This window comes from Crinia signifera, chromosome 1 (assembly GCF_055691185.1).
Source record: "Crinia signifera chromosome 1, ASM5569118v1, whole genome shotgun sequence".
NCBI classification, from domain to species: Eukaryota; Metazoa; Chordata; class Amphibia; order Anura; family Myobatrachidae; genus Crinia; species Crinia signifera.
The window spans coordinates 19,308,237-19,380,325 of NC_139217.1; the positions used below are offsets into that span (position 1 = coordinate 19,308,237).

At 48.1% G+C, this 72,089-nt stretch overlaps 1 protein-coding gene across 1 annotated transcript; it reads left to right on the plus strand.

Annotated features, from left to right (window-relative positions):
- Nucleotides 1–15,095: 15,095 nt before the first annotated feature.
- On the plus strand, nt 15,096–38,740 carry LOC146015999 (vomeronasal type-2 receptor 26-like). Its single transcript, XM_083151736.1, has 3 exons — nt 15,096–15,143; nt 15,294–15,417; nt 37,629–38,740. The coding sequence occupies exons 1-3, from the start codon at nt 15,096–15,098 to the stop codon at nt 38,519–38,521; spliced, it is 1,065 nt and encodes a 354-aa protein (XP_083007862.1). The 3' UTR covers nt 38,522–38,740.
- The last annotated feature ends 33,349 nt before the right edge of the window (nt 38,741–72,089 follow it).

The following is a 72,089-nucleotide window of genomic DNA, read 5'->3' on the forward strand; positions in this document are numbered from 1 at the left end:
CTGGCTGTTCTGCACCCATAGACCTCTCAGGCACCAACATCCGTCCATATACAGTCTCAATGATCTGCTGTTTTCCAGGTGACAGCAAAGTCTTATCCAAGATCAGCATTACTTGTGCTTCTGCTGCTGCTGCATCACCGCTGCTCCTGGCTGTTCTGCACCCATAGACCTCTCAGGCACCAATATCAGTCCACATACAGTCTCAATGATCTGCTGTTCTACAGGTGACAGCACAGTCTTATCCAAGATCAGCATTACTTGTGCTTCTGCTGCTGCATCACCGCTGCTCCAGGCTGTTCTGCACCCATAGACCTCTCAGGCACCAACATCCGTCCATATACAGTCTCAATGATCTGCTGTTATCCTTGTTACAGCACAGTCTTATCCAGGATCAGCATTACTTGTGCTTCTGCTGCTGCATCACCTCTGCTCCTGGCTGTTTTGCACCCATAGACCTCTCAGGCACCAACATCCATCCATATACATTCTCAATGATCTGCTGTTCTCCGGGTTACAGCACAGTCTTATCCAAGATCAGCATTACTTGTTCTTCTGCTGCTGCTGCATCATCGCTGCTCCTGGCTGTTCGGCACCCATAGACCTCTCAGGCACCAACATCAATCCATATACAGTCTCAATGATCTGCTGTTCTCTAGTTGACAGCACAGTTTTATCCAAGATCAGCATTATTTGTGCTTCTGCTGCTGCATCACCGCTGCTCCTGGCTGTTCTGCACCCATAGACCTCTTAGGCACCAACATCCGTCCATATACAGTCTCAATGATCTGCTGTTATCCAGGTGACAGCACAGTCTTATCCAAGATCAGCATTACTTGTACTTCTGCTGCTGCATCACCGCTGCTCCTGGCTGTTCTGCACCCATAGACCTTTCAGGCACCAACATCAGTCCATATACAGTCTCAATGATCTGCTGTCATCCAGGTTACAGAACAGTCTTATCCAAGATCAGCATTGCTTGTGCTTCTGCTGCTGCTGCATCACCGCTGCTCCTGGCTGTTCTGCACCCATAGACCTCTCAGGCACCAACATCCGTCCATATACAGTCTCAATGATCTGCTGTTTTCCAGGTGACAGCAAAGTCTTATCCAAGATCAGCATTACTTGTGCTTCTGCTGCTGCTGCATCACCGCTGCTCCTGGCTGTTCTGCACCCATAGACCTCTCAGGCACCAATATCAGTCCACATACAGTCTCAATGATCTGCTGTTCTACAGGTGACAGCACAGTCTTATCCAAGATCAGCATTACTTGTGCTTCTGCTGCTGCATCACCGCTGCTCCAGGCTGTTCTGCACCCATAGACCTCTCAGGCACCAACATCCGTCCATATACAGTCTCAATGATCTGCTGTTATCCTTGTTACAGCACAGTCTTATCCAGGATCAGCATTACTTGTGCTTCTGCTGCTGCATCACCTCTGCTCCTGGCTGTTTTGCACCCATAGACCTCTCAGGCACCAACATCCATCCATATACATTCTCAATGATCTGCTGTTCTCCGGGTTACAGCACAGTCTTATCCAAGATCAGCATTACTTGTGCTTCTGCTGCTGCTGCATCATCGCTGCTCCTGGCTGTTCTGCACCCATAGACCTCTTAGGCACCAACATCCGTCCATATACAGTCTCAATGATCTGCTGTTATCCAGGTGACAGCACATTCTTATCCAAGATCAGCATTACTTGTGCTTCTGCTGCTGCATCACCGCTGCTCCTGGCTTTTCTGCACCCATAGACCTCTCAGGCACCAACATCCGTCCATATACAGTCTCATTGATCTGCTGTTCTCCAGGTGACAGCACAGGCTTATCCAAGATCAGCAATACTTGTGCTTCTGCTGCTGCTGCATCACCGCTGCTTCTGGCTGTTCTGCACCCATAGACCTCTCAGGCACCAACATCAGTCCATATACAGTCTCAATGATCTGCTGTTCTCCAGGTGACAGCACAGTCTTATCCAAGATCAGCATTACTTGTACTTCTGCTGCTGCATCACCGCTGCTCCTGGCTGTTCTGCACCCATAGACCTCTCAGGCACTAACATCAATCCATATACAGTATCAATGATCTGCTGTTCTCCAGGTGACAGCAAAGTCTTATCCAAGATCAGCATTACTTGTGCTTCTGCTGCTGCTGCATCACCGCTGCTCCTGGCTGTTCTGCACCCATAGACCTCTCAGGCACCAATATCAGTCCACATACAGTCTCAATGATCTGCTGTTCTACAGGTGACAGCACAGTCTTATCCAAGATCAGCATTACTTGTGCTTCTGCTGCTGCTGCTGCATCACCGCTGCTCCTGGCTGTTTTGCACCCATAGACCTCTCAGGCACCAACATCCATCCATATACATTCTCAATGATCTGCTGTTCTCCGGGTTACAGCACAGTCTTATCCAAGATCAGCATTACTTGTGCTTCTGCTGCTGCTGCATCATCGCTGCTCCTGGCTGTTCTGCACCTATAGACCTCTTAGGCACCAACATCCGTCCATATACAGTCTCAATGATCTGCTGTTATCCAGGTGACAGCACAGTCTTATCCAAGATCAGCATTACTTGTACTTCTGCTGCTGCATCACCGCTGCTCCTGGCTGTTCTGCACCCATAGACCTCTCAGGCACTAACATCAATCCATATACAGTATCAATGATCTGCTGTTCTCCAGGTGACAGCACCATCTTATCCAAGATCGGCAATACTTGTGCTTCTGCTGCTGCTGCATAACCGCTGCTCCTGGATGTTCTGCACCCATAGACCTCTCAGGCACCAACATCAATCCATATACAGTCTCAATGATCTGCTGTCATCCAGGTTACAGAACAGTCTTATCCAAGATCAGCATTACTTGTGCTTCTGCTGCTGCTGCATCACCGCTGCTCCTGGCTGTTCTGCACCCATAGACCTCTCAGGCACCAACATCCATCCATATACAGTCTCAATGATCTGCTGTTTTCCAGGTGACAGCAAAGTCTTATCCAAGATCAGCATTACTTGTGCCTCTGCTGCTGCTGCATCACCGCTGCTCCTGGCTGTTCTGCACCCATAGACCTCTCAGGCACCAACATCAGTCCACATACAGTCTCAATGATCTTCTGTTCTACAGGTGACAGCACAGTCTTATCCAAGATCAGCATTACTTGTGCTTCTGCTGCTGCATCAACGCTGCTCCTGGCTGTTTTGCACCCATAGACCTCTCAGGCACCAACATCCATCCATATACAGTCTCAATGATCTGCTGTTCTCCAGGTTACAGCACAGTCTTATCCAAGATCAGCATTACTTGTGCTTCTGCTGCTGCTGCATCACCGCTGCTGCTCGCTGTTCTGCATCATAATCCTCTCAGGCACCAACATCCGTCCATATACAGTCTCAATGATCTGCTGTTATCCAGGTGACAGCACAGTCTTATCCAAGATCAGCATTACTTGTACTTCTGCTGCTGCATCACCGCTGCTCCTGGCTGTTCTGCACCCATAGACCTTTCAGGCACCAACATCAGTCCATATACAGTCTCAATGATCTGCTGTTTTCCAGGTGACAGCAAAGTCTTATCCAAGATCAGCATTACTTGTGCCTCTGCTGCTGCTGCATCACCGCTGCTCCTGGCTGTTCTGCACCCATAGACCTCTCAGGCACCAACATCAGTCCACATACAGTCTCAATGATCTTCTGTTCTACAGGTGACAGCACAGTCTTATCCAAGATCAGCATTACTTGTGCTTCTGCTGCTGCATCACCGCTGCTCCTGGCTGTTTTGCACCCATAGACCTCTCAGGCACCAACATCCATCCATATACAGTCTCAATGATCTGCTGTTCTCCAGGTTACAGCACAGTCTTATCCAAGATCAGCATTACTTGTGCTTCTGCTGCTGCTGCATCACCGCTGCTGCTCGCTGTTCTGCATCATAATCCTCTCAGGCACCAACATCCGTCCATATACAGTCTCAATGATCTGCTGTTATCCAGGTGACAGCACAGTCTTATCCAAGATCAGCATTACTTGTACTTCTGCTGCTGCATCACCGCTGCTCCTGGCTGTTCTGCACCCATAGACCTTTCAGGCACCAACATCAGTCCATATACAGTCTCAATGATCTGCTGTTATCCAGGTTACAGAACAGTCTTATCCAAGATCAGCATTACTTGTGCTTCTGCTGCTGCTGCATCACCGCTGCTCCTGGCTGTTTTGCACCCATAGACCTCTCAGGCACCAACATCCATCCATATACATTCTCAATGATCTGCTGTTCTCCGGGTTACAGCACAGTCTTATCCAAGATCAGCATTACTTGTGCTTCTGCTGCTGTTGCATCATCGCTGCTCCTGGCTGTTCTGCACCCATAGACCTCTTAGGCACCAACATCCGTCCATATACAGTCTCAATGGTCTGCTATTATCCAGGTGACAGCACAGTTTTATCCAAGATCAGCATTATTTGTGCTTCTGCTGCTGCATAACCGCTGCTGCTGGCTGTTCTGCACCCATAGACCTCTCAGGCACCAACATCCGTCCATATACAGTCTCAATGATCTGATGTTCTCCAGGTGACAGCACAGTCTTATCCAAGAACAGCATTACTTGTGCTTCTGCTGCATCACCTCTGCTCAGTGGCGTAACTAGCGTAAGGCAGCCCCCGCGGCCGCTTGGGGGAGCGTGCGGCAGCAGGGGCGCCGGGCCCTGGCACCCGCTAACCCTGCGGGGTCTGCAGTATACTAGGCAATGGCGCACTCAGAGTTTTTTTTTTGTTAAGCAGGGTGGCTGCTGACCTACTGCCGCTGCTGCTTCTGAATGCCCGGCGGCTCCTCAGCGCTGAAGGCATTTGGAAGCAGCAGCAGCAGGAGGTCTGCAGCGGAGGGAGAGGTGGGAGAGAGCGATGCGCAGCGTGACAGAAGATCATGAGACCTGATGCTGCGTGACAGCAGAAGTGCTGGAGATCAATTAGTTTCCGGCGCCGGTCAGTGAGGGACACAGCGTGTGATTGATGCACCTGGATCTGGATCTGCAGGGCTGATGAGACCCGACAGAAGTGCCGCTATTGCTGATGGGAGACTGGGTACTTACCCAGGATGGGGGGATAAGGAGGTACTTTACAAGTTATTTCTGTCGCCACCCTACTCTCTGTCCTCAGTGCCCTTTCCCTGTCTGCTTAGGGCACTCTCTTACCTTCCCGTCCTCGTCTCCCTAGCCCCCTCCGCAGTTCCCCTCCCTCACTCCCTGTCTCCTCAGCCCCCTCTTCCACTCTATCTCCTCTGCCCCCTCTCTCGCCACTCCGTCTCCACAGCCCCGTCATTCCCCCTTCCCTGTCTCTCCAGCCCCCTCTCTCCCCACTCCATATGCCCAGCCCACTGTATATCAGCCATCACAGTCCCCTATCTCCACAACCCCCTGTCTTTCATACTCCTTGCCTCCGCAGCCCCCTCTTTTTCTCTTTCCCGTGCTGTCTTCCCCCACCCCTCTCTCTCCTTTCCCTACCTGGCAATGTCTCAGGGACACCCTCTTTTTCTCCCTGTCTATACAACTTTCTGTCCCTAACACTCACTCTTGCTCCCCTCTTTCTCTATATCTCTCACTTCTGAGCAGTATTGTGTACAGTATCTAAAAATAGGGGAATAGCCCCAAGTGCATTATGGGGAAGGGGGGGGGGGGGCGCCAGATAGTTTTTGGCAGGGGGGAGCTAAATTTATAGTTACGCCCCTGCCTCTGCTCCTGGCTGTTCTGCACCCATAATCCTCTCAGGCACCAACATCCGTCCATATACAGTCTCAATGATCTGCTGTTATCCAGGTTACAGCACAGTCTTATCCAAAATCAGCATTACTTGTGCTTCTGCTGCTGCATCACCACTGCTTCTTGCTTTTCTGCACCCATAGAACTCTCATGCACCAACATCCGTCCATATACAGTATCAATGATCTGCTGTTCTCCAGGTTACAGCACAGTCTTATCCAAGATCAGCATTACTTGTGCTTCTGCTGCTGCATCACCGCTGCTCCTGGCTGTTCTGCACCCATAGACCTCTCAGGCACCAACATCCGTCCATATACAGTCTCAATGATCTGCTGTCATCCAGGTTACAGAACAGTCTTATCCAAGATTAGCATTGCTTGTGCTTCTGCTGCTGCTGCATCACCGCTGCTCCTGGCTGTTCTGCACCCATAGACCTCTCAGGCACCAACATCCGTCCATATACAGTATCAATGATCTGCTGTTCTCCAGGTTACAGCACAGTCTTATCCAAGATCAGCATTACTTGTGCTTCTGCTGCTGCATCACCTCTGCTCCTGGCTGTTCTGCACCCATAGACCTCTCAGGCACCAACATCCGTCCATATACAGTCTCAATGATCTGCTGTTATCCAGATGACAGCAAAGTCTTATCCAAGATCAGCATTACTTGTGCTTCTGCTGCTGCTGCATCACCGCTGCTCCTGGCTGTTCTGCACCCATAGACCTCTCAGGCACCAACATCAGTCCACATACAGTCTCAATGATCTGCTGTTCTACAGGTGACAGCACAGTCTTATCCAAGATCAGCATTACTTGTGCTTCTGCTGCTGCTGCATCACCGCTGCTCCTGGCTGTTTTGCACCCATAGACCTCTCAGGCACCAACATCCATCCATATACAGTCTCAATGATCTGCTGTTCTCCAGGTTACAGCACAGTCTTATCCAAGATCAGCATTACTTGTGCTTCTGCTGCTGCTGCATCATCGCTGCTCCTGGCTGTTCTGCACCCATAGACCTCTTAGGCACCAACATCCGTCCATATACAGTCTCAATGATCTGCTGTTATCCAGGTGAAAGCACAGTCTTATCCAAGATCAGCATTACTTGTGCTTCTGCTGCTGCATCACCTCTGCTCCTGGCTGTTCTGCACCCATAGACCTCTCAGGCACCAACATCCGTCCATATACAGTCTCAATGATCTGCTGTTATCCAGGTGACAGCACAGTCTTATCCAAGATCAGCATTACTTGTACTTCTGCTGCTGCATCACCGCTGCTCCTGGCTGTTCTGCACCCATAGACCTTTCAGGCACCAACATCAGTCCATATACAGTCTCAATGATCTGCTGTTATCCAGGTTACAGAACAGTCTTATCCAAGATCAGCATTACTTGTGCTTCTGCTGCTGTTGCATCATCGCTGTCCCTGGCTGTTCTGCACCCATAGACCTCTCAGGCACCAACATCCGTCCATATACAGTCTCAATGATCTGCTGTTATCCAGGTGACTGCACAATCTTATCCAAGATCAGCATTACTTGTACTTCTGCTGCTGCATCACCACTGCTCCTGGCTGTTCTGCACCCATAGACCTTTCAGGCACCAACATCAGTCCATATACAGTCTCAATGATCTGCTGTTATCCAGATTACAGAACAGTCTTATCCAAGATCATCATTACTTGTGCTTCTGCTGCTGCATCACCGCTGCTCCTGGCTGTTCTGCACCCATAGACCTCTCAGGCACCAACATCCGTCCATATACAGTCTAAATGATCTGCTGTTCTCCAGGTGACAGTAAAGTCTTATCCAAGATCAGCATTACTTGTGCTTCTGCTGCTGCTGCTGCATCACCGCTGCTCCTGGATGTTCTGCACCCATAGACCTCTCAGGCACCAACATCCGTCCATATACAGTCTCAATGATCTGCTGTTCTCCAGGTGACAGCACAGTCTTATCCAAGATCAGCATTACTTGTGCTTCTGCTGCTGCTGCATCACCGCTGCTCCTGGCTGTTCTGCACCCATAGACCTCTCAGGCACCAACATCAGTCCACATACAGTCTCAATGATCTGCTGTTCTACAGGTGACAGCACAGTCTTATCCAAGATCAGCATTACTTGTGCTTCTGCTGCTGCTGCATCACCGCTGCTCCTGGCTGTTTTGCACCCATAGACCTCTCAGGCACCAACATCCATCCATATACAGTCTCAATGATCTGCTGTTCTCCAGGTTACAGCACAGTCTTATCCAAGATCAGCATTACTTGTGCTTCTGCTGCTGCTGCATCATCGCTGCTCCTGGCTGTTCTGCACCCATAGACCTCTCAGGCACCAACATCCGTCCATATACAGTCTCAATGATCTGCTGTTATCCAGGTGACAGCACAGTCTTATCCAAGATCAGCATTACTTGTACTTCTGCTGCTGCATCACCGCTGCTCCTGGCTGTTCTGCACCCATAGACCTTTCAGGCACCAACATCAGTCCATATACAGTCTCAATGATCTGCTGTTATCCAGGTTACAGAACAGTCTTATCCAAGATCAGCATTACTTGTGCTTCTGCTGCTGTTGCATCATCGCTGTTCCTGGCTGTTCTGCACCCATAGACCTCTCAGGCACCAACATCCGTCCATATACAGTCTCAATGATCTGCTGTTATCCAGGTGACTGCACAATCTTATCCAAGATCAGCATTACTTGTACTTCTGCTGCTGCATCACCACTGCTCCTGGCTGTTCTGCACCCATAGACCTTTCAGGCACCAACATCAGTCCATATACAGTCTCAATGATCTGCTGTTATCCAGATTACAGAACAGTCTTATCCAAGATCATCATTACTTGTGCTTCTGCTGCTGCATCACCGCTGCTCCTGGCTGTTCTGCACCCATAGACCTCTCAGGCACCAACATCCGTCCATATACAGTCTAAATGATCTGCTGTTCTCCAGGTGACAGTAAAGTCTTATCCAAGATCAGCATTACTTGTGCTTCTGCTGCTGCTGCTGCATCACCGCTGCTCCTGGATGTTCTGCACCCATAGACCTCTCAGGCACCAACATCCGTCCATATACAGTCTCAATGATCTGCTGTTCTCCAGGTGACAGCACAGTCTTATCCAAGATCAGCATTACTTGTGCTTCTGCTGCTGCTGCATCACCGCTGTTCCAGGCTGTTCTGCACCCATAGACCTCTCAGGCACCAACATCCGTCCATATACAGTCTCAATGATCTGCTGTTATCCAGGTGACAGCACAGTCTTATCCAAGATCAGCATTACTTGTGCTTCTGCTGCTGCTGCATCACTGCTGCTCCTGGACTGTGTTTTGCTTTTAATAAATTGTTTATTTCTTGTTCACCCTTGAGCGCCCCGCAATATTCTTTGTTTATCCTGCATTTTTAGAGGGTTGCAATCCTCTTTTGTGGTGGCTGCAGGGGAACAAGATACAGCACCTGGTCCCTAGCGCCAAAGACCTAATTTTTCTTGTTCTCCAGGTGACAGCAAAGTCTTATCCAAGATCAGCATTACTTGTGCTTCTGCTGCTGCTGCATCTCCGCTGCTCCTGGCTGTTCTGCACCTGTGGAAGAAAGAGACTACACATCTTAGCATTAACCCCTGGTTTGCCAGCTGATGCACCCAATGTCCCCCCAGAGGTGCCTGCCTCAGCACATTTTTCCACCCTTGCCACCATTCCTAGCTGTGAAGCAGAATGCTGTACTTTCACACCTTTACTTTCAGCTGCTGCACCAACAGTGGAAGGATCATGCAGTATGGGTGTTGGCCCAGCACCATCAGAAGCAATCACTGCTTCACCTGCCGTGATTCACAGATTTTCGCGGGGAAGGGACGGGGCTAAATATGCAAATAGTGCCATTTTAGCACTCCACCTTGGGGCCCAGTGGTTTGCCGTGCTGGGGGCGGGGCTTAATGATGTCTACATCAGGATCCACCCCAGAGCTGGTAGCACAGAGAGAGGTTTTCTCGCTGCAGTTCTTTAAGCATATAGTTCTCATACATCTGCATCTCCCCCTCATCCTCTGTCTCTCCCAGGGATTCTGGCACATTTTGCCCAGCATCTAAAGGCTGGGACTCCCGCGCTTCATCAACAGCCAGGCTGGCTTCTGCCACTCTACCCTGAGTTAATGCATCATTTGCAGGAGCACTCTCCTATGGTTTGGGGGACTCAATGTTGGGAGTACAACTGGGCCCTTCTTTCATTGGCTGCTTGTCGATTGCTGTGGCAGAAGGGTGTTCCATAATAGCACTTACAGTGCTCTGGGTACAGTCCATAGGGCCTTATTCTGGTTCACTCCTTCTGGCAAATTCCTTCTAAGATGGACAAAACCATGTGCACTGCAGGGGGGCAGATGTAATATGTGCAGAGAGAATTAGATTTGGGTGAGTTATTTTGTTTCTGTGCAGGGAAAATACTGACACCGATAGGAAAACAGCCCCCCCCCCCCCCCCCCCAGTGTTTACTTGATCGCTAGGCTCTGAAGATTATTCACAGCCCAGCGATCAGATCTGTCTTACCCTGTGACACAACTTTCTCTCTGACACAATCTGCCACCTCTTTGTTTACCATCTTCCTCTCCCTGTCACCCATCGTCATGTTGCATATTATGAACATGGGTTGTGGTATAAAAGGGGGCCTAAGTTATAATTTTGCACCACCCATAAGTTACACCACTGGTTGTAGCTGAGATGTATTTTCAGCAATAAAGAGGCCCAATGTTAGTAGAGTCTGGCATAACTGGAGCTACAATGTATAAGGACACGTATCAGTGGTGTAACAATAGCACCGCAGCCCCCGGGGTCGCGGGGAGATGCTGTGTAATTACGGGGGGCTGCGGGGCTATTGTAATGCCCCCCCCCCTCATTCTGATGATATGGAGACAGACCATCATAAAATGTCTGCCACCATATAGCAGCCAGTTCTCTGAAACTGTCTGCTGTATGGGGGCGGACATTTTGTGATGGTCCGTTCTTCATAGCATCAGAATGAAGCCAGGAGGCGTAGCGAATACAGGCAAATCTGCAGGGGAGGGGGGGGGGGTCATGGGCGGCCGGGGGAGGGGGGGTGTTGCTGCTGCTTTATTATCGGCAGGGCGCTCAAACTATAGTTACGCCACGCCACTGACACGTATGTACCTGTACTGTACAGTTTCCTGTTCTTTACTCACCTAGCAATAAGCAGCGGGAGACAGAGTAATTGGAACACATCTCTTTATTGGGTGTATTCGAACACAATTAAACAAAATGTCAGCACACTTTCTACAAAGAATATGTTTTGTCACTCTGCATTATGCTGATACATACAAAGCCTTCCATCAGTGAGGTCTTCCTTATACCAGCACAACATACAAACCATCCATAGGTATATCCCAGAGCATTGAGGAGTCTGTAAATGGGAGTAAATCTGAGGCTACCACTACTCTGTGACTGAGACAGGAAGTGGTCAGTGCTGACATCACAGACACTCCCCAAAAACACCTGGGAACCCCTGTGTTTTTCCTGCCACACTCAGAAAATGGCAGGTGTCTGCCCCCAAACACCAACTTCCCATCAGTCATACTGCAGCTACAATGCTGTTATGATCCATACACTTTTTAGCCACTAGGGGGGTTATTCTAGTTCACTCTTTCTGACAAATTTCTTCTTAGATGGACAAAACCATGTGCACTGCAGGTGGGGCAGATGTTACTTGTGCAGAGAGAATTAGATTTGGGTGGGGTTTTACTTCAAAGTGAGATCTATATTGCAGTGTAAAAATAAAGCAGCCAGTATTTACCCTGCACAGCAACAAAATAACTCGCCCAAATCTAATTCTCTCTGCACAAGTAACATCTGCCCCCCTGCAGTGCACATGGTTTTGTCCATCTTACACACGGCTGCGATAGGGGCTGAAATCGCTGGGAATATGGTCGCTGGCGACCATATTGCCAGTGATGGGAGTGTGATAAATCGTTGGGTGCACGCTCCCGTTTTCAGCCCCACTCTAATCGCTGGTCGCAGGAGCTTGCTCCTGTGACCAGCTGATTACCTCAGCAGCACCGCTGTAATTTGTGAATATGATAATTAGTGATCCATGCTAATGTGGCCCAATGTGTCACTGGTATTACATACTTGTTTTATTTCCCCCTGAAAGCGACGCTATCTGAGGAACCTTCATTACACCGATCCCGCAGGAGAGGAGATTGTCTTTAATGAGAGAGGAGAGCTGCCTTCGAAGTGGACATTAGCAAACTGGGTCATTCACAAAACCGAGAGGGATTATGAGTTCCGCATGAAGTCCTTGGCCACCTTTGACGAATCAGACAACCAGACTCTCTATACGGAACTAGGAGGAATCACATGGAAGAAAGGCAGAGTAAGGAAATCTCATCATTATTATATCATATAGGCAATGCACTGGTGTCTGATATAAGACAAACAGGTACTTGTGTACTAGCACGGCGCCCCGATAATTAGTCGCCCTATTTTTTAATCGCATCGCATGCCATACACCCGATGGCATGCGATGCGTTTTTAACGCATATACGATATTAAATTGTATAAGCACCCTAATGGGTGCTTTTAAGCACCCTAATGGGTGCTTACAATGCTTAAATGCACCCCCACTCCACCCCCGCAGTATAAACGTGAACCCCCACTATCCACGTTGGCGTGGAGTTGATTTTATAAAGTGTGGAGAGCGCAGCGAGTCACCGAGCCCGAAGCGTGGCGAGCGGACGCAGACCCGCGCTTCGGGTTCGGTGGCTCGCTGTGCTCGCCACACTTTATAAAATCAACTCCACGCCAACGTGGATAGTGGGGGTATGAAAAGGTCGTAGGACGCATACCGCCACCCCTCGCGGGCTCGTCACGCTTCGGGTTCACGTTTATACTGGGAGGGGGGTGGCGTGGGGGTTCATTTAAGCATTGTAAGCACCCATTAGGGTGCTTATACAATTTATAATCGCATTGCATCGAATTGTATGGCATTTTATGCCATATACAATGGCATACAATTTTAAAATTGTATGCCATTGTACAAAATCTGCCGATATCGCATCGCATCACATGCAATATGGTCTGCGATGCGATGGGCGCCGTGATAGTACACAAGTACCAACAAACATTTAATGTAAAATAAATTTTAGTTAAATCAATTCGTTTGAATTAGTCTGTTATACTCCAATGGAGCCAGTGGTGCGGAACTCAAAGATCCAACTGGATGTTGGTTATGGTATAAATCATAGACTGACTCATGATATACAGTTATATGGTCGACCACTAACAGTCAATAGTCACAAGGTCAAAAGGGTCAAAGGGTCTCTAAAGGTCAACATGGTTAAAAGGTTGACATCAAAAAGGTTGACATGTGTCACAGCCTTGAGAAAGACCCATACCATTTAGGGTCTAAATGATTTGGCGAAGCTCAGTGGCACCCAGTGACCAGACAATGACATTACCTGTCTCAGGGCCGTAACTAGGCAGGGGGGGGCTGGGGGGTCACGCGCACCGGGCGCTGGAGGGGGGGGGGCGCTGTCAGGGGCAGCACTGCAGCTTTACTAGTGTACGGACTCCTATGTGCCCTGAACCGCTTAGCCGTACAGCCCAAACACAAATGACCCCCTTACTGGCTTGGACCCCCACGTGAGCCGCCCGCACGTCCATGTTGCTGAGGCCAGCGTCGACCCCCACACTCTGATTCACTGACAGCCTGTCAGTCATTCCGCCTCAGCCAGCCACCGCGGCGCACTGGGAGAAGGAGGAGGGACAGCACAGATAACTGTATTATGTGCTCGGCCACTCCCCTCCTGCTCTAGCAGCGACGCGGGTGGGCGGGGCTGCAACAGCATCAGTGCATCACCTGTGAAGCTGTGGCGTGCTGGGCTGGGGGTCAGGGTGGGCTACATATTGCTCTGTGGCTGGCTGGGCACGCAGGCTGCGCAGGGAAGCCTAGCAAGAGGCGGGATTCTGGCCAGCATGTCCCTGTCAGCGTGCAGCAAGCCTCCTACTTGGAGGAGAAGAAAGGAGGATCTCTGCTTTCCTGTGCAGCACAGTACTAAACCTTGCTGCCATTCGCAAGTAAGGAATCCTGTTCCTTTTACATTAGAAGTTTAGCCTCTATGATCTCAACCCCCCCTCTCTCTCCCCCCCTCTCTCTTTCTCCCTCCCTCTCTCTCCCCCCCCTCTCTCCCCCCCCCCCTCTCCCCCCCCCCTCCCCCCCCTCCTCTCCCCCCCCCTCCCCCCCCTCTCTATCTCCCCCACAAACTACTTTGTATCATTCGGGGACAGTGTTCTATCCAGTGGCAGCAGCAATTAAACATTGTTTATAATGTGTACTGGGGGGCATAACGGTGTGTGCTAGAATGTGTACTAGGCATTTCGGTTTGTGGTGTAATGTATTCTGGGCATAACGGTGTGTGCTATAATGTGTACTGGGCATAACGGTGTGTGCTGTAATGTGTACTGGGCATTACGGTGTGTGCTATAATGTGTACTGGGCATTACGGTGTGTGCTACTATGTGACCACACCACTTCCCCCCCCCCAAAAAAAAAAACATGCCCTAAATTTTTTGTGCGTGCCTTCGGCGCGCACTGTCCCTGTCCCTGTTTTTTTTGATGCAAGTGGAACAATTGATGTTTTTCTTTCTGTGCAAAACCAAATATATATATATTTTTATTTATTTTTTGTTTGTGGGGGGGGGGGGGGGGGGGCACTAAATGAATGTCTTGCCCTGGGCACCAGAAACCCTAGTTTCAGCCCTGCCTGTCTACAGTTATTCCCAGACCTGTTACCCGGGCACCGGACTGGTGACTATAGACACTATCATATGCATGAACTGATTAAAAACTAGTCCTGATACACTTGCTGGTAATTGTCCCCTTGCATCCGCTGTCCGGAGCTTTTAAATTTTTTGATATTGTGTATATTGTATTCTATTTTTATATGTATTAAAACTGGCTTCACTATCATAAGCCTTCCTCTGTTTTCATATATTGGAGTATCCCACCCATCAGAGAAGTTCTATCTATTTGGAATGGAAGGATGGAAGTATAACATTGCATTGTATAACCACCCCTGCACTCTACTGTTTATTGCAACCACTTCTCCTTCCCGGACGCCGTTTTGAGTTATATGCTTTGTTTTCTGCGACCATATATACTGTCTATTATGAGTCAATCTATGATCAGTCCGGATACCCTGGAAGGGAGGGCCCGCACCAGGGCTTCATTTACACCTGCCACAGCTGTGACCTGGGACCTGGGGCCGTATCCTGACTGCAATTGGGTAAAGGCAGCCGCCAGGGGAGGACTACTTTGCTGCAGATGGGATAAAGACAATAAAGCAATGGAAACATGTTTGGGATATACTTTGGGATATCCTTGCAAATGGTGAAGGACCAAGTAGGTTTGAGGTTGTCTGCTATAAATGTAAAGGGCAGACTACTGTATTTGAGCCACAGGCTCTTACCAACAGACAAATTCAATGATTCTACAATATAGTATTATAAAAGTCATTTTAGTCAATTAGTTTCATTCTCCTCCCTGTGCCAGGTCCCCACATCTCGGTGCAATGACAGATGTCCTCCTGGATACAGGAAAGCTGCTGTTGGAGATATTGATGTCTGCTGCTATGATTGTTTTCTGTGTCCTGACGGCGAAATGTCCAATGTAACAGGTAGAGATAAGCCGCTCAGTGACTGTCCCTGGGGACGTGGTGACGTCGCCAAAGAGCGACATCATATTTACTGTGGGCAGCCAGGAGTTGTGCCCAGCCAGGGGGAAAGCGGCAGTCCAGCCAGGGGGAACAGCGGTGGCCCAGCCAGGGGGAACAGCGGCCAAATCCGGACCGGCCCATCGAAAAATGGCCAGGTTTCCCGGCGGGCCAATCCGCCCCTGCTTGGGACCATGCACATATACAGTTTAATCATCACAAGACAAGGGAGGGCGGGAGAGAGGGGGAAGGTGAGATATGACAGGTGAGAACATTACGGACAGTGGTAAATACACTGTGTGTAACTATTTTAAAGAAAATGCATAAATTGGGTGTACTGAGAATGTTCTAGTATATTAATGTAGGGGTTCCATTTCTTTAGTCGTGTAGAGATTAAGGGGGAAATTTACTAATATGGATTCGTAGGAAAAAATCGTATTTTCCTAGGAAAATACGAATTTTTGGAGTGTATTTGTATTTTGGCATTTACTAAGCCAAAAATATAAATATTTGTATTCATATTGATGGGACATTCGTATTTGTATTTACAAATACGAATGTGTACACCATCGATAGAATATGACAGGAATCACCATTCAAAAGAATGGTGGTTCCTGATTTACTAAGCAGCCAACTTCTCGGCTCCTGATTGGCCTGCTAGGCGGCCAATAGAATTCAGTCTGAGGAGAGGCGCCGAATATGAAACTTCTCAGCATCTCTCCTCAGCGCGATGCAGAGACAGCGGAGACAGCGGGGACCGGCGACAGCTTGAAGATTACCTGGATTACGTCGGATCAAGAGAAGACTTCTTCAGCGCAGGACCAGGTGAGTAGGATTTCCTTCCACAGCTCCAACATGGATTTCTTCGGACCCGGACACCGCCATGGACCTGGAGGACGACACGGACCGTCGACATGGACCTGGAGGACGACGCAGACAGCCGACATGGACGACCAGGGCTACCTACGGGATCAAGAAAGGTAAGTATCAGTATGTATGTGTTATGTATGTATTAAACTTTTATTTTTCACGTGTGTCAGTGTGTTTATTTAACTCTTTCTTTTACTGTGGAACTACAAGACCCAGCGGGCCCTTTAATGCCCCGCAGGCTGGGACTTGTGGTTCTCCAAGTCCCAGCTTGCGGGGGAGGCTTGCTGGGACTCATAGTTCACCAGTAAAAGACAATGGTTTTTATTCTATTTTTTACACCATACCATCAGCTCGATGCCCACCGCCCAGGGGCATCGAGGACAGCACCAGGCTTCAGCCTGGTCAGGTAAGTCCTGGAGGGGGGGACCCCTTTTTTGGGGGGGTCCCCACTCCCCCAGGGCCCCTGGCCAGGCTGACTGGTCGGTAGGGATGAATGCTTTGGCCGGGGGGACTTGTATAAAAAGTCTCCCCCCGGCTGTGGCATTACCCTGCTGGCTGGTTTTGCCTGGGGCTGGTTCTTAAAATACGGGGGACCCCTAGTCATTTTGTCCCCCGTATTTTGGGAACCAGCCCCAGAGCAGGAGCCTGGGGCTGGTTGTTAAAAATCGGGGAACCCCTATTTGTCGGGTTCCCTGATTTTTAATTACCGGCTCCAGGCTCTGTCAGCCTGGTGCTGGTTTCGGCTGTGGGGGGGACCCCACGCCGTTTTTTTTTTTTTAATTTATTTATTTTTCTATTTTTTTTTACACATTGCAGCCTGCACGGATCTGACTGATCCGTGCAGACTGCTAGAAATAATTCGTATTAGCGGCCGTATATACACCCCCCCACACACCTGGCTGCCACCGACACTCCAGCAGCAGCCAGCGCACCCGTAACCTGCTAACAACTCCGTCCCCAACCGCTGACCCTCCTGCACCTGTCCGCAACTATCCGCCGCCTCCCCCTTCATCCCCGCCCGCCAGAAAAAATATTTACTCACCGGCAGGGGACCAGGCATACAGGAAGGGAGCCGGGGCACAGGTCACAGGGGAGGGGGGAGCAAACGAGGCACTGTCAGAACCTTAAATGACAGGGGCTGCTGTGATTGGACAGCAGCTGGATCAGCTGTCCAATCACAGCAGCCCCTGTCAATTAGGCACATCTAGAAGTGCCGCTTTTGATGTTATTTTTAATGGGCTTTTTTAGCCCACTGCTTAGCCCCGCCCAGAGCCCTGCCCCCCGCTTCATCCCCTTGCAGTTCTGTTTGGGAGGCACGCTTATTGTGCCTCCCAAACTAGGTTAAATAGTTCAAACTAGTAAAATAATATAAAGAAAATACTTCTGACACAGAATATGTGTCATAGGTATATTCTTTGTATTATTTTAAAGCAAAATGACTGGGGAAGCACTGCCTCCCCTGCCTCCCCTGACTGCACGTCCCTGACACAGATCTATTGCAAAAGCCACCCTGGCACATTCATTTAAAGGACCGGGATAATTACAGCTTTATTGCAATTTATATAAAATGAGTAGTAGTGAAATCAATGAAAGAAATCATATACAAGATAGGCATGGACTGGTATCTTAAATAAATGATAATAGACATGAACATCTAAAAGACATATAATACACTAATTACCAGGGTCGGTGTAAGGCTTCACAGCACCCTAGGCAAAACTTCAACTTACTGCACCCCCCCCCCCCTCCTCTCTCCCATATTGCCACCAATACCCACTTTCCAACCCCTTAAGGCATACTTGACAAACATTCTGGAGTGGCAGGGAGGCTCCCAAAAAAATGTGTGGGGAGGTGGGCAAGTCCCCTGCTTTCCCTGGAGGCCCCCTTTGCCACCTACAATATAGTACAAGGAGGAGGGGGCAGCAAACTAGGGAAATATGCCTCAAGGGAAAGTATGGGGGTACTTACTGTCACCTGCATTAAGTACAACAAGGATCCTCATAGACATCCTTAATAGACTTGGTGGTGCCCCCCCCCCCCCCCTGCCTAATGGTAGAGCCGGCCCTGCTGTCAGCACTTCTCTTACCTATTAGCAATTTGACTGAATAATTATCCTACCCCAGCACCTTACTTTAGCACTTTCTCTCATCCCCGAATTGTAGGATGTCCCCTCGCAATGTCCTAGGATAACGTGGGCTCATAACCACCCTAACAAGGAAAGCACAAGAGTGTAATTTCCTTCTCAATCATATGATTGTGTTTAAAGAAATATTGATAGATAAGGCAACAATATAAAAATATCTTGAATTGCCTTGACTGGTAGCTAATGGGAAAGTTTGTTACCCTTTAAATGAATAGAAAGAAAACCGATGGCTGATTAAGCTGGAGGTGACATAAACTACCGAAGGAGTCTGAGATGCCTGCACTTTTGGTTGTGGTTTTTGTTAGGGCTATGATGCTGCAGCAATAGCCAATTAGGGAGCTAGGGAGGAGTTTCCTGTAGTAGGAATAGCCAGAGAGTCAGGTGATCTGCTCTCTGGCCCGGTTTTCCAAGGAGCAGGTTGGTTGCTGACACTCTCCTGCAAATAAAAACCCCTTTATTGCTATTTATTCTTCTTCTGTCTAATCTATATCTCTCTCATTTCCTTTCTGTCTCTCTCTCTCTCTTTTCTTACTGCTGCTCCTTGGGGCTTGGTCACAGATCATTTAGTGCCTGCTGCTGCCCGGCCTAACCATGCAGCGCCCGCGGAGAGTTATCCACCCACCCGCCCGATTCGCACGTCCCGGCCCCCCTCTGATCCTCCAACGGCCAGCGTCACGCAGGCCGGGCGGGGAGGCAGAGCGGCGGCGAGAGCGGGACCACAACAGCAGGGTGCTCGGACCGCGTCATCGGCTGATGACGCGGTCATCCACGGCGTTAGGCCGCAAGCTGTTAGAGCAGTTAGCGCTCCCGCCCGGGGTAGCGGAGGCACCCCTGGTAGAGGTAGAGGGCAACGCGGCAGGCGCACACGGTCCCAGGCGACCGCTGCAGTGGGGGCACAGAGGGGAGGCGGTCCTGGTACGTCCGCGTCCATCCAGGATGGCCGCCGGACACGAGCAGCAGGTCCCATGCACCAGCATGGGGACTCCTCTCCCCCGGCCGTTAGCTCCCTGCCTACTGTTCCCGCTCCTAGTCACCCCTCTGCGGGGTCCCCCATGACTCCTCTACGGAGAGCAAGGAGGAGGTGGCTCAATAGAACGCGCCTGCTGCCACAGCGCATTAGGCCGTCCCCGGCGGCACAGGTGGCTACACCCATGGCTCCAGGGCCGGTGCTGCCTGGCATTGCACAAGCGTCTGCCCCAGAGGTGGACATGGCGGTGGTCCGGCAGTTGGTGGTGATGCTGATGCCGCTGGAGGGTCAGCAATCTCTACACGGCTCGGGGTCAGGGTCTGGGGGTCAGTCTCCTGCCATCCTCCCTTCTGCTCTTTCTAACCGGGATCCTGCTGCTCATGTGCTGGCAGCTCTGGGCACGCCATTCACGAGGGCGGGTTCCAACCCCTCAAGGGACGCAGTCTTACAGATGCCGTCGCATCACCAGTCGGAGGGGGCCATTGCCGGGCCGGCGGAGGTAGCCGGTCCTTCCGGGACAGCAGGCGCGGCCGCAGCAGGAGCTGTTTCAGGTGGGTCCTCCAGTGCACGTAAGAAGCGTAGGCGTCGGTATTCCCGTACCTCCGGGGAGGAGGGGGGACGTAGGTCCAGACACAGGCGCAGATGCTCTGGGAGACACCGTAGGCGCTCCCAGTCCTCTAGTGGTGACTCGGGCTCCCCATTGTTTCCTAGAGGGCAGGTGGTCCACTGCGAGAATACAGCAGTGCTGAGAGGCCTCCGGCGCAGCGTAAGGGATAGGATAAGAGAGGGAAGATACGTCAGCTTCTTTACCATGACTGCTCAAGATGAAAAAGATTATCGCGCAGCAAAGCGTAAAGGGGGGATTGGAGAGGCTGCGTACTGCACGTATCAGAGATGGCAGGTGGGGCTGTTTATGTTTGCTGCATGTTACTTGGAAACCAGACCCCAGGAACATATGAATGTGATTAGATACATCCATATGATGCATGCCATGTACATGGACGACGGTGAGAACGTCTGGCGGGCCTATGATGAGCAATTCCGACGGAAGCAGTCGGGTTACGAGATCATGGCCCTTGGGGCTAAGGATGTTGAGGTGTGGATGGGCAAGAAACTGTCGGTTTCGACCTCCACCGCCTCGGCTTCGGCATCCCTGACACCCGCAGCAGCTCCACGCAGGGCCCCCTTGTCCTTTCACGGGGGCACTGGAGGGGGGCAGTCAGCAGGCAGATGTTTTGTCTTCAATGGGGCGGGATGCGCAGCGGGTTCCCACTGTAAGTTTCGCCATCAGTGCTCAAAATGCTGGGGAGGGCACTCGGTCAAGGAATGCCCGCGCGGCAAACAGGCGGGAGGAGCTCCCAGGCAAAATGCCAGAGCCACCCCGGCCCCTGCCCCTCCTCAGTAAGGCTCCTTCTCCGGTGAGGGGTGACCGCTTGGCTATATGGCTGGGGCGTTATCCCCTCAGGTAGGAGGCAAAATTTTTGGCCGCAGGTTTCTCGCAAGGATTCCTCCTCCCCATTCATGGGGAGGTGGCGTCCGGGTCTCCGAGAAACCTAAAATCTGCAATTGACATGCCCCAGGTGGTCCTGGACAAGGTCGAGAAGGAGGTGACTTTGGGCAGGATGGTGGGCCCATTTCCTGAACCTCCAGTGCAGGATTTGGTACTGTCACCTGTGGGGGTGGTGCCCAAAAAAGAGCCGGGCAAGTTTCGTTTGATACAGCACCTGTCCCATCCACCTGGATTGTCCGTGAATGATGCAATTCCTGCGGAGTTGTGTCACGTACGGTACCAGTCCTTTGAGGAGGCATTGGCGATTGTGCGCGGCTTCGGGAGGCGGGCTCTACTAGGCAAGGTAGACGTCAAGTCGGCATTTCGGCTGTTGCCTCTGCATCCGGACTCCTTCAGGTTCATGGGGTTTAAGCTGCCTTCGGGTTATTATGTAGACCGTTGCTTGTCCATGGGCTGTTCCGTGTCATGCGCCTATTTCGAGTGCTTTAGCAGCTTCCTGCATTGGTGCGTCATGGAGTGTACGGGCGAGACGGTGGTCGCCCATTATTTGGACGACTTCTTGTGCGTCGGCCCGGTCGATTCCCCTGGCTCTCCTGACCACAATGCAACAGCTGTTTTCCCATTTCGGAGTCCCAGTCGCGGCGGACAAGACAGAAGGGCCGACTGAGTGCCTTTCTTTCTTGGGCATTGAGATTGACACACAGGCCGGGTGCTGCAGGTTGCCTTCTGATAAGCTTGCACGGCTGCAGGGGGCGATCTCCCAGTCCCTGGCCTCCGGCAAGCTCCGGGTGCGCCAGCTACAGTCCCTACTGTTCCTGTTTCACTTCGCTTGCTGGGTTATCCCCATGGGAAGGGTTTTCTGTCGAAAACTGGAACTAGCCATGGCAGATCCAAATAGGCCCCAATTCTTCGTCCGCCTGAACGCAGAACTCAAACGGGATCTTAGAGTTTGGGAGGTCTTCCTCTGCGACTTCAATGGTGTGTTGCTGTGGCCTAGCCCGTCGCGGAACATCGAGGACTTACAGCTTTACACCGATGCTGCAGGGGGAATTGGCTTCGGCGCGTTCCTGCATGGCTCTTGGTGTGCCGCGACCTGGCCGGAGGAATGGGCGGTGGAAGGGCTCACTAGGAACATGCTACTGCTTGAGCTGTTCCCTATTGTGGTGGCCTTAGAACTGTGGGGTGACCGGCAGCGCAATGCTTGCATCACTTTCTGGTGTGATAACCTGCCGGTAGTGCGTTTGCTGTCGCACCTTGTGTTAATATGTTTGCAGATTAACTTGCATTTTGTTGCCAGGCACGTCCCCGGGGTGGACAACTCGGTTGCCGACGCCCTGTCCAGGCGTGACTGGGCTAGGTTTTGGTCCCTAGCTCCGGGGGCTGATTTGATTGGTGAGCCATGTCCTCCTTATGTTTGGCAGGTCATCAGGCCGGCATGGAGGAACTAGCCATGCGGGCTATTGCTCCCAGGACGCTGCGTTGTTACCAAGCTGGCTGGCTGGAATGGGAACAATTCAGAATGTCCACATCACAACAAGGTAAGGCCCCTGGCGACGCCATGCTGGCGTTTGTGTGGAGTTTGTACTCCGGAGGGCAGTCTGTGTCGGCCGTGAGACGGCTGTTGGCCAGTGTGTCGTTCTTCTCATCGCTGTATGGGAGATCGGACCCCGGTCTGTCTTTTCTTGTGTCTAGGGCCCTGAAGGGCTGGCTGCGCGCTTCCCCTGTGGCTCCGGATAGCAGAAGGCCCATTGACGTGTCCCTGCTGCCTCCTTTATTGTGGGAGGTTCGGGATGTATGTCACTCTGAATATGAGGTCCAACTGTTTCGCATGGCATATGCCATGGCGTTCCACGGAGCTTTCAGGGTCGGCGAGCTGGTAGCCCCATCGAGGCATCGACCTTCCCCTCTGTTGTTAGAGGATGTGTTGATACAGGGCGATTTGGTTTGGTGCCGGGTACGACCTTCCAAGACAGATCAGGCTGGGAGAGGTCAATGGCTGTCATTGCAGCCGTGCCCGGTGGAAAGGATTTGCCCAGTGGCAATGGCAAGCGCCTACGCTCTGTTGTGACCTGACCGCCCCGGGGCATGGTTAATGCATTCAGACGGCTCTTCATTGACCAAATACCAGTTCTGCCATGTTTTGCAGCGTGCCCTGGGATCGCTTGGCCTGGATCCGAGGGAGTTCGGGACACACTCCTTCCGGATCGGGACGGCCACATCTGCAGCTGCTGGGGGTCAATCCGACACAGAGATACAGTCTCTGGGTCGATGGCGTTCGGCAGCGTTCCGCAGATACATTCGGCCTAGCCTATCTGTCCATCTGCACGACCGTAGCCGACTGGACGCATAAGTACTCGTCTCACTCTAGCGGGAGTCTTGAGATGGTCCACTTTCCCCCGGGGGCACAATTCGGCTTATTTCCAATTTGACATGGCGTCCTGTTTAGTTTACTCCGGGGGTTTTCTGTACAGTGTGCCTCAAGGTCTGGTCGGCTACGGTTCCTTTATCTTTTTCCATCTCCAGTGTGTTTGAATTGTTGAGAGCGGTGTGATGTTGATGGCATGTGTCCTAACCTGCTTACATCTTACAGGTCGCAGAGACGCCAAGACGGTGTGGGTGATGGGACACTCTTTTGTCCACTGGGCATCGAAAGCATGTGGAAGTTTGAATGAAAGTATGCGGGTGAAAGCTCAAAAGGTGCGATGGTTGGGTGTGCGAGGCATGCTTTGGGGAGCGCTGCAGGGTTTGTTGTTAAGGTCAGTGCGGGACTTTGGAGTCCCTGAGGTGCTAATTTTGCATCTGGGCGGAAATGATCTAGGCCAATGCACTGCCTTAGAATTGCGGTCAATTATCATCAGAGACCTGCATATTGTGGCCCAGGCGCTCCCTTGCTGCCGACTGATTTGGTCCTCAATGATTCCTAGGCGAGTCTGGAGGAATGCTAGGTCAGGGCCCCTCTTGGATAGCGCACGGAGAAAGGTCAATGCTGCGGTGCAGCGATACCTGTTGGCGAATAGCGGTGGCATCATCAGGCATGACTCCATCGTCTATAAGCGGGGTTCCCTGTATAGGCCGGACGGTGTCCATCTGAGTCCTGAGGGAATGGCCATATTCCTGGACGATCTGTTTAGAGGTTTTTAGTTGAAGTGTTGTTGTTTAGTAGAAGTGCTGAGCGTGGTAGGGTGGCGGTGCTGCAGCCTAGGGCTTGGCTTGTGGCGGTAAAGAACGGTCCTTGTTCAAATGGAAGTGATATGAGGATAGTGGGGTGCGCTCTCCCGTCAATGATACGCTTGTAGCCCATGCCCCTTGGACAGGGGTGGGATGCACCACTTGCCCGAGTGGGTAGCGTGGGAGAGTTGAACACCAATGATGTATGAATGGTGTGATGTCATCTTACCCCTCCTTTTTCTCTATGACCGTTCTTTAGGGCCGCCACCCTCTTTTATAGAATAATATCAATAGTTGTCAATTAATAAATTTGACATTCATATTTGAAACGCCAGCACTTGTGTCTGTCTCTTTATTTGTAGTGTTAAGTTAGATAAGATTAGATAAATTATTAAAGTGTTATGGCATAAAGATTGCCGATGGTAAGTTTATAGAACTCACTAATCTGCAGTGTGATTTGTGAAGAATTTAAACCTGTCTGCTGTGAGAAATGTAATGTATATACCTACAGTATATCATGTATGCTATATGAAGCACCGAAATTAACAGTATGTGTATATATAACATCTTTCCCTGATATGTGGTTCAGATGCAAGTTCAGCCATAAGGGAACCTATAGAATTCAAACATACTTTTCAGAAAAAAATATGTATATTTTTATACCCAAAGTGGGTCCCGACCTTCTCAGTATGGGGTCACGACTCCATGTTGCTGAACATCAGGCTGGTGACTTTTCTATTCTCAGTCAAGTATTCAAGGAGTCTGAAGAATCTGTTGAATTGTCTGTTATTTTAGACTCCTCCCATCCTGTTGTTCCTCCACAATGCTGCCATGTATGTGCTGTCTGCTGACTACACCTGTGATGTGATGGGTTATGGTATATTAGACTCCTCCCATCCTGTTGTTCCTCCACAATGCTGCCATGTATGTGCTGTCTCCTGACTACACCTGTGATGTGATGGGTTATGGTATTTTAGACTCCTCCCATCCTGTTGTTCCTCCACAATGCTGCCATGTATGTGCTGTCTCCTGACTACACGTGTGATGTGATGACCTTCTGCAATAACTTGGTGGGGTCCTGTCATTATTTTTATTGTCTGATGGGGTCCCAGAGCAAAATAGTTTGAGGACCCCAGGTCTATTACCATCTATTTTTCTGTCTGTTTGTGTGTATATTTTGCTCATTGTCAATATTGACCTTTTAAACAGATATTAATAAAAAGATACAACAGGGTGACACCGAGTTTGCCTCAAACGGTCAAGCAGCTACTCTATAACTCCCCCCTGTTAGTGGGGGATAGAAACCAGGAGAAAATGGGGTAAATAGAGAGCGCTTGATACAATCCACCACCTTGTAGGTTTTCCATAAGTTTGTACACGTATGAAGAGATGTACACAATTCTTAAACATAAAATTTGTGGTTTTTTTCTTAAAAAATTCTTAAAATTTCCAAATCTGTTGATTCAAGATGATCCACAGTCAGTCCAACCCTAAGGGTTGGAATTTACATGGGATATTTACCCTCATAGAGGGAGAGTAGAATAGGTGTTGAGCACAGCAAGCCCTCTGTATGCTCTTGCCCCCGTGTCGGGCTCCTGACAGCTGGGATTCCGATGTCAGAAAAACGATCATTGGAATCTGACTGTCAGTAAGCGATACCATACCCAGGAGCCAGCGGTGATGTAGAGCTCAATCAGTGTGTGCTTGCCATTGTGATGTCAGTCCCAACTGATAAGGCAACATAAATGGAGAACATGCTGCGCGATCTGTAGATATATTTGGGATACGGTTGTATTGTCGACACCACTTAGGTCGACAGTCCTTGGGTCGACGCCGTTGGGTCGATGATGATGATACAGAGAGACGGGGCAACATGATGATGATACAGAGAGACGTGGCAACATGATGATGATACAGAGACGTGGCAACATGATGATGATACAGAGAGACGTGGCAACATGATGATGATACAGAGAGACGTGGCAACATGATGATGATACAGAGAGACGTGGCAACATGATGATGATACAGAGAGACGTGGCAACATGATGATGATACAGAGAGACGTGGCAACATGATGATGATACAGAGAGACGTGGCAACATGATGATGATACAGAGAGACGTGGCAACATGATGATGATACAGAGAGACGTGGCAACATGATGATGATACAGAGAGAATTGGCAACATGATGATGATACAGAGAGACGTGGCAACATGATGGTGATACAGAGACGTGGCAACATGATGATGATACAGAGAGACGTGGCAACATGATGATGATACAGAGAGACGTGGCAACATGATGATGATACAGAGAGAATTGGCTACATGATGATGATACAGAGAGACGTGGCAACATGATGGTGATACAGAGACGTGGCAACATGATGATGATACAGAGAGACGTGGCAACATGATGATGATACAGAGAGACGTGTCAAAGTTAGTTGACTGTTGCTGATGAATGCAGCCAGGCAATTGATTACCTTCAGTCGGGTGAGGATCGTTTTATCGACCACAATCAGGTCGACAGTAATTACGTCGACACCGCTGGGTCGAAAGGTGGGAAGGTTGACAGGTGTCTAGGTCGACATAGGTGAAGGTCGACAGGTGTCTAGGTCGACATAGGACATGGTCAACATGGGTTTAGGCCGACATAGCGTTAGGTCGACAGGTCAGAAGGTCAACATGGTTTTTTTAACAGTTATTTTACCAGAATGTCGACACAGTCGACATGAACACAGTTGGAAGTCATCCGCAGCCCCTCGCATGCTCACGATGCTTCGGGCACGTGCCTCGCTGCACTATTTTATTCTCCCACCACGCCCTGGTGGATGGTAGGGCATGAAATACTGCTTGTCGGCACATGTCGGCTCAAAAAATAGTAAAAAAAAACATGTCGACCTTCCGACCTGTCGACCTAACCCATGTCGACCTAACGCTATGTTGACCTAACCCATGTCGACCTTGTCCTATGTCGACCTTCACCTATGTTGACCTGGACACTTGTCGACCTTCCCACCTTTCGACCCAACGGCGTCGACCCAAGGACTGTCGACCTAAGTGGTGTCGACAATACGACCGTATCCCAAATATATCTACAGATCGCGCAGCATGTTCTCCATTTATGTTGCCTTATCAGTTGGGACTGACATCACAATGGCAAGCACACACTGATTGAGCTCTACATCACCGCTGGCTCCTGGGTATGGTATCGCTTACTGGGGTATGGTATCGCTTACTGACAGTCAGATTCCAATGATCGTTTTTCTGACATCGGAATCCCAGCTGTCAGGAGCCCGACACGGGGGCAAGAGCATACAGCGGGCTTGCTGTGCTCAACACCTATTCTACTCTCCCTCTATGGGGGTCATGGACCTCCATGAGGGTAAATATCCCATGTAAATTCCAACCCTTAGGGTTGGACTGACTGTGGATCATCTTGAATCAACAGATTTGGAAATTTTAAGAACGTTTTAAGAAAAAAACCACAAATTTTATGTTTAAGAATTGTGTACATTTCTTCATACGTGTACAAACTTATGGAAAACCTACAAGGTGGTGGATTGTATCAAGCGCTCTCTATTTACCCCATTTTCTCCTGCTTTCTTTCCCCCACTAACAGGGGGGAGTTATAGAGTAGCTGCTTGACCGTTTGGGGCAAACTCTGTGTCACCCTGTTGTATCTTTTTATTAATATCTGTTTAAAAGGTCAATATTGACAATGAGCCAAATATACACACAAACAGACAGAAAAATAGATGGTAATAGACCTGGGGTCCTCAAACTATTTTGCTCTGGGACCCCATCAGACAATAAAAATAATGTATCATCATCATGTTGCCACGTCTCTCTGTATCATTATCATGTTGCCATGTCTCTGTATCATCATCATGTTGCCACGTCTCTCTGTATCATCATCATGTTGCCACGTCTCTCTGTATCATTATCATGTTGCCACGTCTCTCTGTATCATCATCATGTTGCCACGTCTCTCTGTATCATCATCATGTTGCCACGTCTCTCTGTATCCTCATCATGTTGCCACATCTCTCTGTATCATCATCATGTTGCCACGTCTCTCTGTATCATCATCATGTTGCCGCGTCTCTCTGTATAATCATCATGTTGCCACGTCTCTGTATCATCATCATGTTGCCACGTCTCTCTGTATCATCATCATGTTGCCACGTCTCTCTGTATCATTATCATGTTGCCATGTCTCTGTATCATCATCATCATGTTGCCACGTCTCTCTGTATCATCATCATGTTGCCACGTCTCTCTGTATCATTATCATGTTGCCACGTCTCTCTGTATCATCATCATGTTGCCACGTCTCTCTGTATCATCATCATGTTGCCACGTCTCTCTGTATCCTCATCATGTTGCCACGTCTCTCTGTATCATCATCATGTTGCCACGTCTCTCTGTATCATTATCATGTTGCCATGTCTCTGTATCATCATCATGTTGCCACGTCTCTCTGTATCATCATCATGTTGCCACGTCTCTCTGTATCATCATCATGTTGCCACGTCTCTCTGTATCATCATCATGTTGCCACGTCTCTGTATCATCATCATGTTGCCACGTCTCTGTATCATCATCATGTTGCCACGTCTCTGTATCATCATCATGTTGCCACGTCTCTCTGTATCAGCCACGTCTCTCTGTATCATCATCATGTTGCCACGTCTCTCTGTATCATCATCATCATGTTGCCACGTCTCTCTGTATCATCATCATGTTGCCACGTCTCTCTGTATCATCATCATGTTGCCACGTCTCTCTGTATTATCATCATGTTGCCATGTCTCTCTGTATCATCATGTTGCCACGTCTCTCTGTATTATCATCATGTTGCCACGTCTCTCTGTATCATCATCATGTTGCCACGTCTCTCTGTATCATCATCATGTTGCCATGTCTCTGTATCATCATCATGTTGCCACGTCTCTCTGTATCATCATCATCATGTTGCCACGTCTCTCTGTATCATCATCATGTTGCCACGTCTCTCTGTATCATCATCATGTTGCCACGTCTCTCTGTATTATCATCATGTTGCCATGTCTCTCTGTATCATCATCATGTTGCCACGTCTCTCTGTATTATCATCATGTTGCCACGTCTCTCTGTATCATCATCATGTTGCCACGTCTCTCTGTATCATCATCATGTTGCCATGTCTCTGTATCATCATCATGTTGCCACATCTCTCTGTATCATTATCATGTTGCCACGTCTCTGTATCATCATCATGTTGCCACGTCTCTCTGTATCATCATCATGTTGCCACGTCTCTCTGTATCATCATCATGTTGCCACGTCTCTCTGTATCATCATCATGTTGCCACGTCTCTCTGTATCATCATCATGTTGCCACGTCTCTCTGTATCATCATCATGTTGCCACGTCTCTGTATCATCATCATGTTGCCACGTCTCTCTGTATCATCATCATGTTGCCACGTCTCTCTGTATTATCATCATGTTGCCACGTCTCTCTGTATCATCATCATGTTGCCACATCTCTCTGTATTATCATACATGTTGCCACGTCTCTCTGTATCATCATCATGTTGCCACGTCTCTGTATCATTATCATGTTGCCACGTCTCTCTGTATCATCATCATGTTGCAACGTCTCTCTGTATCATCATCATGTTGCCACGTCTCTCTGTATCATCATCATGTTGCCACGTCTCTCTGTATCATCATCATGTTGCCACGTCTCTCTGTATCATCATCATGTTGCCACGTCTCTCTGTATCATCATCATGTTGCCACTTCTCTGTATCATTATCATGTTGCCACGTCTCTCTGTATCATCATCATGTTGCAACGTCTCTCTGTATCATCATCATGTTGCCACGTCTCTCTGTATCATCATCATGTTGCCACGTCTCTCTGTATCATCATCATGTTGCCACGTCTCTCTGTATCATCATCATGTTGCCACGTCTCTGTATCATCATCATGTTGCCACGTCTCTCTGTATTATCATCATGTTGCCACGTCTCTCTGTATCATCATCATGTTGCCACGTCTCTCTGTATCATCCTCATGTTGCCATGTCTCTGTATCATTATCATGTTGCCACGTCTCTCTGTATCATCATCATGTTGCCACGTCTCTCTGTATCATCATCATGTTGCCACGTATCTCTGTATCATCATCAGGTTGCCACGTCTCTCTGTATCATCATCATGTTGCCACGTCTCTCTGTATCATCATCATGTTGCCACGTCTCTCTGTATCATCATCATGTTGCCACGTCTCTCTGTATCCTCCTCATGTTGCCAAGTCTCTTTGTATCATCATCATGTTGCCACGTCTCTTTGTATCATCATCATGTTGCCACGTCTCTCTGTATCATCATCATGTTGCCATGTCTCTGTATCATCATCATGTTGCCACATCTCTCTGTATCATTATCATGTTGCCACGTCTCTCTGTATCATCATCATGTTGCCACGTCTCTCTGTATCATTATCATGTTGCCACGTCTCTCTGTATCATCATCATGTTGCCACGTCTCTCTGTATCATCATCATGTTGCCATGTCTCTCTGTATCATCATCATGTTGCCACGCCTCTCTGTATCATCATCATGTTGCCACGTCTCTCTGTATCATCATCAACTTGCCATGTCTCTGTATCATCATCATGTTGCCACGTCTCTCTGTATCCTCATCATGTTGCCACGTCTCTTTGTATCATCATCATGTTGCCATGTATCTCTGTATCATCATCATGTTGCCACGTCTCTCTGTATCATCATCATGTTGCCACGTCTCTCTGTATCATCATCATGTTGCCATGTCTCTCTGTATCATCATCATGTTGCCACATCTCTCTGTATCATTATCATGTTGCCACGTCTCTCTGTATCATTATCATGTTGCCACGTCTCTCTGTATCATTATCATGTTGCCACGTCTCTCTGTATCATCATCATGTTGCCACGTCTCTCTGTATCATCATCATGTTGCCACGTCTCTCTGTATCCTCATCATGTTGCCACGTCTCTCTGTATCATCATCATGTTGCCACGTCTCTCTGTATCATCATGTTGCCACGTCTCTGTATCATCATCATGTTGCCACGTCTCTCTGTATCATCATCATGTTGCCATGTCTCTCTGTATCATCATCATGTTGCCCCGTCTCTCTGTATCATCATCATGTTGCCATGTCTCTGTATGATCATCATGTTGCTACATCTCTCTGTATCATCATCATGTTGCCACGTCTCTCTGTATCATCATCATGTTGCCACGTTTCTCTGTATCATCATCATGTTGCCACGTCTCTCTGTATCCTCATCATGTTGCCCCGTCTCTCTGTATCATCATGTTGCCACGTCTCTCTGTATCATCATCATGTTGCCACGTCTCTCTGTATAATCATCATGTTGCCACGTCTCTCTGTATCATCATCATGTTGCCACGTCTCTCTGTATCATCATCATGTTGCCACGTCTCTTTGTATCATCATCATGTTGCCATGTCTCTGTATCATCATCATGTTGCCACGTCTCTCTGCATCATCATCATGTTGCCACGTCTCTCTGTATCATCATCATGTTGCCACGTCTCTCTGTATCATCATCATGTTGCCACGTCTCTCTGTATCATCATCATGTTGCCTTGTCTAGTCTGTCTCTAATTATCTCCAGTCATTATACTCCAGGTTATTTACTCCTGTGATATCCGGTTTTTGGTATTAGCCGCTATAGATATGGAGCAATAAGTCCTGGCGTAATCTGAAGTCCTGGTCATTGAATATGTATGGTATCTATGGTAACCGTAGCAGATATTATAGTAAAGAAGACCTCTTACGGTATGTTTCACTTTAAGGGTCTTATCCATACGCACAGAAGTATCATTACATTAACCTACCCCCAGATGTAATGCATGTAGATCACTGTCTGTCTCCTGTTGCTCTTATGGGGACACCAATAGAATGCTGGGATGTCCCCTGCACATGGAGGCATGGCAGTGCTTGATCATGGCGGGCGGCTGACATTGCACATCGAACATACACAGCCTAGCAAAGTGGTCTGATTCAGGTACCAAGTTCAATTCAAGTACACAGTTTATTCCATTCTTACATTGCTGTGAGATTCACAGTTGGCACTATGTCATCAGCCATACTAAACCTCTGACAGCACTAAGAACTTATCCATGACCTGTAGGCATTTGTACTATACCTTATGGTGCAAGAGCTACCTACATCCATCCTCCATGTTTACTGCAAACTACTAACCACTGAATCATCATCAGTGACACCCTCATGTTCACAAGAACTCTCTGACACGACAATCCTGATGCTATATCTCCAACACATTCAGATGTGTCCTTTTGGTTTGTATTCACCATGCATTCACAGTCCTGACTGTTTGGAGCAGTTAGCAGGGAGTGATGGTCCTGATACATGCATAATCCAGGTGGTTAGTATGGGGAAGTTCTGCTATCAAGTGGTTTTTGGCCGTGCAGATGGTGGAGGTACCAGGAGTGTGGTTCCTGCTAGTGAGTGAACAGGGAACATGGACGCTTTGGGTGGTTGCACTCTTCAACAACACATTGGCCCTTATTCTGATCGGTGCGGATATTCCCGAATTCTTACGGTGCGGTCCGCACGCCACGCTGTGCTGCCGCGTGCGGCCATCGTCCGTAGAAACGCCCACGTGTCCTCCGCATTCAGACGGACTCACTCTTTAAGAACAGGGCGTGTTTACGGACGACATACAAACCATGCGTGTGCGGGGGAAACACTCAGATTCTGCACGGTATTACAGAGTATGCACGGGAATACCGCATCCGAACGGATGGCAAGCGGTCGGGCCGCACGGAAGCGGTGTATTTACGCAAAACTACCCACTATTATGTCTATTCTGCAATACATCACATGACCCACTTATTCAATTACCTATCCTCATAAAAAAATGTTTATTTGGAATTGGAATCAATTATATGCCAATATATCCTTACAACCATGCCTAACACATGCATTGCACACATTAACCCTTACAGCAATTGAAGTGCAATGGTTTCAATTAAAGCACTGACAAGCGTCCTATTAGTGAGTAATGAGTAAAGGAGTCGATTGTATTGGGTTCAGGTGTTAATGCTTGTAGTCATTAGGCGTTCCGTTCGCCTACCGCAAGACCGAGTGGTTTCCGCAAAGCAATACTTGACTTATGGACACCGCACATTTCTATTGGTTTTGTTCGCGTGCATTCGGAGTGCTATCCGAATGCACGCCCCCCAACATAAGTGTACTCCCCCGTGTCCGCCCATGTTTCCTCCCAGTTTTGCCCACTTTTAAACTACGCCCCTGTGTCATTCCGCATGACGCCCATAATACGCCCATATTTCCAGAATGATTGCGGTGCACAGTTTTGTACGGGATTTGGCCGAACAGGTACGGAGTCAATGCGTGGCACATGCGCGTTGCGTTCTCCACGCATGCGCAGACGCCGTAAAGACGCTATCCGAAAGTATGCGGAAAAGTACGCATCAATCAGAATAAGGGCCATTGTGGTAAAGCCACAGTAAGCTGCCTCCCACAGCAATGTTCTACACAACTGTATATATGACCCCATTGCCTGTTTCTTCCTTCACACAGCCTAAAAAGTATCCCTCTTCCCCAAACAGCCAATACCTGATGGCAAATCCCCTTTCTCCTCACAGCAGACAAATTGTTGATGGTGTGTGTGAAGATACAGGATTCTTCAATCACTCAGACACCGAGCAGATGAAACCAAAATATGGTTTATTTTTATCACAGCACACAAAAGTAGATGAAGACAGGAAAAAGATTCAAATGGTAGCATATAAACGTTCGGGTAGCAAAGTCCTTGTAGCATCACAGTCCAAAGCACAAACTATCACTTAATCCACACAGCAGTGATAGCATATAAGTCCACACGATACCTAGACAGAGCATAACCTCTTAGTCCAGGACAGTCCATCAAATTCTCTCTCCTCTCTTCCTGCAAACACCAACTTACATCCCAAAGGCACCCCTCTCCCCCTCCCTCAGGAATTCTTAACCCTTCCTATGCTGGGTGCAGTTGTATGAATATAACAGGGTCTCCTATTACCTGTCCAGGGGCTGATTAACTCACTCCCTTCATCTGGCTTTGAAGCTGGTGTATGTGAGGGATTTCACACCTTCATGTAAACAGATCTCTTCTCTGGAGAGTGACCCTGGTGTTATCCATCCTTAGCCTCTTGTTATTTGGGGGGGGAAGTGGATGTCTCTGCCACTACCTGTCTCTGTTACTAAACAGCCTATAAAGAGGTCCTTTGATCCCTGAACCAAAAACTATACACAAACTGAACAGATTCTAATCTAAGCATTTGGTCGCTTCTAGCCGGACCATTTGTCTCCACATACACAGTTACAATATTTAAGTAATACGCATTTGGGGCTTACATGAATAAAGTCCTGGGAAATACAGACATACATTTCTGGTAGGATTATACAGCCTAATAATATATGATCTGGAACTACACACACATATAGGGGGAATATAGACATAAAGAGGGTACAGACGGACTAAAATAGTACATTAATTACTACACCTAATAAAATATCATAATTACAGTCTTACGGTCAGTTTGCTAACCTGACATTCCTTCCCCTACTATTTTAGTTCCTGTACCAAGTTGTTCTGGAACCAATAACACCCTGGAATAGCGGGATGCAGAGCCGAGAATCTGGGGTTTGGATATACCACCTGAGTCCCACAGGGTGACATCATACCAAACCCATCTTGTAAAAGGCGGCTGGTTTGCAGAACCAGCAAGGGCATGATTACAGTCTAAGTCATACATTGGAACTAACAAGGGCTGTAGCGATTCCTCTTCTTCGGATTCTGGGTACCCCCCCTCTGCAACATTGTAACCTACTAATACTTTTGCCTCGGGCACAATGGGGCAGGGACCACTTTCCACCTCCCCCTCTTGCCCAAGGAACAGGGGCCAAACAGCAGGCCAATATAGGGGCTCTGGCCCTGGCACTTCCACCACCCCGTCATGTCCTTCCTCCCCCAAACCCAAACTAGGGGCATGGCAAATTTCAGTCCAGCATTTGGTCTCAATGTCCAGGGCTGAGGAGGGACCCTCCATCACAAACAATTCCGCTGGTGGCTGCAGGACAGGCTGTGTCAGCTCTGTCCCCTTAAAAGCCAGATGCTCACCTGCAGCTACTTCTGCGCACACCTCCTTCTCCGCGATAGCCTCCTTCCCCAGCTGAGTATGCTGGGCAGCCCGAAACACGACGTCATCTGCGACTGGTATGCTTGTGGCCTGGATGTTGTTGGATACTCCTCTAACCACGGTGATCTCCTCCTGGACGCAGTCCTCATAGATCCTCTGGCAGCAGGTTAATAATTCTGCATCTCCCACCTCAGCAAAAGGGAAGCAGTAGTGCAGCTCCCCCCGGGGTGCCTGGCTCAGAGGCCTCACTTCCTTCACGTTGGGGATAACCTCCCCCTGCAGAGAACACTGAGCAGCTTCCTCCCTAGGATGGGGGAGAAGCAGTTGCAAACGGTGCCTTTCATCACGCCCCCTGCGACACTGATCTTGCCATGCTGGGGTATCCAGGAGCCCGCGATCAATCGCCTCTTCCTCTGCCACCACGAAGCACTCCTCCAGACACTGCAATTGTTCCCACACACTCAGCTGTGCACCGAAATAAAGGATCCATGCCCGATAATCGGTAAATGCTTTTGTAGGATCTCCCTGATCGAGAAGGATCTGCTGAAGGATTTCCTCGCGAGTGCAGGATTGGATGGGTATACCTCGCAGCTGACATTCTGCTATCAGCTCCTCCATACTCATTTCTTCAAGGGCAGTTAGGGGCCCCCCTGACAACGACCCTTCTCTTGCGGTAACAATTAATTCCGTGGCAGACCCCTCGGTTGTCTGCCCAGATTGCAGTAGCCCCCTTCTAGACCCTTCCTCTGGTTCTATCTGGGGCATCAATTTATTCTGGACTTGTCCTTCAGCCTCAGAATATTGTCCTCTTTGTAGCATCTGGGTAACTGTAGCAATCACTTCCTCTGTGAATTCTACAAACTCTGGCTCCCCCAGCAGATTCCACGAGGTGGCCTGACCTTTACAGTGCAGGAATGCATCCCCCAGGTAACACAACTTGTCCTGTATGCTGGATACTCTCCACCCGCTGACCATCTGCTGAGCTTCTTCCCAGTACTTCCAGATATACTGCATTTTACTGACAATAAATAACAGATTCGGCTTCCCAGCCTGCCGATACACTGAAGAACCTCCGTCCCTGAGCTCCTCTGCTGCAGGGGTCTTGAGGCATCGATTTTCTTTCCTTGGAAACATTTTCCCTTTCCACAGGAATGACACCTGCTCACTTGCTGAACATCACCTTATTGCATTTTCCGTTTCCTTACATACGGTCTGATCCTCTGTTCTCTGTGCTTTCTGTGCTTGATGGTTGGTGTCTGAATGATCCCACTGTCGCTGCCGCCAAATGTGAAGATACAGGATTCTTCAATCACTCAGACACCGAGCAGATGAAACCAAAATATGGTTTATTTTTATCACAGCACACAAAAGTAGATGAAGACAGGAAAAAGATTCAAATGGTAGCATATAAACGTTCGGGTAGCAAAGTCCTTGTAGCATCACAGTCCAAAGCACAAACTATCACTTAATCCACACAGCAGTGATAGCATATAAGTCCACACGATACCTAGACAGAGCATAACCTCTTAGTCCAGGACAGTCCATCAAATTCTCTCTCCTCTCTTCCTGCAAACACCAACTTACATCCCAAAGGCACCCCTCTCCCCCTCCCTCAGGAATTCTTAACCCTTCCTATGCTGGGTGCAGTTGTATGAATATAACAGGGTCTCCTATTACCTGTCCAGGGGCTGATTAACTCACTCCCTTCATCTGGCTTTGAAGCTGGTGTATGTGAGGGATTTCACACCTTCATGTAAACAGATCTCTTCTCTGGAGAGTGACCCTGGTGTTATCCATCCTTAGCCTCTTGTTATTTGGGGGGGGAAGTGGATGTCTCTGCCACTACCTGTCTCTGTTACTAAACAGCCTATAAAGAGGTCCTTTGATCCCTGAACCAAAAACTATACACAAACTGAACAGATTCTAATCTAAGCATTTGGTCGCTTCTAGCCGGACCATTTGTCTCCACATACACAGTTACAATATTTAAGTAATACGCATTTGGGGCTTACATGAATAAAGTCCTGGGAAATACAGACATACATTTCTGGTAGGATTATACAGCCTAATAATATATGATCTGGAACTACACACACATATAGGGGGAATATAGACATAAAGAGGGTACAGACGGACTAAAATAGTACATTAATTACTACACCTAATAAAATATCATAATTACAGTCTTACGGTCAGTTTGCTAACCTGACAGTGTGTAACTGATTTAAGTTCTTTAAATTATTAACCTCACAAATATTTGTGTTTTCTATATTTATTTAGACAGTGAGGGCTGCCATAGGTGTCCTGATGAAGAGTGGCCGGATACGAGAAAAATGAGATGTGTTCCAAAAACGTATGACTTTTTGTCCTATAAACAGGACATTGTGGTGCTAATATCTGCAGTCACAGCTTTATCTTTCTCTGCCATAACATTATTTATATTGGGGAACTTTATTTACTACTGGGACACCCCAATTGTGAAAGCCAATAACCGGGCTGTGAGCATCATTCTCCTGGTCTCCATCTTGCTGAGCTTCCTCTGTGTGTTCTTGTTCCTCGGCCGACCGGTGGATATAACCTGCAGGCTGAGACATACCTTATTTGGGATCTCCTTCTCCACAGCTGTCTCTTCTGTACTGGGCAAGACTGTCACTGTCTGCATTGCTTTCAAAGCCACCAAACCTGGAAGTCCCTGGAGGAAGTGGGTCACACTCAAAGTGTCTAACTATGTGGTCATTGTGTGCTCCTCCGTCCAAGTTCTCATTTGTGCTACTTGGTTGTCTGTTTCTCCTCCCTACCAAGAATATGACCACCACTCCTACCAGGGAATGATCATCATTCAGTGTAATGAGGGGTCAATGATCGGGTTTTACTCTGTGTTGGGTTACATGGGGATCCTGGTTGCTGTGAGCTTTGTTCTGGCTTTCATGGTGAGGACATTACCGGACAGCTTTAATGAGGCCAAGCACATCACCTTCAGCATGCTGGTGTTCTGCAGTGTATGGGTTTCAATGGTTCCGGCCTATCTGAGCACCAAGGGGAAAGATGTGGTGGCTGTGGAGATCTTCGCCATACTGGCCTCGTGTGCTGGTGTTCTGGCCTGTATATTTTTTCCAAAGCTCTGTATACTGATGTTAAAACCAGAATTAAACTCTAAGAAAATTATACTTTAGAAAAGAATTTGTTAAATACTATATACAGTAGTGGACCATGGTACCCTGCTATATATTCTATGGTATCGATGTACTATCAAACTGTTTATGTAACCAAGTAGAGAAGCAACTGGGACTATTATAAAGTGCTATCCCAAGGTATACCAGCTACCAAGTAATAGGGAAATATAGTCATTTGTTCATCACAAGAGGCACTGCCATGTCCACGCACATTTCTAATAAAACAATGTATGGATCATTTTATCATTGACTGTTCGATAACAAAAACGACACAAAATAGATTTAAATCTATGACAAGTCCTTGTCCACTCGGAACATATCCATAACCTGCCTGATAATTGTGCGAAACAACTGATTAAGATGCCTACAGATGGAGCCGGGCACCCTCCTGCTGGCGAATTGCTAGACTGTCTCTGCTGGCGATCCGCTAGCAGCCCGGCGCTCCATCTGACTGAGACGCGTGTGCGTCTCACGCGCACGTGCGTCTCAGTTTCCGGGCGGTGGGGCGATGGGAACCTGTCCGTCTCCACTTCAGGGAGATGGACAGGGTTAGGAGGGGGGGGTGAGGGGAGGTGGTGGGGACCTCGGGTGACTGCCGACAAGCCGGCAGGGACCCGGGGGAAGCGCCGTCAGAAGGGGATGCGCGTGCCTCTCATGCGCGCGTCCCCTTTCGCAGATACGATGGTGGCTGGCGGAGGATGGCGGCAAAGACAAGCCCGGCTCCATCTGTATGTACTAAATCTTGTATTATGTAAGTGGAGATAAAATACCAGCCAATACGCTCCCAACTGTCATGTTACAGGCTGGGGTTTAACATGACAGTAAGGAAGTGGCTGGATGATACTTTATCACTATCCGCTTGATCTATCTCCAAGGCTTAGTACATAGACACTCAAATGGTTTGTTTTAATGACTACTTATGATCACTCACAGCCAGAAGCCGAATCATTCTACTTGGTTTTCTTGTCTATCAGATTCACACAACTAATGTTCAATCTTAGGCTTTGAATGGATACTTCTTCCAATTAGTCCTGGAGTGGGCCCCACAACTTCCAGTAGGTGAACGTGTGTGCCATACACTGTGCGTTTTGGGCTTGCAATGCGCTATCATACACATACACATCATACAGCACAAAAAGTATGTGCAGCTCATACTTTTTGAACTAGGTCACATTGCATCTAGTACAAAATGCCCGCTGTTGTAGCTTAGTACATGCATTTAGATGCAATGGAATCTAGTACAAAATGCATGGAGCACATCTCACCATGTGTGGACACAGGGCCGGTGCTACCACTCATTAAGTCCTGCAAATCAATGAGGCACCGCACTGGATAGGCACTCTCCACTCTTCTACAATGCTGATGTGGACTCCTTCTGTTGGCTTCCGCAGCCTGCGCTTGTCTGACTATGACACAGGCAGCGGCACTGGCAGTATGAAGAGCCGCCAGTGCCTTCTCCACAGCCCCGAGCACTGCCACTCACTCCTCTAAACATATACAGTCAGTGGCGTAAGTTTGTCCCAGTTGCCCGGAGGCAAGATGAATATTGGTGCCCCCCCCACACGCACACAACATTATTCAAAATATAGTCTGTTATGAAATATATATTATATACTCTATGTATAAACAGAAAGAGAGGGAGAACACACATATATTTCAGAACTCAGCCACAGAAGCGATTTTGATGGCTTTCAATTAATGGATTTAAACTGGCAGTGGTGGAGAGGTGCCCCCTTAAGAGCAGGAGCCCGGCGGCAGATGACTCCATTGCCTCCCAGAGTTCTGCCTCTGTATACAGTCTGTGGCATGCTGGATAATCAATCTAAAATCCTAATGGCAATGCACTGCTTGCATTTCAGAGAGGCTTTTAGATTGATTTTAAAGTCTGGCACAGACTAAATTAGCTGAATGCTGAGCGAAGCACAAGAGAACCTCTGCCAGAGCCCCAGGCTAGCAGCTGTGCATCTGTAGGGGCAGAGGGGTGTCCCTATCAGCTTCAGGAGGCCCTGACACTCCATCTCTTTTGATCCTGTGTCCGATACTCCTACACCAGGTTGCATGTTTTTTGGTGCGGCACATGCACTGGAGGTATGGGCATGATTTGGGGAACAGGAGTGATGTGTCATGGGGGGCACTAGGGGATTGTGAGTGATGGGGTGGTGCAGTAGGGATGTGTCAGATGGGGCAAAAGATGGATGTGTGTGATGGGGCACAGGAGGGATGTGTCAGGGGGGTATGGGAGGAATGTTTGTGATCGGGCTCACAGGAGGAATGTGTGATGGGGCACAGGGGGATGTGTGTGAGGGTAGGGCACAGGAGGGATGTGTGTGATGCTGGAGCACAGGAGGGATAGGCAGAGCTGGCAGGACCTGATAAGTGGGGAAAGCGTGGCAGTGCTCCCCTTTCAGGTGGCTATTTCCCACTGGATCCCCACACCTGCCATTTAAAAAACCCACAGGAGCCAAGATAAGCGGACGGCCAGCCAGTGGTTCCTCAGGGGCTCAGAGTCTCTGTCTATGTACAGACAAAGACCCTGCGCCACTCCCAAAGTGGCTGCCATCTTAGGGCACCTCTAGCACCTGTCATGGCGCCCAGTGCTGCCCAGCAGTATAGATTACCGGAGTGCTGGCCTGCTGTGTGCCTGCCACCCTGGGTAATGAGCTTGTAACCCCCTCTAGCAAAGATCATGTAACCCTCTGGGCAATGAATAAGTAATCCCCCTTGGAAATGAGTATTTAACACCCCCTGTGGCAATGTAACACCCTGGAGCAGCAAGCATGGTATTGGAATTATGGTGTGTGACATAATATGTAATAGGCATTAGAGTTTGTGGTGTGATGTGTACTGGGTATTATGGCAATTTATTGCGTAATACATAGAACAAATCTGTCAATTGTAGTAAAAGTTTCTGAAGTTGACAATGACTCATGATAAATGCAAAGCAGGTGATGTATAAGAGAGGATGTTCCAAGGTGTTTAGCATCCTTACCCCGACTGATTACGTTTTCACAAAGGCTACATTTGGTTCATTGAGAGACAAGCTTGCAGACTAAATGAAGCTTGAATACTTAAGTGACTTGTGAGTTTGAAACAGAAGCAGGTGAGTTAGAAAACAGAAAAAGGTGAGATTGAACACAAACGTCTAAATTTTCTTATTCTATTTTATTGTGATATATGCATCTTCTTCTTTTTATCTTATTGTAACCTACAGTATTGCTTAATTTTGACATTTAATTCATTTTATCTATATTTTATCCAACATTGCATGTCATTTTACTCATTCACTGTTATTTTCTCTTATCTTTGCCATACATTTATTGCACTCTGTTTCCTTCTTCACGCCTGCTCACATTTGCCCCACTTCTGACCTTCTCTGTTCCTTTCATCCTCTCGCTTGTTATTGTTTCATACTTAATTGGATTACTCAATCAACCTGTCTAATCCATTTACCCACTTGTCTCCTCTCTGACAGCTGTTACTTGCCTGTTATCTTCTCTCCTCTTTTATATCCCAAGCTATCTCACTCTGTTATCGACCATATCCTCATAATCTACTACAGATGCTGTCTGTCTTCCCAAATCCCTGTTCTCTGTCTGCTTTCACTAATCTACCCTCTCACCTCTGGTCCTCATGGCTGTTAATCTCTCAACTTCACTTTCTCCTACCGCACATCCCCCCTCCCATCCCATACCTATCCTGACCCCTCGCCCCCACTCCCCCACCCTCACAAGGACCCCCCCTCGCTTCTGCAATCCAAAAAACCTTATCCACATAAATATACAACCCTCCCCCCCTCCTTCTTGTGCCCTATGGAACGCCAGATCCATCTGCAACAAACTCCCTGCCATACATGACCTATTCATCTCTAACGCATTCCACCTCCTTGCTATCACTGAGACCTGGCTCTACACCTCTGATTCTGTCTCTCCAGCGGCTCTCTCCCACAGTAGCCTCTCTTTCTCTCTCACTCACAGGCCTGACGGTCACCAAGGTGGTGGTGTGGGCTTTCTCCACTCAGCCTCTTGCACCTACTGTGTCATTCACCCTGAACTCTCTCTCCTCTTCTCCTCCTTTGAGTCTCACTCCATCCATCTGTACTACCCATACCACCTCTGTGTCACTGCAGTCTTCTGTCCACCTGGCCCTATCTCCCAATTTCTTGACAACTTTGCTGCCTGGCTTCCACACTTCCCCTCCTCTGACTTACCTTCTGTCATTCTTGGTGACTTTAATATCCCCTTGGATAACCCCACTGATCCTGGAGGGAGCTCATACACAGCGAGCAAGGCAGGCGGCAGCGTGTCAAGTACAACGCTGTCCGTCTTATAGCCTGCTTCTAATAAATACAAGGTAGCGGCAAAAGTAAACAGAGACTATGGTGAGCGGCGGCGTGCCAAATACAACGCCGTCCGACTTAACACCAGCGCTGTAGAACAGCAAGCTGCAGCGCAGACATCTCACGCTGCAGCCTGAGACAATTAGTGAGCCCAGGGAAGACTGGCGTTCACTCGGTCTAAAAATAAAACTGGACACAATCAAAATGCAGTATAAGTGGGGAGGGGAAGAGGGAATAACACACTGAGGGTTAGGTCAGTGTACACTTCGCAAACAGAGCTTCATCAGGACCAGTCTATTCTGAACACCTCACACCTCACAATATTGTTATTAGGACAAAAGGTTGAACCGAGGTAGTTGGATAAGCCACACAAGTGGGCGGCACAAACTTGTGGCTCATCTAGGAGTGGCACTGCAGCGGCAGACAGGATGGCTGTTTGAAAAATGGCCCCAAAAAGCACATAATGGCAAAAAAGAGGGTCAAGATGGAATTGTCCCTGGGCCCACCCACAATAAAAGAAGCATTGATCAAAATAGCACATCACATAATAATAACAACGAAAAGTGATCCATATGATAAACTGGTTGCTCAGCTCTGTGATCATTACCACTCATCTTGCAGTACATTGCCGAAGCAAGAAGTGGAGCGCAAACAGTTGTATGCAATTAAAGACGAGTCCACTTATCTTACATATCAATGACTCTCAGCAGTGGGATTGCTCAGCTCTGTGATTATTAGAAGTGGAGCGCAAAAGTATGCGATTGAAGATGAGTCCAATTATCTTACAATTCAATGACTGGGATTAATGAATGGTGATGCAAGATGGAATTGTCCTTGGGCCCTCCCACCCACTCTTATGTTGCGGATATCGGCCATGCACATGTTAGCTGATTTTACATTATTGGTTGATGGGTATTTAAATACATATAGCCAAGGAACAGCGGATGATTTGGGCAGCAATGAGATCTGCTCCGAGATTCCAAAAGAAATTCAGCAACTTTCTGTTTTCCATCAAGTTAGGCGAGACTTACAAGCAAAGTTTACTAAACGATAACCCCACTATATGGCTTGATCGTCCAATGTCTCCACATTGGTTGAAAGTATTGGCTCTGGAAGTCTTACACCTCTTGGCTATGTGCCTAGCAATGTTGGATGCCATGTTAGCTGATTTTACATTATTGGTTGATGGGTATTTAAATACGTATAGCCAAGGAGCAGCGGATGATTTGGGCAGCACTGAGATCTTCTCAGAGCTTCCAAAAAAATAAAATAAATCAGCAACTTTCTGTTTTCCAACAAGTTAGGCGAGAGCAAGCAATACATACTGTAAATACATTGTCAATGGCCAAAGGTTTCTTATCCGGGTGGAAACAGACAAGCCAATGAATGCACCAAGGAAGTTGGCAAACTATGCTAATTCAATTAAAATCCATTGCTACGTAGTGGGTCTCAATAAGTCCATGCCATGGGCAGCATATCTGAGCCTGTATTTGTTTTACAGTAGGGTGCTGGAGTACATTGTAGTATGTGTGTGTACTGTATGTTTAATGGTTTTGCATTCATTTTGCGTCTGAATCTGGACATATGCCTCGGCCTGTGTGTGGTGCGTGAGCACTTCGGGAATGTTGATCTACAAACAAAATGGTCTGGGAAACTGTTGACGAAGGAACAACTCCACTCCTGATTTCATTGCTGTCATTGAGTATGAATGACACATTCTAACATTATGGTGAAGGCTTTAAACAATTAGGAATAATTGAGGATATACATAGACCACACATCAAACACACACGTACATGCACACACACACACAAACACAGTATACCACATATGCACACATAGCACACAACACACACATATATACGTAGCGTACCTCACACACATTGGACAGATACTCACAACAAAACACACACATAACACACCACATGCAGTACAACACAAACCCATATACACTACAGCACACACCCAAAAACAGTACAACTAACACACAGAACACCACTCACGATACAACACACACCCACATTTACTACAACATACACCCAAAAACAGTACAATACACGGAACACACACGCAGACATGCACAGATACACACAACACACTACACACACACACATTTATACGTAGCACACCTTACACACTTACACATTGGGCAGATACACACAACACACACACATAACATACCTCTAACAGCACAACACACACCCACATTCACCACACACACCCACAAAAACAGTACAACACACAAAACACACAATTAAACATTACACAGATACACAAAAATCAAAATTCAAAAATCTCAAAAATCTCCAAGCCGTTCCTTTTGCTGCTCCACAGTAACCTCCCCAGTGTGTTGCCATCTCCAACAAACAGCCGGCGTCCGACTGGTAATTCAAGCCACCGCAATCTGGGTGAGTGTTTGCACTGTGTCCAAACATCTGTGATTCCCGGCATTACAGCAACCTCCATCTGTGCTGTTTGCCGGAGACGGACGGCTCGCCCCCTGTGAAATATCATACCAGCGGGTTGTCAACAGGCGGCGACCGCTGACAGGGGTGCTGGAGCTGTCTGTTAAACATACACAGCACAACTGAATATCATGAATATTTCCATGGGCTGTTTAAATTTAAAGGATTTGAGGTCTATTGATTACTCTGAGTAAGCCACTGACATTTACTATTTCCTAAGTCCATTTAAGGATACATTTAAAGGACAATCAGCTGTCTATTACAGCCCTTGAAATCTTCAATAGGAGTGTGTGCGATTACATTGATTCTTTTTACTTTTTTGTATTTTTATGAGCTTATATTATGTGTACAATTTTATTGTGTGTTATTTTATATTAATAAATTTATATTGATTTCATCCAATTGTGGCGCTCTCTAGATATATGCGAATTATCGCTTATATCTTGTCTCTCTATACATTGTCCTACTACAAATATACCTATTTGTACTTGGGAGCAGCCAACTATATATACATCTATATTTACCAAAATAATATAACGTTTTTTTGTGTAATTCTTTATTTTCTATTATTCTCCCTTCCCACCCCCCCACCCCCCCACCCCCCTTTTTTATCTCATAAAAGAATGGGGTCACTAGTTGCGGCCAATTGGTTTGTTCTTCCTGAACCATAGTTGTTAGTCCTCCTCAACCTCCTCTGCGGTCATGTCACCCTCCTCCTCCAGGGCAGCATCACCCTCCTCCTCCTCACCTCCATCTTCCTCCACCTCAGGCCAGTCGACCTCAGAGATGTGGTCCTCCTGCAGCTTCTCCCCGGACTTCTCGACCTTATTCTAGTACATTCACTCTGACAAAATCCTTCTTAGATGGACAAAGTCATGTGCACTGCAGGTGGGGCAGATGTCACTTGTGCAGAGATAGTTAGATTTGGATGGGGTTTTACTTCAAAGTGAGATCTATATTGCAGTGTAAAAATAAAGCAGTCCGTATTTACCCTGCACAGAAACAAAATAACTCACCCAAATCTAATTTTATCTGCACATGTAACATCTGCCCCCCTGCAGTGCACATGGTTTTGTCCATCTAAGAAGGATTTTGTCAGAAAGAGTGAACTAGAATAAGGCCCTGTGTGCTGAACAGGTCCTCCTGTGTGAGGGGATGAGATGGGGAGGCAAGAGGGTCCTCCACCTCCTCCTGCTGTGCTTGCTCCTCTGGGGTCCGCCCTGGCCCAGGCCTTGTTGTGGCCATGCTGGCTGGCAAAGCACTGCCTCTCCCTCTCACACTGCTGACTCTTAGTGTACTTCTGCTGGCTCTCCCCCTGGCTCCTCTGGTGCTGCTGCTGTAACTGGCCTACTGCTGCCTCTGCCACCTGCACTCCCTGTCATTGCTCCTCTCCTGTCCATCCTCATCACCTAACTACCTTTCAAAGGCCAAAATGGCGCCTGTGCCCCTTTATATAGGGGGTGTGATGCATATTGTAGGGGACGTAGGTGGGCTAATAGGTTAGAGGGTTGTTTGGCATGTTGTAATTCACATTCTGGTTGGTCAGAAAATCGCACATGACCTGCGCCGTAAATTGCATATTGCTGTGTAATAAATTTGCATCACATCGCATCTCTTCGCCGCATTATTTGGGCACGTTAGTGCATCCCAGTGAATAATCAGTTTTGAAGAAAAAATAGCAATTTGAAAAAGTGTGATAAAGTGCTGTGACGCCTATCCTTACACTCTGGCTACGCTCTCAGAGGACCTGGCCAATAGGGGATTCCCTGTTACCATCAGTAACCACCTGTAGCTGACTCCACCCACTTCACAGTGGGCAGGGATATTGTTGCCACCACCAGGCTCCTACTTAGGTAATGCCTGGAATCACCATTACCTCCTCAGGCCCTGAGTACTACCTACTGGAGTGTGTGCATCAGACCGCTGCTAACACACCCCAGACTGGCATCAGTTGGTTCCCCACTGGTCACGGACCAGACCTTTGCTTCGGTAGCTGGCAGAGCGGAAATCGGAGAAGCTGGATGCTATACCCAGTACAGCCGGAGAACTGGACATCCCTACACTGCACTACACTACAATCACAATATTGAATATTGAAGTAACTGCACTACTCTACATCTGTCCCAAGACAATAGTACATCACTACATTAAACTACACTGAGTAACTGCACTACCCATACTGCTCTCAACAGACTAAAGTTTATCACTATTTTACAGTACACCGAGTAACTACAGTACCCTACCGCTCTCCTAAGACTAAAGTACATCACTATATTACATTACACTGAGTAACTGCACTACCATACTGCTCCCCCCAAACTAAAGTACATCACTATATTACACTACACCAGTGGTTCCCAAACTTTTTCGAATCACGGCACCCTAGAGCATCAAAATATTTTCAAGGCACCCCTAGGCCAAATGCTTCTTATCGAGAAATTCTGGAAAAAAAATTAAATTAAGTGCATTGTGTTTATATGTCACAGTTATCTGGTGAGGGACAGGATTTGCATCTATTTGTCCATATACATTATGATTGGCAGCCACCAGCACTGGTTTTGACTGGTACATTGACCATAAATAATATGAATTGATCCTGGTCCACCAACCCAAGGCACCCCTGCAAGTGTCCTGAGGCATGCCAGGGTGCCTAGTCACTCAGTTTGGGAACCACTGCACTACACAGTGTAATTGCAATACCCTACCACTCTCCCCAGAAAACAGAACATCACTATATTACACTACACTAAGTAACTGCACTACCCTAGTGGTATTCCCCAACAACAAGACGTCACTATATTACTCTACACTGAGTAACTGCACTACCATACTGTTCTCCCCAAACTAAAGTACATCACTAAATAAAACTACACTGAGTAATTACACTACCTTACCACTATACCCTTACTATTGTACATGACTATATTACACTACACTGAGTATTTACACTACCCTAATGCTCTCCCCAGACAACAGTACATCAATATATTACACTACACTGAGTGACTGCAGTACCCTACCGCTCTGCCCTTACTAAAGAACATCACTATATTACACTATACAAAGTAAATGCACTATCCTACCACTCTCCCCAGACAATAGTATGTCCCTATTTAACACTGCAATATAACACTGCAATACCCTACCGCTCTCTCAATACTTAAGTACATCACTATATTACACTACACTAAGTAACTGCACTACCCTAGTGGTTTCCCAAACAATAGTACATCACTATATTACTCTACAATGAGTAACTGCACTACCCACCCGATCTCCCCATCTGACAGTTACGTGTGAGCGTCTCACAGGATGGTGGCGGGGAGCAGTTTCCATTCCCGTCTTTGCTTCAGGGAGATGGGCAGGGAGTGGAGGGAGATGGTGGAGGCTGCGGTGAGGCACAGGGAACTGGCGATGGGCGGCAGAGGGCACCAACAGAACGGGCATATGAGCGTTTTGTGCACACGTTCCCCCTTCTATCGGCTGGCAGCTGATGGAGGCGGCTGATGGATGGTGATTGTATCACCAAGTTCAGCTCCGACTGGAGCTGCATCATCTTTACATCACTATATTGCACTACACGGAGTAACTGCACTACCTTACTGCTTTCCCAGAACTACAGTATAGTACGTTACTATATTACACTACACGGAGTAACTGCACTACCTTACCGCTTTCCCAGAACTATAGTATGTCACTATATTACACTACACGGAGTAACTGCACTACCTCACTGCTTTCCCAGAACTACAGTATAGTACGTTACTATATTACACTACACGGAGTAACTGCACTACCTTACCGCTTTCCCAGAACTATAGTACATCACTATATTACACTACACAGAGTAACTACACTACCTTACCGCTTTCCCAGAACTATAGTACGTTACTATATTACACTACACGGAGTAACTGCACTACCTTACCGCTTTCCCAGAACTATAATACGTCACTATGGGCCTAATTCTGGTCGGTGCGTACATTTCCGAATACTTTCGGATGGCGTTTTTTAGCCGTCTGCGCATGCGTGGGGAACGCTATGCGCATGTGCCAAGCATGGTCTACGTACTTGTTCTCACTAATACCGTACAGAAATGTGCACCGCAATCACTCGGGAAATATGGGCGTATTATGGGCGTCATTCGGAAATACACAGGGGCGTAGTTTCAAAGTGGGCTAAACTGGGCGGAAACATGGGCGGACACGGGGGAGTGCACTTATTTTGGTAGGCGTGCATTCGGATAGCACGCCGAATGCACGCGAACAAAAAAGCAAGAAATATGCGGTGTCCATAAGCAAGTATTGCTTTGCGGACACCACTCGGTCATGCGCTAGGCAATCGGAACGCCTAATCAGGACGGCCGCACCTCAACCAATGTCAGCTGAACACAATACAATCACCTCCTTTACTCATTACTTGTTAATGACACGCTTGTCACTGCTTCAATTGGAACCATTGCAGCTTAAATGGACACATATATGCTGCACTTTTCACACACTTTTACTCTGCAACTAATGAACACAACTTAATATTAATAATACAAATACACATGTCACTTCTACATGTATCAATTAAACCACACATTTGGGGGGGGGAAATAAACATTTATTACATCAACTTATAAAATAAAATAGAAACGGTCACAAATTAAAAGGTACCATTGCAGGAATAAAAGTAAATAATATATAATAAATACATGTATTGTAGACATACATAGCCACAGCAGAATCATTAGGAACACATCAGGTGGCTTCACAACAAAAGTATAGCACCAACACTTCAAGTACAGCACACAGTAATGCTAGCCGAAACAGGGCAACAGGGGAACCAAACATGACATTCGAAACGAGGGCAAATGTGGAGACCCTCTGCACGGAATTGGACACAGGAAGCTGACACACACAGCTCAATGAAAGATTTGGGAAGACATAAGGGTGGAGATTAATGCGGACACAAGTTCATCTGCGGGCACATTTGCCCCTGGCAGGCTCCTTGCCACGTGCAGCAGCTCTTCGCCCACGTCAACGGCCACGGTCAGATGTTGGGCCAGGTGGAGCAGATGCTGGGGAGGGGGGGGATGGTGTTGCCCCTCTGGCAGCAGGGAGTGCTGATGGTGGGAATGCACCAGAAACGGCTGACAATAGGACCCTATTGCTGGCAACTAGCTCCACCATAAGCTCATTATGGTGGAGGAGGAGGTCATTTTGGCCCAGGACTTGATCAGCCAGCACCTGCAGGCTGGCAGCAATACTCTGGTGGCTGCTGACCAAACCCTACAAGACCTCCTCGGTCCTACGCACCCACTCTGATGCTGACTCTCCCTGCTGCTGAATATGGCCAAGCACCTGCCCCCAGCTGCTACATTCAGCCGCGGTCAGTGGCTGCTGCTGCTGCACGGGCCTGGTACTGGTGGCAGGTGGCACAGACTCCTCAACCTCCTCAAGAGATTCTTGACCAAGCGGTGGGGATGCTGGTGAAAGAGAACATTACAATTACAACACATTCCATGCAAAATTAGAACCAGCGACTTATGGCATGGCAAATAATTACCTTCAAGCAAAGAAGCCATGACTTCCGCTGGGGCCTCGCTGTCCATGGTGCTCACCCCCCGGACCTCCTCGACTGCAATGCAGCACTCTGCCATCTCTTCCAGGGGGGTGAGCTTCAGCTTTGATGGCATGGGGCCAGCCCCAGAGGTGTGGCTGTGTTCCCACCGCTGGGTCAATTTCTTCTTGAGGTTTGTTTTGAAGTCGTGCCACCTGCAATCAAAGTTCACATATTAATACATGTCACTCTTCATGTTTGCTGTACCACCCATTGCAATCTGCAACAGATTACAACATGTGCCTCATGACACCAAACTTACATTAAATTAAGTTTGAAAACCAACTCTTAGAATATACACTCACTCACCCTACAATAACTATAAATTAAATGAAATGGCAAACATGTCTGTGCCTCCAAGCAACGTGACCGGCCATTGACCTACTCCATCTAACATCTAATGTAAACATTACTGGTCTTGTACTGCTCAAATGTAACACACATGAACTTGCCTCTTCTTAACGTGCTCCGTCTCACGAACTTGTGGAGCCACCGCATTAATCTCCGCCGTTATGTCCTCCCAGATCTTCCATCTCCTTGGGTGTGTCAACCTGTCCTGTGGACACTCGATCCAATCCCGTGCGCGGGGCACCAGGATGGCAAGCTCCTGCGCTTCAAATGCCATGTTTCTGGTGGTTGGTTCCTCTGCTGCCCTATTTCTGCCACGGCCACGGCCATGGCCACGGCCACCTGTCGCTGTACTCGAAGTGCTGGGCAGGCTACTCTGTTGGGAAGCCACCTGCTGTGTTCCCAATGATTCTGCTGAGGCTGAAGATGGGCCAGCTGCCGATTGGCCTGATGTAGATGGCCCATCTGGCTGCTGTTCTCCCAATGGCTGGTCTGGGTTGAGGGGGACATAGCTGGTGCTGGAGTCCATGTGGCCAAACAGGTCCTGCAACACCTGGTTTTCCCAGAATCTGAGCCAGCCATGTTTGCAACAACATTGCATTTGTCTAACACACCTTTATATCCTATTTCTGTAATTGGCGTACATCAGCGACACCCTGCGTTCCGTACGGCAGCGTTCCGTACGGCAGCATCGACCGTGCGGTGCATAGGCCACGCCCCTACCAGCGAAAAAAAAAAAACCTGGCAAACTTAGTAACTCTGATTTAGGAGCTAATTGCAGATTTGTACACCAATGACCAACTAAAACTGTGGTCAGACATGAAATGTATATGTGACTGTCCATTTGTACTGTGCACTTGTTTGGTATGTACTACAAATGACACTAACCATTCCATATGTAAATCCAGTCCACCACTCAGGCAATAGTAATCAGTGCTTGCATCCAAATCACATGTGAAAGGTGTCCAAATACTGGCTTGATGCTAGGTACATTTCATTCCACATCTCTAGTGTGGGCCAGTAGAAGGTAAGTGTACACATGGCACCATGGCCTAATATTGGGATAAGGTCTGGCACTATTTGCTATGTTTCTGCTGTATAGCTTTCACTATAATAAAGCTGTTTAGTAACTTGTAGAGTTAGGTGTAACTGGCTAGTGATGCAGACTATTTAACCTGTTGCTTTAACCCATGTTTGGTGAATGTAATAGATTATATATAATGGGTTCCCAACTTATTTTACACTGTCTGTTTAGGAGATAGTAAGTAATGGCATGGTCTGCTCAACTATGCAAAGGTACAGCAAGTGTGGGTTTGCGATGCAATGGGTTAGCCGTCTGTTGTGGCGCATACACGCTGTTACTGTCAAAATGAACAATAAAGTTAATACCAAATAACAATCTTACCAACCAATTACAGTCCATGATTGCTTGTGGTGCCCCATTGGGAAAATGGCGACCTCCCATCGTGCAGCACCATTCTGTACTGCTGAGCTAAGGGTCCTGGTCTCTGTAATGGAGACCAGGCTAGGGCGTGCGGGGCCCTTTATTACAAATGCCCAAAAGCGCCAGGCCTATCGTGCAGCCCGCAGACCAGTGACGTGCGGTGAGGTCAGTGGCTGGTGAGGCACTGGCTAGTATCAGAGCCAGAGTTACACACGTACACACATACAATATAGACCGTATGAGTTTACCATTTAATTGAACAATAACAATAACATATTTTCCTGCATCTCCACAGGATTTAAAGCAAAGAAGTACTTATAGTCAACAGCATGTTGTCAGTGGTAATAGCCACACACCCTGGAGGTAAAGGGAGGGTTGATGGTAGGTGGCCAAGGGCGCCTACCTGGTGTTGGCAGATGCTGCAGGGGGGAGGACACAGCCCACTCTTGTCGCTGCTTACTTGTAAATAAAGTCCATTCGCCTATCCTTCTGGACAAATATTTCAGTGACTTTGCCATAGAAATCCTCTCTGTTTTCTTTTAGTTTTAGAAGTCTTTCTGTCTCAATAGAGATGATTGCCAGGGATGAAAGTCGTCCTTGATCCGTCCTATTTCGGGTGTAGGTTTTCAGTCGTTTCAAAGCAGAGAATGACCTTTCGACGGATGCTGTTGTAGCCGGTATAGTGAGCACCAACTGGAGTAGCTTTACCGCCTCGGGAACTGTTTGCACAAGATCATTCTGAGACAAAAAGCTGAGGAGTTGTCCAGGTGATTTGCATTGGTTCCTCACCATTTCTGTGCTGTACAATCCAATAAGTTCAGCCTTTAGTTTTACAAAGTCAAAGTATTTGGCATAATTTGATAGGCTCTTCAGTTTTGTGTCATCAAAATGTTGTGACATGTCAGAAAACTTTGTGCAATCGACCAAACCCAGGAAATGTAATTCAGCCAAATTATCAAACCTAGCCTTCATTTGAACACTGACTTTGTCCAAAATGTTATAAAACATTCTTCTCCTCTCATCTCTCCTCACCTGGTTACCACGAGCGTTGTCTGTCAGGCCAAGTGTGACACATTTCTGCTCAAATCGGTCATAAAAACTGTCAAACTCTTGTCTATGACGTTCTACTGATCGCATCGTGTCACGGATTCGTGCACAGCAGAACCCAATGTCCATTATTTTATTCTGCAGCACACGAAAGAGAGCGTCGGTTTCACTGAAAATGCCCTCATATGCCATTATGAAGAAGCAGGTGGATGCTTTTGACAGCCAGTGATCATATCCACTGGCCATAATCCGGGTCTCATTGTCCCAACTATTGGGATTTTCTTGTATTATCTTAAACATAGCGCGTATATCAGACTGGTACATGCTGATAGTCTGCACTAGTCTAGAGTTTGAGCTCCATCGTGTGGGTGCTGCTCTTGGCAAACGTCGCTTCACGACATCATCAAGTAGGTGAGTGCGCTTGGTCGACTTATTGAAAAATGTCGAAAGTCCCTCAAGTGTTGTAAAAAATATTTGACATGTAGGCATACATTTTGCTGAATGCGAGAGCACCAGGTTTAATTTGTGTGCATAACAATGGGTAAACATTGCCTCAGGTATCTTTTCTTTAATCCTGGCCTGTACACCATTAAGATCTGATGCCATCACAGCGGCTCCATCGTAAGTCTGAGCTACCAGCTTATCAATGCAGTTGTACTTCCCCAACACTCCCAAAATATAATCAGCAATTGCCGGTGCTCGTCTGTCTTCACTCACATCATCAAAACCCAAAAATGCCTCCTTCACCTCACTTTTAGCAACATAACGCAGAACCACAGAGATCTGGGCTTTGTTTGTTACATCGGTTGTCTCATCCACTTCAACGGCAACAAATGGGGCTGCATTTATGTCCTCTTTCACATCATTGAGGATCACTTCACCAACTGCTTCAATTAAATCATTTTGAATTCTGTTGGATAAGCCAGAAAACACAGTGGATGTCTCCAAATGTCTTGCTAACTTTTCATCTTTTTCAGCAAAGACTTGTAACAGCTCTACATAGTTGCCCCGATTTAAAGAGCTTGTACTCTCATCATTTCCACGGAATGCTAGCTCCTGTTTGCCGAGGAAACAAGTGGCATTAATAAGGGATTTTAAGATCTCCCGGTTCTCCTTTACTTTAGCATTATGCATGCTGATATTTACTCTCCGCTGTTCATTTAAAGCCAAATCTATCCTTGTGATCCCAAAAGTTTTCAGAGTAATTTGGCTTTGGATGTGAGCTGTGGAGTTTTCATGCTTACTGAGGCTTCTAGGCAAATTCTTCAAGTCCGAAAATCCTGCATTAGTCCAAACATTATCGGTGGTGGTAAACAGAAGGCAGGGAAAGCAGAAAAGGCGATTCCTTGTAGCGCAGCCACACAGCCAGTCTTTTCGCTGGTACCACTCCGTTTGAAATGTCCTTGTGATTTTCTTCTGTCCTGCAGTTTGAAGTAGGCCCTTAAGCTCAGGCATTGGCCTACCATTATTGATCACGCCCTGTTTTCCCTGAAAGTCCAACTTGGAAAACTGTTTAAGATTGGTTATCACATCTGTTTCCATTTTCGCAAGTATGGCAAACTTTGTGCAAACTAACTCTAATGAAATCTAAGGAAGAAAATGAGAAATACATTCATAGGTTGAGTATTCCTTATCCAAATATCTGTTATCCAAATTATTCCAAAAACCGTACATTCCAGAAAGTGAAGAAAAAAAAATCTTGCTAAAAGCACTACTGAGGACATGATATGTAACAGCACTACTGAGGACATGATATGTAACTGGCACTACTGAGGACATGATATGTAACAGCACTACTGAGGACATGATATGTAACTGGCACTACTGAGGACATGATATGTAACTGGCACTACTGAGGACATGATATGTAACTGGCACTACTGAGGACATGATATGTAACTGGCACTACTGAGGACATGATATGTAACAGCACTACTGAGGCCATGATATGTAACTGGCACTACAGGGGACATCTGTAACAGAACTACTGAGGCCATGATATGTAACTGGCACTACAGGGGACATCTGTAACAGCATTACTGAGGACATGATATATAACTGGCACTACTGGGGACATCTGTAACAGCACTATTGGGGACATGATATGTAACTGACACTACAGGAGACCTCTGTAACAGCACAATGGGGACATGATATGTAACTTGCACTACAGGGGACATCTGTAACAGCACTACTGGGGACATGATATGTAACTGGCCCTACTGGTGACATGATATGTAACTGGCACTAAATATGTGCAAGAAAATCATTGCTTTGCATTTAAATTCAGTACCTGATATTACACACAAACTTTGTTTTGAAACCTTGTATTTGTTTTGTTGGCTTTGGGTGTGACTTGTTGATTCAATCAAATTTGCAAATGGTGTGACTTTTGGTAAACATTGCACGCAAAATACACCAGGTCCAGCCTGGCGAGTTTGACAAAAAAAAATGCGTAGGGTCCCCCCTCCTGAGCACAACCAGCCCCGGACTCAGCGAGCCAGTCCTGGTTCCCCAAATACAGGGGAAAAAAATCGTGGGGTTCCCCCATATTAAAGAAACCAGCACCAGGCTCTTAGACCGGTCCTGGTTCCAAGATACGGGGGACAAAAATTGGGGGTCCCCCGTATCTTGGAACCAGCACCGGGCTCCAACAGCCAGCAGTGTCATGCCACAGCTGGGAGACACTTTTTATGCAAGGTCCCCCAGCCATAGCATGATCACCCTGGCTGGTCAGCCCTGGATGGGTACCTGGGGGAGTGGGGACCCCCCCAATAAAGGGGTCCCCCACCCCCAGGCTTCACCCGTCCTGGGCTGAAGCCCGGGGCTGTCCCCGATGTCCCAAGGCGGTGGACACCGGGCTGATAAAATAAGGGTAAAAGTATTGGGTTCTGCTGCGGAACAACAAATCACAGCAAACCTTCCCCTGTATGCAGGGACTTGGGGAACCACAAGTCCCAGCATACAGGGCATTAATGGGCCTGCTGGGACTTGTAGATCCACAGCAGAACCAATACACCAATAAAAACACCCACACAGTGTAAAAGTAAAATTTTATTAACACACAGCGTCTTCACCTGGCAGGCGGCAGCCAATAAGCTCTTTTGCGCGGCCGCCGCCATGCCAGGGCTTCCGGCGTGTTCACCTGGCGGGCGGCAGCCAATAAGCTCTTTTGCGTGGCTGCCGCCGTGCCAGGGCTTCCAGCGTCTTCACCTGGCGGGCGGCAGCCAATAAGCTCTTTTGCGTGGCTGCCGCCGTGCCAGGGCTTCCGGCGTGTTCACCTGGTGGGCGGCAGCCAATAAGCTCTTTTGCGTGGCTGCCGCCGTGCCAGGGCTTCCGGCGTGTTCACCTGGCGGGCGGCAGCCAATAAGCTCTTTTGCGTGGCTGCCGCCGTGCCAGGGCTTCCAGCGTCTTCACCTGGCGGGCGGCAGCCAATAAGCTCTTTTGCGTGGCTGCCGCCGTGCCAGGGCTTCCGGCGTGTTCACCTGGCGGGCGGCAGCCAATAAGCTCTTTTGCGTGGCTGCCGCCGTGCCAGGGCTTCCAGCATCTTCATCTTGTAGCCACCGCCCACTAAACTTCCTGGAGTCTTCTTTCTTCAGGAGCTCTTCTCTGCTCCATTCCTGTTGGCAGACTGACTGCTGCTGGCTGCTGCTGGCTCTTAAATAAACTGTATGAGGGGGCGGAGCCAAGATTTTCAGCACTCTGATTGGCTTCCGGCGGCCATCTTTAAATTTCAATTTTTTGTGTCCAGATGCCGCCACTTCTATGCCCCTATTTATAAATAGTAATTAGCGTTACCCTTGCACTACAAGTCCCAGCAACTGACTAATCATGCTGGGACTTGTAGTGCAACTAGGATAACTAATTACTATCTATATATTGCCTAGACGCTAGCTAGCGTTGTCCTCCATGACAGTGACTTGGCTCTTCCCCGCATCACTTGCGGGGAAGAGAACTGAAAACTCCCCCGGCAGCACCTGCCCCGACACCGACAGGGACCACGGGCAGCCGTAGGGAATGATTTCGGGGGGCAGACTGGGATGAGCCGGGCTGCGGGGGCAGAGATGCCCGCCGCCAGCTAAAATCATAGCTGCTGCCCCCGCCCGCTGCTACTGCGCTGGGCTGCGGGGGGGCAGACTGGGATGAGCCGGGCTGCTGGGAGGGGGGGCAGAGATGCCCGCCGCCCGCTAGTACTAACTATAGCTGCCGCCCCGCTGCTACTGCGGGGGGGCAGACTAGGATGAGTCGGGCGGCGGTAGGGGGGGGGCAGAGATGCCCGCCGCCCGCTAGTACTAACTATAGCTGCCGCCCCGCTGCTACTGCGGGGGGGCAGACTAGGATGAGTCGGGCGGCGGTAGGGGGGGGGGGCAGAGATGCCCGCCGCCCGCTAGTACTAGTTATAGCTGCCGCCCCGCTGCTACTGCGGGGGGCAGACTGTTATGATCCGGGCTGCGGGGAGGGGGGGCAGAGATGCCCGCAGCCCGACGCCCTAATTATAGCTGCCGCCCCCGCTGCTACTGCGCTGGGCTGCGGGGGGGCAGACTCAGATGAGCCGGGCTGCGGGGAGGGGGGAGGGGGGGGGCAGAGATGCCCGCAGCCCGCTACTAATAGCTGCCGCCCCCGCTGCAGCCAATGCCCGCTACTGCGCTGGGCTGCGGGGGGGGGCAGACTCAGATGAGCCGGGCTGCGGGGAGGGGGGGGGGGGCAGAGATGCCCACAGCCCGCCGCCCGCTGGTACTAGTTATAGCTGCCGCCCCGCTGCTACTGCGGGGGGCAGACTGTTATGATCCGGGCTGCGGGGAGGAGGGGGGGGCAGAGATGCCCGCAGCCCGCCGCCCGCTACTAATCATAGCTGCCGCCCCCGCTGCAACCAATGCCCGCTACTGCGCTGGGCTGGGGCAGACTGTTATTATCCGGGCTGCGGGGAGGGGGGGCAGAGATGCCCGCAGCCCGCCGCCCGCTACTAATCATAGCTGCCGCAGTGCCGCCCCCGCTGCAACCAATGCCCGCTACTGCGCTGGGCTGCGGGGGGGCAGACTGTTATTATCCGGGCTGCGGGGAGGGGGGGGGGCAGAGATGCCCGCAGCCCGCCACCCGCTACTAATCATAGCTGCCGCCCCCGCTGCTACTGCGCTGGGCTGCGGGGGGCAGACTGGGATGAGCCGGGCTGCGGGGGGGGGGCAGTCCAGATATGCCCGCCAGAGCTGGGGGGGGGAGGGCAGAGCTGCCCGCCAGAGATGAGCTGGGCTGCGGTGGGGGGGGGGGCACTGGCAGAGATGAGCTGGGGCTGGGCTGAGGGGGGCAGAAATGAGCCAGGCTGGGGGGGGGGGGCAGAGATGCCCGCCGCCTGCTACTACCCCGCCAATTATAGCTGCGGTGGCGGCCCACGCTGCAGCCAATGCCCGCTACCGTACCAGGCTGCTGGGGGCAGAGATGAGCCGGGCTGCGAGGGGGCAGAGCGGTGGTAGCAGCCTGGTGCAGGTGGGCAGCTGAAATACCCGCCAGCCCGCTACCACCCCGCCGCTTACAGCATGCCCGCTACTCCTGCCTGCACCGCTGAAATTCACTAAATGTGTGTGTACTGGGGATAATTTATCCCCAGTACACACATTTAGTGAATAAAATAAATAAAAATCAGTGTGTTTGTGTTGGGGGGGGGGGGGACACGACTTGGGAGGGGGTCGGAATGCATTTTTTTTATATAATAGTGTCTGTGTGTAAGTGCAGCGTGTTAACTTAACACTTACATGCTGATGCTGCTGACCAGGTCTCTGTCTGCACGCACGCTGCCAGACACTGACTGCGCAGCTCATGGGCAGCGGATACAGGCTGTCAGTGACAGCCTGCTCCGCTGTCCTATCACATCTGTCTCAGTGACAGGGACATCCGTCCCTGTCATTGAGGCAGAGGAGTAGATGCCGCTTCCCCATACAAAGTCAATGGGCTTCTCAGCCTCATTTCTCCCTGCGGGTTATGCCCGCCCCCAACTGCCTGACAGTTTTCAATTGTCAGCGGGAGGCACAGCTCCCGCTGCCGCCCAGCATCCCCACAGTGTCCCACCTCATGACTAATTAAAGAAAAAAATCAAATAAGATATTTATAACAGCAGCATGTGTTATTGTGTTATAAATATCATCTTTGTATTTTTTTTTTAATCAGTTATGACAGGTGAGGCTCTGCCTCCCCTGCCTCCCCTGACTGCACGTCCCTGCCGCAGACGGATCTTCGCACGCACACAGGTGCGGAGGTCCGTGGCCCAATTGGAGCGGAGGTGGTTAGATGTGCGGCGCCGGCAGCCTGAGCTACTGCAACGCCTCAGGCTACAGATCGCAAGATGTGAGTTTTAATGCAAATATTACATATTTACCAGTGAATGTTTTTAATAGATTATTTATGTTAATGTGGGTAAATGGCTGTTAATGATTAAAAAAATCATTCACTATATATATGTGACTTCCTGTTTGACATGTTGTAATGTAGGTATAATATGTCATTGTTTTTGGGGAATGATGAATGAAAAAATCATGTGCCTTAATTAACACTCTGCATTTTTTGATTTTTAACAGCACGTGAACGCGCAAGACAGGCCCGGGAGGAGGCCGAGGAGGAGCAGGGCCGGGAGGAGGTGGCAGAGGAAGATATTGTGGAGGAGGAGGCTGCAGAGGTGGTGATAGAGGAGGAAACTGCAGAGGTGGTTGTGGAGGAGGAGGCTGCAGAGGTGGTTGTGGAGGAGGAGGCTGCAGAGGTGGTTGTGGAGGAGGAGGCTGCAGAGGTGGTTGTAGAGGAGGAGGCTGCAAAGGTGGAGTTTGCAGAGGAGGAAGAGGGAGAGGAGGTGCTGACGGAGGAGGAGGCCTGTGAGGTGCAGGTGGCTGAAAGTGGTAGGTATACATAATGCATCACTACTAATTTGTAGCCCTATTATTTGTAATGTAGCACTGCAGAATCAATTGTGTATTACTATAGTATTCAGTAAAAAAACAAAGTGGGTAACAACATACACACTTAGGGGTTAGATAGGGTGACCAAGTCATCCCTTTCATCCGGGACACATCTTAATGACACAGGTTCTGGGGATGGCTTTCATCTCGATTGAAACTGCCACAGATCCTGTGTAGTTAATCTGTATCCTGGATTAAAGGGATGAGTTGGTGACTTTAGGGTTACAGGCCCCTGCTGCAAGCGTGCAATCTGTAGCCTCATATAGGTGATTAGAGTTTATAGTGGAATTTTATTTCTAAACAAGATTAAGTATGGCATAAATGGACAGGCGTGGCTTATAATGGAGTCGCACAGGGCCGGTGTAAGGCTTCTCATCACCCTAGGCAAAAGTTCAACCTACTGCCCCCCCCCCCATAATGCCACCAATAACCATATTCCAACATCAATGCATACTTGCCTAACATTCTGTAATGGCAGGGAGCCTCCCACAATTGAGTGGTCTTCCCAGCCCCTCAGGTAGTTGAGAAAGACCCCTGTTTTCTCTGGAGGCACCCAGCACCCTCCCCTTTGCCACCCACAACAGAGTACAGGAAGAGAAGGCAGCAAAATAGGAAAGTATGCCTCAAGAGGAAGTATGGAGGTGAGGTCGTAGATGTTCCACAGCAACCACCTGCATTAAGTACAACAAGGATCCTCACAGACATCCTTGATTTTTCCCTAGGCAGACTTGGTGGTGCCCCCCTAGATCCCGGCACCTTAGGCTAGTGGTAGAGCCGGCCCTGCAGTCACAAGTGGTCAGTGCCCCTGGGCCCTCCCCTAGCTAGCCACCCCCTGTGGTTGGAATGTATTTTTGCAAACATAATTGTTGGTTGATTTTGTCTTAATAATGATTTTGTGCATGGGAGTGGGTTAGTGATGCAGCTTCACCGAACTGGCAATATGACAATGATTTATGGAGCAGACCATCAGCAGGCAAGCCATGCTTGATTGCACAAATGTACTGTGCATTCCTGAGATCATTTAATTGATGTATGACTATGTTAAATGTATGCATGATTATCATTACTAATTGTACCCTTTTTAACATGCCCACAGATGAGCCACCCCAAGCAGATGAGGGTATCCGTTGGGCCCTTATACGAGTGAAGACCCACATGCAGCTGGCGCTTGCAGCTATACAGGACCTCACGGACATGCTCGAGTAATTTTTGGAATAAATTTGAATTAAAAAAAAAATATATTAATAAATAGTTGTCAATAGTTCGAAGTTGTCTGTGTGGTTTTTTGACATTAAACAGTATATGTGTAAATTGTTTAGATTATTTTAAATTAGTAAAATGTACATACTGTATATAGATGTATGTTATGTTCACATGCTGTAAGGGTTAATGTGTGTAATGAATGTAGTAGTAATGTGTTTCAGTATATAATAGGATTTAATTGATTCAAATAGATAACAATCCCTTTTTAATCAGGTTGCCTAATTGCATAAGTGGATCATGTGATCGCTGTGTGTGCTCAGATAAATAGTGTTGTATTTAGCGTAAATACTCCGCATCGGTGCGTACGGCCAGCTTCCCGTCCGTTCTGACGCGGTAAGACCGTGCTTACGCTGTAAGACCGTGCAGAATCTGTACGTGTCCACCGCGCACGCAAGGTTTGTATGTCGTCCGTAAACAAGCCCTGTTCTTAAAGAGTGAGTCCGTCCGAATGCGGGGGCTCAATGGGCGTTTCTACGGACGATGTCCGCAAAGCGTTGCATGTGGCCTGCACATTAAGAATTCGGGAAAGTACGCACCGATCAGAATAAGGGCCTATATTACACTACACTGAGGGCCTTATTCTGGTTGGAGCGGCCGGGCCGTACGCGTACGTCCCGGTGTTTTTCATGATCTGCGCATGTGCAGATACGCTAATGCGCCGGCGCGAACACTCCACAACGCTTATGGCCGGTGTCTCAACGTGCGAAAAAACCTGTACGCGAGTGTACGGGTAATGGGGCGGCATAGGGGCGTGTTGATGGGAGCGGCCGAAATAATGAGGGAAAATGGGCGTAAATATGGGCGTACACGGGGGTGTGCACCAGAAATGAGCGGTGCTACTACCGCACGATCGACTAAGGCACCGTTCATTTCGGACACCAAACAGGCGGCCGCCAACCGCCAGCTCAAACCACCCCTACAGATACCGCATGCCAGCGTGCGCCTGAGTTGGCTAATTAACGCTGATTACTACTCAAACACATACACCTGAATGTAATAAGCAATGCTGCAGTCTATTAAGTCCAAACCATGATTTCACTACCTGCAAGCCACACACACAGCACGCAAACACATTGGAAGCTTATGTTTCTATACTTCTCCACAATTAAAGGTTTGTTTAATTTAAGGTAAGAATCTTTTTATACGCTAAGGTAGGTATTTGCTAAACAGACACATTCACTACGTGCTTTCATCGACTTTACGCAGTAGCACACTCAATCTACACAAGTCGACATGTGTCAACGTGTTCACTCTAATACTAACACAGGTTTTGTATTTAGGATACAATAACATAAACCACATCTAACACCTACAAAGGATGTTTCAGCAATGTTTGAAGCCCATGACCACTATTTTCCACACAATCTTTGTATAGTACCCAAAATAATGACCTGTACCACTATCTCATCTGCTATGATTTGGATTTGACTACACTCTGGATGTAAGATGCCACCAATCACATTATTGCACTCTCATCTCTCTAACAAAGGATTCCTACATCTGCTTATGACACTGTCAAATCATATATATTTAAACAGTTATGCATGTTTGTTCACAAGCTAATTTATCATGTTTGGCCCATTCACACATCTTTTTTTAGGGAGGACACATATGCATTCCTACACAAATGTACCTTTTCACCCTTGTTTGTCTGCCTCACCCACTCCATGAGGAAAGCATTGTTCTGGACCTGCTTTTACCTACTACTGTAGGAGCTACCTCACCTGCACACAAACTGCTTTCTCACCTATGAAGTTGCTCTGCACATGTGCTGACACAAACTAATTAGCAGGGAAAAGTTGGATAGGAACATGGGAATGGCCATGGAGAGGGTTACACATGGGAAACTTCTACCACACTTCAACAAATGTTCAAAAATACCCTGGTCAGTAAGTACACATAAATCTAGTATTTGTTTCACACAAGAAATGACACATACCACAATTTAGATTTAATTTGTAAAATAAATTTATTTGCAAATGCAATGGTGAAAGAAATGGGGACACCAGAATACGTACTGCAACAACCAGGGTGAATATTAAGCAAGATTCACACCACCAAAAAAAAATATCCTGCATTTGTAGAGGTCAAAATACGAACTTTCATGCCCATGGCACGCAAATGGATCGATGGGCAACTCAGGAAGCGGATGTCCAGGAAGTGAACCAGGTCTCATTTGGGCCCTTTTTTGCCCCTTTTAGATGGGGCCTTGGGGACAGGGGCCTTTGGCTCAGCTGGCTTTCGGCGTCTTCCCCTAGTCGACACAGGAGGGTCAGCCGAGGTGGAAGGTTGGGGAGCAGCTTGGGGTGGGGCAGCAGATGGGGGATTGTCCCTTAGGGACCTGGCGGTGGACAGCTGCTCCGCAAGAAGTTCATTCTGGCGGCTGAGGTGTTGGCCAATGCTTAGCATGCCAGCCGCCAGAGTTTCATTAATGCGGTTCAAGGCCTCAACCTGCAGCTGGTTTGTGGCCTTCCACTCCGCCAGAAAATCCGCCACCTGCTGCTGACGGATCGCAGCATCCACCCCTTGCTGCTCGATCCTGTCCAGCGTCACCAACAGGCTCTCATTCCATGTCTCCTGTGGCTGGGGCTGGGGGCGACGTCTTGGTGGAGGCTGGACCACTTGCTCCATCTGTGGCTCTGCAGAGGAAGATGCTGCCGGTACATCCTGGCTTTCTGCTTCTGCTAGGATAAGAATTGAAAACAATGTCACCATCACATACGCAATAAAAAATATCTTTCTAAATACAATGCATTACTGTGACTTACCATCAAAAGCAGCATCAAAGACCTCCGCCGGGAGCTCACTGTCCATATTGGAGATCCCCCTGATCTCCCCCACATCGATCACGTCACAGGAGTCCAGCTCCAGGGGGGTATACTCCAAATGGTCAGGCATAGGACCTCTCCCGGTGGACATGCTGTGGTTGTACCGGTCAGTCATCTTCCTCTTCAGTGCACTTTTGAAGTCAGTCCACCTACAAGTTTAAAAATACAAATATCACCATGAGATATGTGCACCACTGTGCTACGTGTAGGGTTACCACCTAGTCCCTTTAATTCCGGACACATGTTACTTACACAGGTTCTGTGGCAGTTTAAAATTAGGTGAAGTGGAGTCTTGAAGTCAGCCAGCCACAGAACCTGTGTAATTAATATGTGTCCGGAATTAAAGGAACTATGTGGTACCCCTAGCTACGTGACATTTCCTAGTGTGGGTGATCTTATGTTTTTTTGCCATATGTGTCCCACACACACATTCATGTCTCAATTAGGAGGCATTTCAGTGTCTCATCTCATTCATTAGGCCACTTAATGCACATACATACATCACTATGCAGAAATGACATCATCCATGGCCAAATTAGGCACCTCCACCTGGTGTGAAACTACACATTCCACCATAGCTTGACAATGTGGTTATTATGGAGTAATTTAACTATGGAATGGCATACTGGGATGTGTAGTTTCTCACCAGCTACATGTGCACAGTTTGCTCATTCTTGTTTCAGTAGCATCATATGGAACATGTTACAACAACTCTTTCAAAAACACACTTTCTCTTGTCCCATCACATACTTCACATGAGCAGAACTGTGCCCATAACCTCACATCACACCAATGGTGCATGTTTCATATATCAATGTGGGTTATTAGACATGGTTGTGTTCACATGTGACATTGAAGTGTAGCACTATCTACAAACACACCTTTCTATTAGTCTCAAAACATACATGTAACATATGTACACACATATGACATTATCAGGGGGACAAAGACCAGGGCAATTTTTCAGCAGTCTCCAGCAGGAACTGAGGCCCTTATTCTAGTTCACTCTTTCTGCCCAAATATTTCTTTGATGGACAAAACCATGTGCACTGCAGGTGAGGCAGGTGTAAAACCCCACCCAAATCTGATTATCTCTGCACACGTAACACCTGCCTCACCTGCAGTGCACATGGTTTTGTCCATCTAAGAAATATTTGGCCAGAAAGAGTGAACTAGAATAAGGGCCTCAGTTCCTGCTGGAGACTGCTGAAAAATTGCCCTGACAAACACACTAACCTTTTCTTCACCGCGTCCCAAGTTCTGACCACTGGTGACACCTGGTTCACTTCCTCTGTGATCTTGTCCCAAAGGTTTCTCCTTGCACTGGCACCCGGCTTCCTGGTTGCCAATTCAATCCATTCGCGTGCCCTGGGCACTAGAATTCGCATTTTGGCCTCTACAAATGCAGGGTTTCTCTTTCTGGTGGTGGTATCCTGCTCAGTCCTCACCCTAGATGTTGCAGCCTGTTTTCTGGTGGCCCCAGTTCTCTCACCATGCACCTGCTGGGTCACACCTGTTTGGAGAGATGCAACCTCTTGTTCTGGCTGGTTGCTTGGCCCTTGTGGAGCTGGTGGAGGTTCACCAGGGCCTGTTACTGAGGAGCCCGCTTGATCTAGCAGGCTACTCCTCTCTTGGGCCCTCCTTCTCCGCTCCTGTTCCCTCTTGTTCAGTGCATCAAGCAGGGATTGTGCTGTAGCTCTCTGCAGAGCGTCCTCAGCTGCAGAATCGTCTGAGTCAGACATGTTTGCAGCAATTGTGGGCTGCATCTGACTGAATATTTATATGTTAATCTCCCGCCATGAACAAGGGGGCGTATATTTTTTCCCGCAATGTAGATGCAAATTTACGCCGATATTTCCCGCCGATAATTCCCGCTTAAATTACGCAGGTCTCAACGCACCTGATCAATCACCTGTATATGCACATACACAGGTTGTGGAGTATTGTGGGCTACATCGTGAAATGTGTGCACCTGTCATTCCAATGATGAGTGCTGTCAGCTGGTATCTGTTGGAGTTCGTGTATGCCTTGTGAGTCACATTTCAAAACATCACGTTACAATGCTTTCCTTACATATGTAATGTGTAGGAAATTGTCATACAGCAACATGTCGCATTGTGGCCCTTTAAGCAGCGTAGTTATGACTAGAGGGTTGCGTGTATTATTTTCCGCACACTGTAAATACAGTACTTCTCTCTTCATTGAATGCATGCTGTTGGTTGTGGTGTGTGTATATCGGAACGGTCCGCGTAAGTTTCTATTCGCATCCAGTTTGTTAATGTAAGAGGGATTAATAAAGTTAATACCAAACAAACAATTTTTTCGACCAATTAGCAAGCACCAAAAGTGATATATGTACCTGCAATTAATAACTGCGCCATTGCCACTATGACTTGTCCTCGAGCTAGGCCCTTTTCCACCTCAGAGCTTTTGGCCCTGGTAGAAGTTATGGACCGTCACCTGGGGCCCAGGGGCCCATATGTCAGTAATGCGGACAAGCGGCGGGCGTATACTGCTGCCCGCCGCCTGATCTTCTCGACGACCGGCGTCCGCAGAAGCCTGGCGCAGGTTGAGCGGCGCTGGTCAGACCTGCGCAGGCGGCAGCCAGTGTTCCTCAGCAGCCTTCGCCGCCATATTGCCCGATGTAAGTTTTGATTACTAGTATGTCAGCGTTTTTTAGCAATGTTTTGTGTATTTTTTATAAATATGTTCCTGAGTATGGGGGTGTATATGGGGGTGTATATGGGTGTATATGGGGGTGTATATGGGTGTATATGGGTGTATATGGGGGTGTATATGGGTGTATATGGGTGTATATGGGTGTATATGGGTGTATATGGGGGTGTATATGGGTGTATATGGGGGGTATATGGGTGTATATGGGTGTATATGGGGGTGTATATGGGTGTATATGGGGGTGTATATGGGTGTATATGGGGGGTATATGGGTGTATATGGGGGTGTATATGGGTGTATATGGGGGGTATATGGGTGTATATGGGGGTGTATATGGGTGTATATGGGGGGTATATGGGGGTGTATATGGGTGTATATGGGGGGTATATGGGTGTATATGGGGGTGTATATGGGTGTATATGGGGGGTATATGGGTGTATATGGGGGTGTATATGGGTGTATATGGGGGGTATATGGGTGTATATGGGTGTACTGTATATGGGGGGTATATGGGTGTATATGGGTGTATATGGGGGTGTATATGGGTGTATATGGGGGTGTATATGGGTGTATATGGGGGGTATATGGGTGTATATGGGTGTATATGGGGGGTATATGGGTGTACTGTATATGGGTGTATATGGGGGTGTATATGGGTGTATATGGGGGGTATATGGGTGTATATGGGTGTATAGGGGGTGTATAGGGGGGGGTTTAAGTAGTTGATCAGTTTTTGGGTGTAGGATATCAAATAGTTTGCATGATAAATGTCTGAAATATCACAGCAATGATAATTTTGAAGGTTATGAGCATGACTAATGTGAATTTTTCTTTCCCCCTTTTTTATGAAACCCAATCTTCGATTTCTATGCCATCAACATGAACATTTCAGCACGGGCAAGGGCACGCATGGAAGCCCGGGAGCAGGCAGCCCGGGAGCAGGCAGCCCGGGACCAGGCAGCCCTGGAGGAGGAAGAGGAGGAGGAGGAAGAAGAGGAGGAGGAAGAGGAGAAGGAGGAAGAAGAGGAGGAGGAAGAGGAGGAGGAGGAAGAGGAGAAGGAGGAAGAAGAGGAGGAGGAAGAGGAGGAGGAGGAGGAGAAGAAAGAGGAGGAGGAAGAGGAGGAGGAGGAGGAAGAGGAGGAGGAGGAAGAAGAGGAGACACTGGGTGCAGTTTGGACCCACACAATTTCCCCATCCCCTTCCCCCTCCACAACCCCCACCCCCTCCACAACCCCCACCCCCTCCACAACCCCCACCACCTCCACAACCCCCACCCCCTCCACAACCCCCACCCCCTCCACAACCCCCTCCCCAACCCACACCCCCTCCCCCTCCCCAACACTGGAGACACTGGGTGCAGTTTGGACCCACACAATTTCCCCATCCCCTTCCCCCTCCACAACCCCCACCCCCTCCACAACCCCCACCCCCTCCACAACCCCCACCACCTCCACAACCCCCACCCCCTCCACAACCCCCACCCACCCTCCCCACCCCATTTCCTACCCCCCTACACCTCTCCACTACCCACCCCCAAACCTCTCCACTCCCCACTCACACCCACTACCTCGGTCCAAACTCCAAGACCATCCCCCTTGCTCCTGACCCCCCCAACCACTGCACAGCCAACCAGCGGCAACCAGGATGGCTCAAGTAGCTGTAAGTAAATAATGTGTCTAATGTTGACCTACACATTTCTACACATAAACAATCACAACAACCACATATGTGTATCCAACATCAACATTAGTTGCAACATATCACTGCAGGCCGACCATGAGGTGAGGTGTGTCCTGTCCTTCTCCAGGAACAAGGCTCCCCTTGGTGTTTTTTTTTAGTGTGGCCATGCCTCACCCCTTGAATAATTGACATAACAGTACATCCAATGAGATATCCGACATTAGTGGTGTGGTAGTTATGTGGCTCCAGGTGTTGGGTAACTCCAGTTCCCAGCATGATGTGCAACACAGGGCCGGATTATAATGGAGGCGCAAGGGGTCAGTGCCCCTGGGCCCCCCTCTAGCTAGGGGCCCCCTGTGGTTGTCATGTATTTTTTAAAAATAAAATGTTTAAGTTATGTTTTTTTTTTTTTTAGCTAAATGTTTTGTGCATGGGTGGGGTAGTGCTGCAGCTTCACCTATCTGCCAATGTGACAATGATTTATGGTGCTGAGCATCGGGAGCCAAGGCACACTGATTGCACAAGTGTGCAGTGCATTTCTGGGAGTTGACTAAGTCCCATGACACTTTGCACCAGAGGACAGAGGCTGAGAAGTTTGTGCTGAGCTCTGATTGGTGGAGCTCATTACATGCTTCTCAGGTCCATGGAGAACAGCAGCAGCAGCTTAGTCATAGGAGGGTTTTTAATCAGAGGCAGCACTAGGACTGTGAGGTCTCCTCCAGAGTAAGGGGCAGAGGGACAAACACAGGCTTTTCATGTGGTGTGTGTATATATATATATATATATATATATATATATATATATATATATATATATATATATATATATATATATATCCCCTGCAGGTAACCATTGACCAAGTTTATTCTGCCTTTACTCTGTGTTTTGACAGTATAATATTCGCCCATGCAGTGTGCGGCCAGTAATGACAAGTGCAAGGGGGCCCCCCGCTCTAAAGTACCCCGGGCCCCCCAAAGGCTTAATCTGCCACTGGTGCAACTTAAATGTAGAGATTGTTTTGGTAATAGTGTGTGAGGCCATGCGGATGCATGCTTTACAAACATAGCTGTAGGCCTATAATTTGTACAGCAATGTCCTAAATTTAAAATACTAAGGAGTGCTTAAGCCACAACAATGTCATAACCCTTAAATAGCACAGGCTAATTGTGAGGTTAGAGGAGAGTCCCCCAAAACCAAAGTACCAATTGGGATACAGCATACATTCATTGATGAAGGAGTAATTGAATTAATGTTATTTACTATGTACAGTATGTTTGTGTTAACATATTTTTTTTTAGTACTGTGTTTACAGCAGACCCATCTTCAATGTAGTTTCTAAATGTATGTGGCCTTCACACATAACTCTGAACTTTTTATTATGTACAAATACAACAAACATTTGTGTATGTTATATATAAATTTTTTGTTTTATCCCTTCATTACAGACACTGAACAGCACCAGGAGGAGGTGGCAGTCCTCATGCGGGAGATGATGATCACCCTCCTGTACCTCCAGCTCATTTTTGGCCTTCTGGAGGCCCGCCTTTAATTTTTTTTTTATCCCCCCCCTTATTATTTTTGTAGAAAATAAAAGTTTCATGACAGTTCGAAATTGCCTGTGTTTTTACTAATAAATATGTTAGAGGGCTTGTAAGGGTAGGTACATACAGATGTGTACTGTAAGTTATACTTGTAATTTGAGGTGAGGGGTAATGATTGATGTGTGAATGTGTGTGTTTTTGAGTAAAATAACACATAGTGAAAATGCATGAATGTTTAATGTTGTTCGATTAAAACATCACACATAACATCAGGGTAGGTATACATGTTACACATTTTGGACAAAGTAATTACGGACATAATTTAGTACATATACAGAAACACCAACATAACTTGATTTAAAAGTAACAGCAATATGGGGACACATAGATAGTGATTAAAATGCCACATTAGAACATAACAAATATACATGTAATGTGGGTTCAAATGTAGTTTTATTAGGTCTTTATTAAGGTAGACAATTGAGTTAATAGAAAACAATAATTGAATAACAAATAGATTAATTAATCAATTGTCAGATTAGTAGTTGAGAGGCAAGATTTGCAGGTCCATATATGTGAAGGGTATGCCAGCGTGCACGGACGTACGCTCACTCTCACGAGCGGTGACAAAAGCTGAGTTTTCCATTGAAAACAATAGGGACCCGTCCGTACAAGCTGGCGTACGCTCAGATCTCCGCAAGAAGTCGTTGGGAAGACGGACGAAAGACGTCCGTAAACGGCGTCGTACGCTCAGTTGTACGCCAGTTGTCGGAGTGTAAGGGCTGGGCCGTCCGCGTACGTTGCCGTACGCTCATTTGTACGCCACTCCCCTTCTACGGTATTTCTGGCCGTACGTAAGCGGCTGATTTGTGGGTGGACTTAACCCTAACGGCCGCGTACGGCTAGCGTGCGGTAATGGCGAACGTACGCACGTTTGGCCGCTCCGATCAGAATAAGGCCCTGAGTAACTACACTACCTTACCGCTTTCCCAGAACTATAGTACGTTACTATATTACACTACACGGAGTAACTGCACTACCTTACAGCTTTCCCAGAACTATAGTACGTCACTATATTACACTACACGGAGTAACTGCACTACCTTACCGCTTTCCCAGAACTATAGTACGTCACTATATTACACTACACTGAGTAACGTCACTTTTGCACCCTGCACTATATAACATCCATACATAATTGTACTACATCCCACACTACATCACTGCACTGCCGCCATACACTGCTGCACTACTGCTCCACTCACTACACATTTAAACAGAAATCTGATGTTGGCATCCTGATGGAGGAATGAGGTAAGTATTATTACCTACCTGCTGCTCCACCTAACCCACCCCTCGCAGCTCACTCTTAAATCCCCCTCCAGTGTAATCCTA

Coding starts and splice junctions, on each gene's coding strand:
- LOC146015999 (XM_083151736.1), top strand. CDS start 15,096: ATGTTTGGGATATACTTTGGGATATCCTTGCAAATGGTGAAGGACCAA. Junction 15,144..15,293: donor TGCAAATGGTGAAGGACCAA/GTAGGTTTGAGG, acceptor TCCCTGTGCCAG/GTCCCCACATCTCGGTGCAA. Junction 15,418..37,628: donor CGAAATGTCCAATGTAACAG/GTAGAGATAAGC, acceptor ATATTTATTTAG/ACAGTGAGGGCTGCCATAGG.